This window comes from Pinus tabuliformis, chromosome 8 (assembly GCF_031772625.1).
Source record: "Pinus tabuliformis cultivar Carrire ecotype Pingquan chromosome 8, CPIR1, whole genome shotgun sequence".
In the NCBI taxonomy this organism is placed as follows: Eukaryota; Viridiplantae; Streptophyta; class Pinopsida; order Pinales; family Pinaceae; genus Pinus; species Pinus tabuliformis.
This window is the reverse complement of record NC_142294.1, coordinates 217,612,223-217,682,941: the sequence shown is the minus strand read 5'-3', so window position 1 is coordinate 217,682,941 and position 70,719 is coordinate 217,612,223. Positions and strand designations below refer to the sequence as shown.

General features: G+C 38.9%; 6 protein-coding genes and 7 pseudogenes across 6 annotated transcripts; 7 read left to right on the top strand and 6 right to left on the bottom strand.

Moving 5' to 3' along the window:
- Positions 1-26,358: 26,358 nt before the first annotated feature.
- On the top strand, positions 26,359-27,656 carry LOC149234931 (zinc transporter 3-like; annotated as a pseudogene).
- A 280-nt stretch (positions 27,657-27,936) lies between these two features.
- On the bottom strand, positions 27,937-29,234 carry LOC149234930 (zinc transporter 1-like; annotated as a pseudogene).
- A 4,298-nt stretch (positions 29,235-33,532) lies between these two features.
- LOC149234929 (zinc transporter 1-like) lies at positions 33,533-34,828 on the top strand (annotated as a pseudogene).
- Positions 34,829-35,108: 280 nt separating this feature from the next.
- LOC149234928 (zinc transporter 1-like) lies at positions 35,109-36,406 on the bottom strand. Its single transcript, XM_089461273.1, has 3 exons — positions 35,768-36,406; positions 35,530-35,679; positions 35,109-35,423 (listed from the first exon to the last, which is right to left on the bottom strand). Exons 1-3 carry the CDS (start codon positions 36,404-36,406, stop codon positions 35,109-35,111), a joined length of 1,104 nt encoding a protein of 367 aa, XP_089317399.1.
- A 4,166-nt stretch (positions 36,407-40,572) lies between these two features.
- On the top strand, positions 40,573-42,002 carry LOC149234927 (zinc transporter 1-like). The gene is made up of 3 exons (XM_089461272.1): positions 40,573-41,343; positions 41,432-41,581; positions 41,688-42,002. Exons 1-3 carry the CDS (start codon positions 40,705-40,707, stop codon positions 42,000-42,002), a joined length of 1,104 nt encoding a protein of 367 aa, XP_089317398.1. The 5' UTR covers positions 40,573-40,704.
- Positions 42,003-42,282: 280 nt separating this feature from the next.
- LOC149234926 (zinc transporter 1-like) lies at positions 42,283-43,604 on the bottom strand. Its single transcript, XM_089461271.1, has 3 exons — positions 42,942-43,604; positions 42,704-42,853; positions 42,283-42,597 (listed from the first exon to the last, which is right to left on the bottom strand). The coding sequence occupies exons 1-3, from the start codon at positions 43,578-43,580 to the stop codon at positions 42,283-42,285; spliced, it is 1,104 nt and encodes a 367-aa protein (XP_089317397.1). The 5' UTR covers positions 43,581-43,604.
- Positions 43,605-47,712: 4,108 nt separating this feature from the next.
- On the top strand, positions 47,713-49,129 carry LOC149234925 (zinc transporter 8-like). The gene is made up of 3 exons (XM_089461270.1): positions 47,713-48,470; positions 48,559-48,708; positions 48,815-49,129. Exons 1-3 carry the CDS (start codon positions 47,862-47,864, stop codon positions 49,127-49,129), a joined length of 1,074 nt encoding a protein of 357 aa, XP_089317396.1. The 5' UTR covers positions 47,713-47,861.
- Positions 49,130-49,409: 280 nt separating this feature from the next.
- On the bottom strand, positions 49,410-50,705 carry LOC149234924 (zinc transporter 1-like; annotated as a pseudogene).
- Positions 50,706-54,852: 4,147 nt separating this feature from the next.
- Positions 54,853-56,279, top strand: LOC149234923 (zinc transporter 1-like; annotated as a pseudogene).
- Positions 56,280-56,559: 280 nt separating this feature from the next.
- On the bottom strand, positions 56,560-57,857 carry LOC149234922 (zinc transporter 1-like). The gene is made up of 3 exons (XM_089461269.1): positions 57,219-57,857; positions 56,981-57,130; positions 56,560-56,874 (listed from the first exon to the last, which is right to left on the bottom strand). The coding sequence occupies exons 1-3, from the start codon at positions 57,855-57,857 to the stop codon at positions 56,560-56,562; spliced, it is 1,104 nt and encodes a 367-aa protein (XP_089317395.1).
- A 4,249-nt stretch (positions 57,858-62,106) lies between these two features.
- On the top strand, positions 62,107-63,384 carry LOC149234921 (zinc transporter 1-like; annotated as a pseudogene).
- Positions 63,385-63,663: 279 nt separating this feature from the next.
- LOC149234920 (zinc transporter 1-like) lies at positions 63,664-64,960 on the bottom strand. Its single transcript, XM_089461268.1, has 3 exons — positions 64,322-64,960; positions 64,084-64,233; positions 63,664-63,978 (listed from the first exon to the last, which is right to left on the bottom strand). The coding sequence occupies exons 1-3, from the start codon at positions 64,958-64,960 to the stop codon at positions 63,664-63,666; spliced, it is 1,104 nt and encodes a 367-aa protein (XP_089317394.1).
- A 4,228-nt stretch (positions 64,961-69,188) lies between these two features.
- LOC149234919 (zinc transporter 1-like) lies at positions 69,189-70,477 on the top strand (annotated as a pseudogene).
- Positions 70,478-70,719: the final 242 nt, after the last annotated feature.

Genomic DNA, 70,719 nt, shown 5'->3' with positions numbered 1-70,719 from the left:
GCCTCTTCTAGTGGGACGACATGCATTCTTGGAACTTCCACACCCAAAGGGATGGCATTGGTTTGGCATACAAGGGTGATGATATCCAGTTTAATGCAATCTGCCAATCCCTTATGGAGAGTTGACAACTTGAGTAATGAATTATTCATGACAATCAATGAGGATATGATGTCGTATTTGGTCATGACAATATGGAAAGGGAGTAGATTACTAAAATGGAAATAGATAATAGTATAACAGTGAATTTCATCCCCTCCGGATTTGGATGTGCTTTGTCCCTTTTTAACAAGTAATCAAATTCAAATAGCAGGGAGAAACTAATCCAAGACTCTACAAAATAATCCAAACCCATTGCTATTTTGTTTTAGACATCCACCAACTGTTATTTCACAGTATGTTCAAACCTAAGAGTTGGGTTTACATGTGTCAAGTACTATCGGGTGCACTGCATTTGCATGATATTTGCAGGCCAAACAATGCTCATGCAGTTCCTGCCAGCACCCATCATCAAAGTTCAGAGCATAGCTTCCAGCATCATATTTGAATCCCTGAGATGGCCTTGTTGTAGCTATCATGTTTCTCAACTTGGCTCCCTAATTTCCCAGGGTTAAGGCATGATATTTGCAGGCCAAGTAATGCTCATGCGGTTCCTGCCAGCACCCATCATCAAAGTTCAGAGCATAGCTTCCAGCATCATATTTGAATCCCTGAGATGGCCTTGTTTTGGCTATCATGTTTCTCAACTTGGATCCCTAATTTCCCAGGGTTCCACATTCCCTTTGCTATAACCACATGAGCATTTCAAATGATATTGCCATTAATACTGGGGTTCTGCAGGGAAGGAACAATGGGCCAAGAAAATACATATATTAGAAGCCAGCAGTGAGGTCTCAGACATGACAAGGGTAATGGCAGGGGAATCTTGTAAGAGTACTATCCCCTGTGCAGACATTTCCTAAACCTTTGACATGGTCCCAAGGGCAATGAGAGGAGTTTGTTCCCAAGTTTCAATCAATTTCAGAAGAGACTGTATAGAGCCACTAAGAGTCTGCAGAAACACAGAGTACTTCGTAATAAAAAACTGTAAAGTCCCAATGGTGGTCAGCTATAATTGTAACTTTAAAGAGAGGGTCCTGCTTTCTGTTCCGTGGTAATCAAATTCACACATCAACTTTGATGAGTATTAACACTATATTATGTTTAATCTTTTAATGATTTTAACCAATGACACAAATCACAATTATTTAAATTATTTTCACAAATCAAATAGAATGGGTAAAAATCAATTTTAAAAATCATGTAAAGAGAAGTTTAAAAATAAAATTCAGAGATTCGTTTTTCAATGTTAAAATACTCTTTTTTTCTATTTTTCTTCAGATTTATATTGTTTGTTCTTTCGAATATTCGGTAGTTGTTCGTTGTTTCTTCTTTGTCCCAGTTTATTCTATGGAGCCTAGACTAGGAATTTAATTGCATGTACTATATACCACGAATTTCATTAGATCATTCCCACAACTCCTGCGGCGAAGACAATCCCTCCATAAATTTATAGAACTGATAGCCTCCACCTGCAACACTAATTCTTTGGCAGTTTTTACTTTGCTTGGTCCAATCATCACTACCTGGTGGACGCACGGGAATGTAGATGCAACTGTTTTCTTTTGATATCGAAGATATATGATGAAGAATTTCAAAGGCTGTGGTAGGGGATTTTGCCTCATTCTCGGTGACATGCAACAAGTCCTATTTATACCCATGGCAGCCATTTGTTAGGAAATTTGAACATGGCAATAGGCACCAGGAATTAGATTCTTTAATGTACTAGGCATCCGAAGAGCAAGCGTGGTTGTGATCTCTTCTATAGTCTGGAATGCAATGCATTGACATCTCTATTCCTCTGCAACAGAGACTGTCCGGAATGCAATGCATTGACATAAGCAAACCTCTACATGGAATGGTGTAGACCCTAAAGGAAGGAAATTCAGGCCTATGGAATCCACACCATGGGAATGCCAGATATACTTCATGAATTGCTTCATAGAGGAACTGGGTGTGTGACCTCACAACATTACAACAACATCATTTCCATATTCCTTTTCATCTTCAGATTTCCTTGTACATGTGGTCAGTCCAAAACCATTAATTTCCTTCATCTCAGGACCTCTATTTGTAGCCAGAAAATTTCTGGCACTAATCTCCAGATCGAGCCTACCTCTTAACAGGCTTGTAACAAAAATTTCTAAATTTCCTACCCAAGCAAGTCCTACATCAGGAATATTGCTACTTGCTTTTACAACTTCAGCTTCGCCGACCTCAAATTGTGCCAAGGCAATAGCGTGCCAACCATGGAACCAAGTATGCGATCAACAGCTGCAACATGGATCAGATTCCCTGCCACTTCTTCAATAAAAGCCATTTCTAAATACAATGAAAGAGAGAAGCAGTCCTAATCTCTGATAGCTAAAATCTATCACTCCCAAACAACGTTCATGCCGTCCCACATTTATAACAAAATAGTGAGGGCGTGATGGCATTTTCTTAACAAAAAGTTAAATTCCATACCATACTCGTGTGAAAACGAGAACTTAAGTTTGAGCAAAGTGATGAGACAATATAAACTAATTTTAACATACTAGATTGTGAAATTCCTCCGATTATGTAGCTAAGCTTCATGAGCTCTTAGCAACTTCTGCTTACAAACGGCTCCCTAAAAATCCTATTAATTATATCACTAACTTGGTGATCCAAGCCATAAAATCTTTGTCCATTGATCCTCTTACTCACTAACATTTTCACTATGACATGGAGTTTGATGCGCATTATTCTGCACTTTGGCAGTTGGGATATTCAAACCAAAAAACATGTCAATGCTGGAGATACTCGTGATGTCCGCTAATTCACCAGTTAGACCTTTGGATGCAGCTTCAGTATGCTTTAGTGTCTTTTTTTTCACAATGCTTGTCATTTCAGGAGCATCTAGATAGTAGTTAGTATAGGGATTTCCACTTGCATTTTCATTATGAATTGGTGCTTGATGTGTTTGCTTGGTCCAGTCATCACTGCCCATTGGACGCACTAGAATGCAGATGAAACTGTTTTCTTCCGATATCGAAGAAATATGATGAAGCATTTCACAGAATGCAGCAAGGGATTCTTCCCCATTCTCAGTGACATGCAATAGGTCCTGTTTATACCCATGGCAGCCATTTGTTAGGAAATTTGAACATGGCAATAGGCACCAGGAATGATAGTCTTTTTAATGTATGAGGCATCCGAGAGAAAGCATGGTTGTGATCTCTTCTACTATCCGGAATGCAATGCATTGACATCTCTGCTCCTCTGCAACAGAGACTGTCTGGAATGCAATGCATTGACATAAGAAAACCTCTACATGGACTGGTGCAGACCCTAAAGGAAGGAAATTCAAGCATATGGAATCCACACCATGGGAATGGTGGATATATTTCATGAATTGCTTCATAGAGGAACTGGGCATGTGACCTGACAACATTATAACAACGACATTACCATATTCCTTTTCATCTTCAGATTTCCTTGTACATGTGGTCAGTCCAAACCCATTAATTTCCTTCAGCTCAGGACCTCTATTGGTAGGTAGAACATCTTTGGCACCAATCTCCAGATCGAACCTACCTCTTAACAGGCTTGTAACAAAAATTGCTATATATCCTATCCAAGCAATTCCTACATCAGGAATATTGCTACTTGCTGCTTTTACAACTTCAGCTTCACCGACCTCAAATTGTGCCAAGGCAATGGCGGATAGCCATGCAACCCATCCAACCAAGTATGCAATCAACAACTACAACATGGATCAGATTCCCCACCACTCCTTCAATAAAGGCATTTCTAAATACAATGAAAGAGAGAAGCAGTCCCAATCTCTGATAACCAAAATCTATTACTCCCAGACAACATTCATTTCATCCCACATTTATAACAAAATAGTGTGGGCATGACGACATTTGCTTAGCAAAAAGTTCAATTCCATACCATACTCCTCTGAAAATAGGAACGTAAGTTTGAGAAAAGTGGTGAGACAGTATAAACTAATTTTGACATACTAGATTGTGAAATTCCTCTCATTATGAAGCTAAACTTCATGAGCTCTTGAGCTCTTGGCAACCTCTGCTTACAAGCTGCTCCCTAAAAATCATATTAATTATATGCATATAGATATAGTTGCTGTATGGTTAATGTTGTTGTATGGTTATAGTGGCTGGCGTAGCTGTAAAAAGAAATTGTACTAACAGATTTAATTCAACCCAAGGTCAATTTGATGGCCTCTTCTAGTGGGATGACATGCATTCTTGGAACTTCCACACCCAAAGGGATGGCATTGGTTTGGCATACAAGGGTGATGATATCCAGTTTAATGCAATCTACCAATCCCTTATGGAGAGTTGACAACTTGAGTAATGAATTATTCATGACAATTAATGAGGATATGATGTCGTATTTGGTCATGACAGTAAGGAAAGGGAGTAGATTACTAAAGTGGAAATAGATAACAGTATAACAGTGAATTTCATCCCCTCCGGATTTGGATGTGCTTTGTCCCTTTTCAACAAGTAATCAAATTCAAATAGCAGGGAGAAACTAATCCAAGACTCTACAAAATAATCCAAACCCATTGCTATTTTGTTTCAGACATCCACCAACTGTTATTTCACAGTACGTTCAAACCTAAGAGTTGGGTTTACATGTGTCAAGTACTATTGGGTGCACTGCATTTGCATGATATTTGCAGGCCAAACAATGCTCATGCAGTTCCTGCCAGCACCCATCATCAAAGTTCAGAGCATAGCTTCCAGCATCATATTTGAATCCCTGAGATGGCCTTGTTGTAGCTATCATGTTTCTCAACTTGGCTCCCTAATTTCCCAGGGTTAAGGCATGATATTTGCAGGCTAAGTAATGCTCATGCAGTTCCTGCCAGCACCCATCATCAAAGTTCAGAGCATAGCTTCCAGCATCATATTTGAATCCCTGAGATGGCCTTGTTGTAGCTATCATGTTTCTCAACTTGGATCCCTAAATTCCCAGGGTTCCACATTCCCTTTGCTATAACCACATGAGCATTTCAAATGATATTGCCATTAATACTGGAGTTCTGCAGGGAAGGAACTATGGGCCAAGAAAAATACATATATTAGAAGCCAGCGATGAGGTCTCAGACATGACAAGGGTAATGGCAGGGGAATCTTGTGGGAATACTATCCCCTGTGTAGACATATTGTTGTTTTAGTTCATGTCTAAGAAATTTCTAAATTAAATTGTAATAAATTATATTACATATTTTTATTTATTATTTTTTCTTTTCATAAATTATAATGCACATTGCTATTTATTATTTTTTCGTCTCAATTTTTTTTATTATTTTTTCTAAAATATTTAAAAGAACTTCATATTAGATTGTTGGAATCCATAGTGTACATTGTTTCTCATTCTGGCTATAAGAGATTTCTATAGTAAGAAATCTGACCTTTTGGTATCTGTATTGCAATTCTATAAATGTTTTTAATATGAATTTGGTTTTTAAATTATACATATTAAGAGTTTTGGCCCTTTGGTATTTGTGGTGCAATTTTATAAATGCTTCTAATATGGATTTGGTTTATGAACTATATATTTTTGTTTATTTAGTCAATTCTTTTAACTTTAAGAGTAATAAAATAATTAGATTATTTTATCATATATTATATATCTATATATATATATATATATATATATATATATATATATATTTTTTTTTTTTTTTTTTTTAATTTTAAGAGTAATAAAATAATTAGATTATTTTTATATCATTATAGAAGGAATTTTGTATAATTGAATAGCTAGTTTTATTATTAATGAAAGAATAATTCTAATAATTTTATTTTTTATTTTTTATTTTTTATTTGGTTGCAAATAATCTTAGTAAGGTGTTATTAGTTTGTTAGATCTATTTCCTATATCTAAATATTTAGTTGCTTATCACCCTACTAGACCTCTTTCCTCTCATACAATAATCATGTATGTACATAAAATCCCAATGAGGCTTCTCTATGTTAGTTTTACACTCAACATGTTGCCATTTGCAACCATATCTCCTTCTACAAGCCACAATCTTTTGGCTTTGAAACCACTTGTCGTAAAATATGAGATAGAAATAAATACGTTTTATAATACATGATAACACATGATCTAATTACAAGAGTGTTTACCCTATCTGACCCCTGTGGCATCTGATCCCTGGTCCGTTGAGGCATTAGGATTTTAGGTTAGGGTTGGGTTTCTGCTGCGTGGCTGCCCCTGTGGCGGCCGGCCTCAGGCCTGAACCTATGGAGACGCAGGGTCCTTCTAAGGATCCACCTTCCGCTCCTGCCATTGACGCTTTCAACCAGCTTCTTGCCGGTTTGCCCCAGAAGAAAAGAAGCGAAGCAACAAAATTCGTTAAGAAGCTCGATGAAATTCCTGAGATCTCTTTGCCTCCAGAGACCCCCATTCAAGTAGCTTTATCTCTGGCTGATCATGGTCTCATTGGCCAATTCACGGGGCTTTGGCCTTCTCCGATAACTACTAAGAAATGGGTTAACAGGAACTGGGCTCCTCTGATCAAGCAAATTGTTACCTCTGACTTTCTTGGGCGAGGGTACTTCCTCTTCGAATTCTCCTCCAAAGAAGACAAAGGTCTAATCTTCCAAAATGGGCCGTACTTCATGGGCCGTCAGGGCCTCTATTTGAACAAATGGACTCCAGACTTTGATCCGGCTGTCAATGTTCCCAAGGCTGTCTCGGTGTGGGTTCGTCTTCCAAATCTACCAGTTCACTGCTGGAACTGGGACTCCTTGAAACACATTAGCAACTCTCTCGGGAAATTCATAGATCGGGCAAATAACAAGGATCAGTACGACTGTGCTAGGATTTGCGTAGAAGTAGATCTAGAGGTGGGTCTCCCAAAGGCAATCAAAATCAAAGTCGACAGCTGGTCTCATGTGCAGATCTTGGATTATGAGCAACTGCCATTCAAATGTAGGAAATGCCATGTTCATGGACACTTTGCTAGAAACTATCCATCCAATGCAGAGCCAGAGAAAGGGAATGAAGAGGGTTGGAATCAAGTCAAGCGAGCAAAAATCAACCACAAAGGGCAAAAACAGGGAGGACCCTCTGGAAAAGGCTCTCTTCAGGCTAATGTTCAACGTCCCCCACCGAAAAAGGCGCAAGAAAACAAATTTGATCCACTAAGCCAGCAGACAGAAGATACTATGGAGATCGAGACCCAAAAACCAGTTTCTCCAAGCAAAGGTACTCCCTCAGCCTCCCTCAAAGGAACAAGTGCTGAAGATCCCAAAGGTATGACTTTAGAAGATGAGGAAGAGCAAGAAACAGACGAGTTAGAGGAGGAAGGAGAAATAAGAGAGTCCCAAACCTCGGTAAGAAGATCAACAAGAGGCCGCAAAACTGACAGGGAAAAAAGAGAGCAGGAGACTTACAAAGACAAGCTACAAGGCAGCCAGCCAACTCTGGAAAAACTGCTTGCCTCAAAGCCTAAGATGTTGAAAAATCAGCCCCAAGGCTCCAAGGGAGCCCACCAGAAACATAAATAATGAAGGTCATCTCCTGGAATTGTATAGGTATGGGGAGTAAAGTTAAGGAAGATGTTATGCTCTTAACCTGCAAAATAATACCCAGACACAGAATATGCGAAGAAAAGATACCCAGAACACAGAATATGCGAAGAAAAGATACCCAGAACACAGAATAGCAATGATTTTATTATTCAAAGAGCAATGTTCACATGCCTCTTCAAGGGGCAACCTCCAATAGAGCAGAGCTCGATTACAAAATAAGACACGATGCTCCTCGCAGGGAGTCTCTATCCTTTATATATGACTCATACATGCAATACCACGGGTCAATACCGTGAGTTTTATTAATACCATCTATCTAATACTACGGCTACGGCCCATTTGCAACTAACTGTGGTCCCGTCATTAATTTCGGGTTAACCACTTAAAAAATATATGGGCTTTATTGACTCTTTGACTATGACGTGATCCCAAGACATAAGTAAGGGGGTTAGGGTGGGACCCTAACATGCCCTCCCCCTTAAGACTAGCCTTGTCCTCAACGTTGAAGCTGCGGAAACTGCTGAAGAATAGTAGCTGGTTCCCAAGTTGCATCTTTCGGAGAGGTGTCTTTCCATTTGATGAGGACTTCCTTAATCATGTGGCCGCGCAGGTGCTTGTCTCTTGTGGCGAGGACCTGTTCAGGTTGAAGCCAGATTGACCCTTCGTCGTCCAGTTCAGGTAGACTGGTTTGAACTCGGCAATTGTTCCCAATTACTTTCTTGAGGCATGATACATGGAAAACTGGATGGATTTTTGTAGTAGGTGGCAAAGCCAACTTGTAAGCCACTTCTCCAATGCGCTGAAGTACTTGATAGGGTCCGTAGAATTTTGGAGATAGCTTCTGACACCCCTTGTCTTTGAGTGATGTTTGCTTATATGGTTGCAGCTTCAAAAATACTTGGTCCCCTTCTTGAAACTGGCGCTCTGAGCGATGCTGGTCGACCTGTTTCTTCATGTGGTTCTGAGCTTGATGAAGATTCTCTCTAAGATGGGCGAGCATGGTGGCGCGGTGTTGTAGGAGTTGATCCACTGCTTGTACTTTGGAGCATCCCTGGAGATAAGAAATAGGGGAAGGCGGAAGTTGACCATATACTGCTTCATAAGGAGTCATTTTAGTAGAGGCATGATAGTTGGTGTTATACCATCATTCCGCCAGAGGTAACCACTGTACCCAAAGGTGTTGCTTTTCTGAAGTGAAACACCTGAAGTAGGTTTCTAGACATTTGTTGACTGCTTCGGTTTGACCATCCGTTTGCGGATGATAGGAAGTGCTGAGTTTTAGTTGAGTGCCCTTTAGCCTGAAGAGTTCTTGCCAAAAATTACTGGTGAAGATCGGGTCGCGAACAGACATAATAGAAGTGGGCATGCCATGTAGTTTGAATATCTGATCCATGAAAGTTTGCGCAACCAAAGTTGGTGTAAACGGGTGGGGTAGGGCACAAAAATGAGCATACTTTGACAAGAGGTCCACCACCACCATGATGACTGACTTGTTCCCTGATTTTGAAAGACCTGTAATGAAATCCATGGAAACCTCTGTCCAAATTGATGTCGGAATGGGCAATGGTTGTAATGTGCCTGGTGTGCTGACGGTTTCTCCTTTGTGGCGTTGACAGACATCACATTCGGCGACAAAAGTAAGGATCTCCTTTTTCATGCCGGTCCAAAAAAATGATCTTCTGGTGCGAGCATAATTTTTCTGAAAGCCCGAATGTCCTGCAATGGGGGATGAGTGCAATTCGGCCAATATGTGACTTTTGAGGGTTGATGTTGGTGATATTACTACTCTGTCCCGGTAGCGAAGAATGTCATCCTGCCAGGAGTAGCCCTTGATGGAATTTGGATCGACCTGCAATTGAGAAATGAGTTGGGATAGCCCTGGGTGTGAAAACCATTCTCTGCGTGCTTCTTCAATCCATTCTGGAATGGGGAGGGAAATTACTAGCAAAGTACTTTCTTCCTCAAATTGGCGAGATAATGCATCTGCTACCCTATTGTCCTTCCCTTTCTTGTAAATGATCTCATAATCATATCCCAGCATTTTAGCTAGCCATTTATTTTGTTGCGAGGAAGATAGGCGTTGCTCTAGAAAATATTTAAGACTGTGATGATCTGTGCGGATTTGGAAACGTCGCCCCAATAAGTAAGGGCGCCAGGTGTCGACTGCATGTAAGATGGCCATAATTTCTTTTTCATAGGTAGATTGGCCCAGATTCCTCCCACTTAGTTGTTGGCTTGTGAAGGCCAAGGGTCACTCTTCCTGTATTAAGACTGCCCCAATACCTGTCCCTGAAGCATCACATTCAATGACAAAAGATTTCTTGAAGTCAGGTAATGCTAAGACTGGAGTGGAACACATGGCATTTTTTAGGGCTGTAAATGCCTGTTGGGCTTCCTCATTCCAGAAGAAGGAATTTTTCTTTAGGAGTTGAGTGAGGGGCTTCGCTATGCGGCCATAGTTGCGGACAAATTTGCGATAATAGCCGGTGAGTCCCAAAAATCCTCTCAAGCTCTTCAAGGTCTTAGGTTGAGGCCATTCTTGCATTGCCTAGATCTTTTTGGGGTCCACCTTGACACCTTCCCGCCCCACAATATGGCCCAAATACTCAACTTCTTCCATGCCAAACGAACACTTGGACAGTTTGACAAATAATTTATGTTGGTGGAGCAGTTGCAAGAGTAGATCTACATGGTGAAGATGTGCAGCCCAAGTGCTACTATAGATGAGGATGTCATCGAAGAAGACCAGGACAAATTTCCTGAGATATGGTTTAAGAAGGTGATTCATAAGGCTCTGAAAAGTAGAAGGGGCATTACAAAGACCAAATGGCATGACCAGGAACTCATAATGGCCTTCATGAGTTCGGAACGCCGTCTTGGGAATGTCGATTTCATGCGAATTTGGTGGTAGCCTGAGCGAAGATCCAACTTAGTGAAGAATTGAGCCCCATTGAGTTCGTCCAGCAAATCGTCAACCACCGGGATGGGAAATTTATCTTTGATTGTCAACTTATTGAGGGCCCTGAAGTCTGGACACATCCGCCACTCTCCGTCTTTCTTGAGCACCATGACCACTGGGGATGAATAAGGACTAATGCTGGGACGAATGACACCTGCTTCCAGAAGTTCCTTGATTATCTTTTCTATTTCATTCTTTTGGGTGAATGGATATCTGTATGGCCACACATTTGGGGGTTGGGCCCCTGGAACCAATGTGATGCTATGATCATGTTCCCCTCGTGATGGCGGAAGCTCCTTAGGCTTGTCAAAGACCTGCCTATGTTTATTTAAAATTTGTTGCATCTCAGGATGAATTTGCGGGGACTGGGTTTCAACGACCTGGATGGCATTAAATTGAGCTACCACTCCATGATTGCCCTTTTTTAACAATTTTTCCATCCTATGCGAGCTGATGATCGAGGGGGGTCCCGCCTGGAGTCCCCGGAGGGTATGTGTGAAGTTGTTTTGCTTAAAACTCATATATAACTCCTGGAAATCCATTGTGATTGGCCCCAGAGTGCGGAGCCATTCAGCGCCGAGGACAATGTCGCATCCCCCCATATGGATGGAAAACATGTGTGTTTTCAACTGATAATCCCCCATTTGAAGTTTGACATTTTCACAACGGCCTTCACATTTCATTGTGCCCCCATCCGCGATTTGGACTTGGAAGTTAGAAACTGAGTGTATAAAACAATGCACTGCGTCGGTGACTTTTTGATGGATGAAATTATGGGTACTTCCACTATCAATCAAGACTACTACTGGTCGATGTTTAATAAAACCCCAGATTTTGAGGGTTTGAGGGGATGAAATTCCGGCCAATGCATTTAGCAAAATAACTGGTTCGTCAGATACAATCTCCTTTTGGTTGTCTTCTTCTATCGCCTCAGGTTCCTCGAGTGGTGGATCTTCCTCTGTTGAGCTGTAGTCAGTGGCGTCTATTTGAAAAAACTTGGGCTCCTTGCATTTATGACCAGGGGAATATTTTTCATCACAGTAGTAACATAGTCCTTGCTTCCTTCTTTCGGCCATTTCCGCAGGTGACACCTTTTGGATCTTAAGTGTCTGAGTCGTATTGTGAGCTTGTGGGGGACGACCTTTAGTGGGGAAACTGGGGCGGCTGTATTGGGCTGCTAATGCACGTTCCACCTTACGAGCTACCTGGCAAGCTTCCGTCCACGTGGGAGGGTGGTGGAGTAGAACTTGAGCTTTGATGGCTTCTTTAAGACCGCTGATAAAACATTCCGTGTAGAACTCATCTGTGAGACTTTTAGTGCGGAAGGCTAAGGCTTCAAAAGTGGTAATATATTCATCCACTGTACCCGTTTGTCTAAGCTTAGTGAGACGCCCCAAAAAAGAGTCTTCCTGTTCAAAGCGAGCTCGAAGAGCTTTGGTAAATTGGGCCCAAGTCGGAAAAGGTCCATTGCAACGCTGATGCCATTCCGCCCATTGCCATCGTTCATTGTCCAAGTACATGGTCCCTACCATAAGCTTAGTCCAATCGTCATGGATATGATTCAGTATGAAATACTGCTCCATTTGTGCTAGCCATGCGGACGTGTGAGAACCGTCAAATTTATGCATATCCAACTTGGGAGGTCGCTGACTGGGTGGTGGATTGGTGTGCCAGACGTGAGGAGAGTGGCTAGACTCACCCTCATGGTGTTCATGGCCATCATACGCTTCCTCGTGGGCTGGCGCCTTGCCCTTATCGAGTACTTCCTGTACCTGGGTAGTTAGGCCTTCAATCATACGTTGGAGGGTGTTCAGATTTGCTTCAATTTTGTCTATCCTTTCATTGGCCATCGCTTGAGCTCTAGTTTCTACCATACACCAATTGGATGAAAAATTGGGACCGCCAAAAAAATTTGTACTAATAAATTAAATGGTACCACCGTGCTCAGCTCGTCGTCCTGATGCTGATGGGCTAGATCACCAATAAGCGCCTCGGGAGATCTCAGACTCTTTTTTTTTTTGGAAAACTCCTAACGGAGTTTTACTCCTTCTTGATCAATACTGCAGTCGCCAAATCCTCAAAATGTCAATGCCGCCAAAAGTCCTGTGAAAAGTATATCCAGCTACAGGAACCCTTCACAACTACTCCGATCTTGTGGATCTGAGAGATCTGAATGGTGGAACAACTGTTGTTGCTGATCTGATGGAGCTGCGGGACTAATGTCTGCTGCTGCTGCACTTGCTGATCTGGAATAGATGATGTGTGATCCCCCGATAGAAAGGGAACTATGGTCTTGAGGAGTGTCAAGTGCTACAGATCGCAATATACATAAGGGTCTGACAGTAGTACTCGGCCCAATGTTTCAGGGCTCTAACTAAGGAGGATCGACCGTACCCTTAGCCGTACAACCCGACTACCCTATCGTACGGGTGAGTAATCTCTCCGAGTGCTGTTCTCGGTGTACTGTAGCCACAAGACGGCCGAAGGTTTATCTATGGCGAGGTTTCAAGGGCGCCTAGGGGGCTTCCTATATACCCAGAGGGTACGTGGAAGACAGTCCGTGCGCGGTTCTGTCTAATGTGCTACTACTCGAAGGTGTACCCACAGGGGTTACAAGGGGGTCCAACAGACGTGACCACCTCTTGTATTTCCTGCGTGCATGCCTCCCCAAATCCGCAGGTTTATGCACTCAACGACAGATCCCGTGGTTTAAAGACGCCAGAACACGTCTCTAGCCAAAATTTTTTTTTGCTAAAAATTGGAGATCCCACCGAGCCCTGGAAAGTGCTCTGATACCACTTGTTATGCTCTTAACCTGCAAAATAATACCCAGACACAGAATATGCGAAGAAAAGATACCCAGAACATAGAATATGCGAAGAAAAGATACCTAGAACACAGAATAGCAATGATTTTATTATTCAAAGAGCAATGTTCACATGCCTCTTTGAGGGGGCAACCTCCAATAGAGCAGAGCTCGATTACAAAATAAGACACGATGCTCCTCGCAGGGAGTCTCTATCCTTTATATATGACTCATACATGCAATACCACGGGTCAATACCGTGAGTTTTATTAATACCATCTATCTAATACTACGGCTACGACCCATTTGCAACTAACTGTGGTCCCGTCATTAATTTCGGGTTAACCACTTACAAAATATATGGGCTTTATTGACTCTTTGACTATGACGTGATCCCAAGACATAAGTAAGGGGGTTAGGGTGGGACCCTAACAGAAGAAGCCATGAGAAGCTTAATAAGAAGAGAAACTCCAGACATACTTCTCGTCCAGGAGACTAAGATGGAAGACATAGTCTTCCTGCAAGCAAGCAAGAAACTTTGGTTTAAAAGTGAAGCAAGAGCAATCTCTGCCCGGGGCGCCTCGGGAGGGATTGGCACTCTATGGAATGCCAACAAATTTGCAGTCATCTTTGAGGCTAGTAATACTCATTGGTTGCTGCTGAAAATGCAGAATCCGGATACCAAGGAAATCTTTTGTCTTTTCAATGTATACTCTCTAGTCAATGTCGAGGAAAAAAAGGATTGCTGGGATTCTACAAGGCACCAAGCAAACTTGATAAACCTGGAAAATATAATTATTGCTGGAGATCTCAACCTCACTCTTCATTCGTCTAAAAAAGGGGAGGCAGCGCAGTCCGAGATCCGGCAAGGGAATGGGCGGAGGATCTTATGCAGGACTGGGACTTGCTGGATATCAAACCTTCTTCCGGTAAGTACTCTTGGTCTAACAAAAGAGTGGGCCCAAGTCATATTGCTGCCAGATTAGGTAGATTTTTCATTCAAAGCTCCTTTCTGTTACTAGGTTTAGAACCCAGAATGCACATTCTTGCTAGTAGCATCTCGGACCATAAGCCCTTAAAGCTAGAGCTCCTAGCCCATCTAGATCTGGGTCCTATTCCTTTTAGATTTAGTCCTCTCTTGGTCAAGGAGCCAAACTTCATGCAATTAGTCAAGGATTGTTGGAGCCAGCCTGTCAAAGGATCTCCTTTCTTCATCTGGGAGGAAAAGCTGCGAAGGGTAAAAGGAGTTCTAAAATGTTGGGCCAAAACCTTGTCCAACCCTGTTATAGAAACGAAAGCCATCAAAGCCTCTCTTGCCTCTCATCAAATTCATATGGAGAACGCTTTAGTCACTGAGGAGTTGTTAGATCAAGAGGCTCATCTACAACAATGCTTTCATAAGGCCTGCTTAGCTGAAGAAGAATACTGGAGATTAAAATCTCGAAATCTCTGGCTCAAAGCAGGGGACAGGAACACTGCTTTTTTCCACAAACAAGCCTAGGCCAGGAAATGCTTCAACACTATTTCTGAGATTAAGAAGGATAATGACACTCACAAGGATTTTGCAGATATTAAGAAAGCAACCTTTTCTCACTTCCAAAACTTGTATAGTGATGATAAGGATCCGCTCCAATACTCAGATCTGTTAGACATTATTCCTTTAGCAATTTCCCCTCGTATGAACGAGATCCTTGAGGCCAAAGTCACTAAAGATGAATTTAAAAAGGCCCTTTTTGATATGGATCCGGATAAGGCCCTTGGGCCAGATGGCTTCTTTGCCAGGTTTCTCCAAGTTTGTTGGTCGATTGTTGAAAAGGATCTTCTCAAAATGGTTCAAAAGTCTCAAAATACACAGAAAATAGGAGGCAGCACAAACTCCGCTTTTTTAGCCCTCATACCCAAGGAAAAAGGCGCCAACAACTTCAGCAGATTCCGTCTGATTTCCTTATGCAATACTGGGTACAAGTTAATCACCAAAGTAATTGCAAATAGACTGAAGCTCATTCTTCCCAAAATAATTCCGGAGAATCAAGGAGGCTTCATCCAAGGAAGGCAGATCGTGGACAACCTCACCCTTGTTCAAGACGCAATCCATTCAAGTCTTTTTGAAAAGAACAAGGTATGGTGATTAAACTTGATTTAGCAAATGCCTTTGATGAAGTAAATCATAGTTTTCTTTTAAAAGTCGTGAGCAAGTTTGGTTTTGGAGCAAACTTCATCAAATGGATCCGGGCATGCATCTTGGAGCCATGGATTGCTCCTCTTGTAAATGGAAGAGCCACTGATTTTTTCAAAGCTTCGAGAGGACTTAGATAGGGGTGTCCTCTTTCCCCTCTATTATTTGTCATCCAAGCCTCTGTTCTCAGCTTCCTGTTAGACAAAAAGATGCAAGATCAAGATATTAATGGACTGTGTATTGCAAGAGGGGTCAAAAACATAAATCACGCCTTATTTGCGGATGACACTCTACTTTTGGGTACTTCCTCTCTTTCCTCTACCTCTAAATTTAAAGCAGTTTTGGATGAATTCAGTGAGGCCTCAGGCAGCGTTGTAAATAAGAACAAATGTCACATCTTCAGCTGGAACACTTCGCCTAGATTGCTCTTTGCTATTTCTAGATGTTTGGGTTTTGCAGCCTCCTCTTCTTGGACCTCTTTCAAATACTTGGGCCTTCCTGTTTTTCATAAGAGACTTACAAGCAAAGACTGGCTCGCTTAGCTTGAAAAATTTAAGACTAGGATCCAAGCCTTGGGTTACTCCTGGCTCAACACTGTTGGCAAATCTGTCCTAATAAAATATGTGCTCACCAACCTCCCTCTATTCCAATTTGTTGGGCTTCTTGCTCCGGTAATCATATTAAAAAAAATGGAAGAGTTCATGTGGAGGTTCTTTTGGAAGGGCGGAAAACAGAACGAAAACAAGCTTCCTCTTATCAGCTGGGAAACCATCTCCAAGCCACTGTGGGAGGGTGGTTTGAATTTCAAAAACCTCTGTCAGCATAATGTGGCTATGGTAGCTAAGACTATCTGGAGGATCATTGCGCCCAAGCCGGGCTGGGCCCAACTGGCTCTCTGGAAAAAGTATTTCAGAGGTCCTCATTCAAGTTGTTTAGACAATGTGATTCATTTGCCTAACTCGTCTTTCCTTAAACTGTATGTTAAAGTTGCTCCCTTAATCAATGCGCACTCCTATTGGATCCCAAGAAATGGCAAAAAGATCAACATCTGATCTGATAAAATCATGAATATGGACCCAATTGAAGACAGAGCCTCCATTAGAGCGCTGCGATGCTGGATGGATAGAGAGGGGCTGAGTTCGCTGTGGGATATTTCGCTTTGGTGCGATTCTGTTTGGGCAGGTTGGAAACGTATTGAGGTGCCGGCTCATCTGCTCAACGAATGGACCACGTTGCTTGATCTCCTTCACGGCTTGGCGCCCACGCACATGAGGAAAAGAGATTCGAAAGGCTGGGGGCCAAATGACAGATGCTACGCTGTCTCCATGGGATATGCCACGCTGAATGAGAGGCCATACGTCCCCCCCGATCCAACACCATGGCAGGGTTTCTGGCGTTTTCCCTCATGGCCCAAAGTCGACTTCTTTGCTTGGCTTCTCTGCCATGGCAAAATCCTAACGTATGACATGTTGGAGAGGAAAGGGTTCCACGGTCCCTCCATCTGCTTGCTGTGCAAAGAAAATGCAGAAAAAACAGTCCATTTAATCCTTGAATGCAACTTCTCTAAGCAGATCTGGTTCTCCTTTATTCACAATTTGGATCCCAACTTTTCACTTCCTTGTTCCACTGCTGACCTTTTTTCTAATTGGGCAATCAGATATCATGGCCCAACTCCTAAAAATCAGGTAATGAAAACTGCATGGGCTGTTCTTCCAAAGGTTATTTGTTGGCAAATATGGCTAGAACGAAATAGAAGAATTTTCAGAAATACTAATCAGAATCACAAGGCCTTAGAAATCAAGATTAAATGTCATTTAAAGGAGTGCTTGATTGATATAAAAGATGATTCTAATCTCGGCCAACAAGACATCACTTGGGGATCATTCCTTGACTTGCACTTTCAACCAACAGTTAGAAATGTCCCTTCTCTTAAAGACTGGCAAATAAGGAAATCTGAAATGGACTTTCAAGACTGGCTCAAATCGCACTCAAGGCACTTTCTCTTTTTTGATGGGGCAGCAAAGGGCAATTCGGGCAAAGCTGGTGCAGGAGGTGTTGTTGTAAATCCATTTGGGGAAAAATTCATTCCTATGCTTGTGGGCTTGGACATTCATCCAACATTCAAGTTGAGGCTTTGGCCCTCTTCCAAGGCCTCAAGATCCTCAAAGATTTAAATATAAGTGAAGCTAATGTTATAGGTGACTCCCAGATCATTATAAACGTAATGATTTCCAACTCCCTAGCTTTGGATCTTAAACTAGCAAGGCTGATATCCAGAATCAAGGGCTTAGAAAACTCTTTTCAGAAGTTGAATTACTACCATGTGCTGAGAACTCATAATAAAGAGGCGACATTGAAGCCAACAAAGCTGCCCTCCTCTCCGCCGGGGTCAAGATGAAAGACGAAGAAGAATCATGGGAACCCATCCCTTAAGCTGATTACTGCCATGTTTTACTGCTTGCTCTCAAATAAATTTGTTTGTATCTTCAAGTGGGGAAAATTTTCTGAAATTGAAACTATAGATTCCTTATCAAGGAAGAAGTCTTCAAGTTTTAGTTGCATTCTCATTCTTAGCAGGGAAATGCAACAGGATACAGACATCCTCAATGTAATCAAACTTTCGGCATTCAGGCCAAGATGAATATAAATACTCCATAATCGTTTCTGTCCCAAAAAAAAAAAGACACATAAACAATTAAAAATACATGAACACCATATTTTACCCTAGAATCCCTTACAAGAAAATTGAATAATATATTACTATTTTCCATGGCTTAAAAGAACCCAAACTAGCCAAAGTGAGCCCTCCAATCAATTCAGGGATATTACAATAGAGAATCCTTAAGATTTTAACAACTTCATCACATATAATCGACAGGCTCTAAGACCATGGGCCACAAAAGTCATGTGCCCACATTTATGATTTCGTTTTAGCTTTATTATTACTTAGTATACGAGCAAATGATGTAATCGAGTTAAAAACATAGTAAATTACTCCATAATGGCTTTCCTCATCATTTTTAATACATAGTATACGAGCAAATGATGTAATCGAGTAAAAAACATAGTAAATTACTCCATAATGGCTTTCCTTATCATTTTTAATACTAATAAAAATATTCGCTATATCCCTGGAAACTTTGTAAAAATATTCTCTTAGTAAGAAGTCAAAGAAAACTTCATATGGATGATCCAATTAAATACTTTCTTTTCAATATTTATCTAGTTTCTAAAATTTCTTATAACATGCTACAGCCTTACGGCGTTTCCATTGCAACATGTGGTGCAATTTCTAGTTATAAATTTTGTGCAAAACCAGGGCCATGAAGATACGCATTGAAATTACTCGAGCCAATGCTCTCAAATATAGTCCTCCAAGTAATATTATTCACAACATGGCCAAAACCCTCGGTAGGGTTTTGAGAAGAAGTGGAAGATTAAGGTTTTTGAGAAGTTAAAAATGATTGAGAAAAGAAAAACCATGTTGATACATCGGGGATGTGTTATAAAAAAACCAGTGGCCAATTTGTATCTTTGAGTTCAAGAAGTTGTGGCCATGGCATCTGATTATGATCAGACAATTATCTGAGCTTTATGAGAGTGAGAAGGCTACATTCCTGAGCCGGTCGTTGATTACATTGAGAGGCACAAAACGAGAATTTCGGACAGTGGCCATGAAATGGAGTTGGATTTAAATTCCTTGAGCAAGGAACAATTATGTGATCTACAAAGGCTTGTGAATAGCAGTTATGAGGGTTGTGATCAATGGTTTGCAAGTGTGTCAATGAAGACTGAGACTGGTGCTGCAGAGGTAAGTCTTGTTTATGCAAGCTAGAGCTATCCCTTGTTTTATTTTCATTATTATTATATAAAACATGATATAATTAAATCCGCAACATCCTAAGTTTATAACACGAGAACGAGGCAACGGGGAATTGGTTCACTGGCATGGTCAATCGAATATTAAGTCGTCTACAGGGGTTTCATTCTTGTGGTCTCTTCTGAATTGGAAGGACTGTGGAAAGGGATTTTCATTGCCGATAAAAAAGACTTCTTCTCATTAGAGGTCGAGGGAGACTCCCTTATCCTAATAACAGTAGCCACCAGGATTCAAGCAGGTACCTCGGCAGCCAAGATAGCTTCTAGCTGGAGGCTGCTCAGCAGACTGGAACTTTTGGAGGAAAGGCTCCGGAATCCCCAAAGCATCACCTTCAAGCATGTAAGACGCATTGCCAACAAAGTAGCAGATAGACTGGCCAATCAAGGGGTGAACCAACAGATCCCATATTTCTTAGGACCTCTCGACGACTCAGATGATGAACAACTCAAACATGAATGCACTTCTCTGGTGCAACAGGACTACTCGCTCCCGGATGCGGGTGATTGACAGGCTAAAGGGTACGTTGGAGGCGCGTCGAGTGGGCAGGTGTCAGCCCAATTGCGCCACTGGTAATGGTTATGGGATGGCGAGCTGGTCTCGCACACCTCTATTAATGGCAGCATTAATGCTGTCCTTCAGTCTCCTGGTTAATTGCGCAATGGCTCTCAGGATGTTCGTCACTCCCGCGGTTCCGTTGCAGGCCTTCGACTCCATAAAGGTCGCTGCTCTGAGCGTCTCCCTGAGCCACTCTGTTAGTTTGTTTCTGTTAGTCAGTCTTTCGCTTGGCTCAAGAGCTTTCTCCATCTTCGTCTTTTGCTCGGCTCTGGCTCCAAGGGCTCATGGATTTGTCTGGGCTCTGTCTTCGCTTCTCTCTGAGCACTCGTTTTTATGTCATCGCCCTCTCTGCATTCGCCCCTCTGTCAAGCCTCGGTATATCAAAATGCCACGAGAAAGGCCTAGAATGGGGAGTAGGCGAGGTGGTTTCCGCGGTCGCGCCACCCATCAGCTATCCACCCCCACCTCGGACCCATCCGTTGGAGTTCGGTAGCTTCAATTATCCAGCCACCAGAAGTGGCAGAGGCAGTGGAAGAGGGTGAGTTAGGATCGATGGCTGTGAGCATAATGCACATCCCACTGCCCGTTTCCGCATTTCGTGTTCCCTGGAAAACTCCTCCTTCATACGATTAGGATTGAAAAGTGTAAGAATGCCAGGGGTTCGGGAGCGGTTCATCTTGGGGTTCCTGCAGATCAGAGGATGGCAAATCCAAATGTTAACCAACGCCAAGTCACGGGAGGCCTTTCTGTGGTGAATTCTGAAGCCAATGCAGGTCCGAGCGTGCCAGCAAGAGGAGAGCCTACAGGCTCAGAGGTCCATCCGTCTGACTCAGATGACTCAGCTCAATTTGGGTGTCGGTGTTATGAAACCAACTCAAGAAAAGATAGAAAAGATAGATCAATGCCTTAGAATTCAGCCTCTTCGAGGGGGCAACCTCCTTTACATTACATAAATGAACAATTCTTCGATGATTCTAATGACAAAACCTCCTTTGTATATATAGGAGTCTAAGGAGTTACAATATAATCTAGCCGACCTAACAATAATAATATAAAGCCACAAAAATAACAATAGAGGGATTCTATGGGGCACAGAAATAACAATATGGGGGTAATAGGGGCACAACAATATAAATAAGGGGTATAACTACAATAGTAATGGGGTAATCACTAGTATTATAGGGACCCAACATGCTCCTCTCCTTCAAAAAAGTGTTGTCCTCAACGCTTGTGTAGTTCTGGATACTTCTGCATAAAATTCTCATCCTCCCATGTGGAATCTTCAGCGGATAAGTTCTTCCACTTGATAAGATACTCTGAAATTGATCGATTTTGTAGCTGTCGAGTTCTTGTTTCTGTGACTGCTTCCAGTTCCAATATAATTTTTCCTTCCTCGTCAAGTTCTGGCAATATTGTTTGAACTGGGAGCTTGTCGCCTATAACCTTCTTTAAACATGAAACATGGAAAACTGGGTGCAATCGAGAAGCTGCAGGAAGCTCCAATTTGTATGCCATAGTACCAATCTTTTGCAACACCTTGTACGGACCATAATACTTTGGTGATAATTTATTATCCTTCTTAGCTTGCTTTAGGGACATTTTCTTATATGGTTGTAGCCGAAGGAATACCCAATCACCTACATCAAAACTTCTTTCACTGCGATGTTGATCTGCCTGTTGTTTCATTCTATTTTGTGCCAACACGAGGTTATCCTTTAAGAGTTGGAGGACTTGTTGTTGATGTTCGATGTGATGTTCCACTGCCTGAACCTTAGAATTTTCTCTTAAATATGATGTGATGGATGGTGGTTGATACCCATAAAGTGCCATAAATGGGGTCATTTTTGTTGCTGTATGGAAGGAAGTGTTATACCACCATTCAGCCAGAGGCAACCATTTGACCCATTGTGTCTGTTTATCAGATACAAAGCAACGAAGATATCCTTCCAAACATTTGTTTACTATCTCAGTTCGCCCATCAGATTGAGGATGATAAGATGAGCTATGAGCTAACTGAGTACCAAGACAAGAAAATAATTCTGTCCAAAAATTTCCAGTGAAAATGGGATCTCTGTCACTTACAATAATCTTTGGGTTTCCATGTAGCTTTTGAATTGTTTCCATAAATGCAGTAGAAACTGTACTGGCTTTAAATGGATGTGATAATGCACAAAAGTGTGCATACTTGGTAAGTCTGTCAACTACCACCATGATGACACTCTTTCCCTCAGACTTGGGTAAACCTGTGATAAAATCCATTGAAACCTCCTCCCAACGTTGGCTTGGAATGGATAAAGGTTGTAATAGACCTGGTGTCTTAATTGTTTCAACTTTATTTTGTTGGCAAACCAAACATTCTGCCACAAACTTTTGAATATTTGATTTAAGGCCATCCCAAAAAAATTCCTTCTTAACCCTGTGGTAAGTTTTAAAAAATCCTGAGTGCCCTCCTAAGGGAGAAGTGTGCAATTCCATAAGAATCTTTTGTTTTAGCTGGGAATTCTTACAGAGGTATAAGCGATCTTTGTACCATAATGAATCATTTTTCCAGCTAAATGTATCAGACGTACTGGAATCTTGTTGTAGCTTTCGAATAAGTGCCCACACTTCTTCGTCATTCTTCCATTCCTCCCTTGCTTCGTTTATCCAATCTGGTTGGATAATAGAAATGGCGCACAACAATGCTTCCACATCCTCATCCTTTCTTGAGAGTGCATCTGCCACCACATTTTGCTTCCCTTTTTTGTAGATGATTTCAAAGTCATAACCCAACATCTTTGTGACCCACTTTTGTTGCTCTTCAGAGGATAATCTTTGTTCTAAAAAGTATTTAAGGCTATCATGATCCGTTTTTACCTTGAAGTGTCTTCCCATTAGGTAGGGTCGCCATTTCTTAAGTGCATGGAGTATTGCCAACATTTCCTTCTCATAAATAGCTTTGCTTAAAAACTTTCCCTTGATTGGACGACTTTCAAAAGCAATGGGTCTTTCATCTTGCATTAGAACAACACCAATTCCATTTCCTGAAGCATCACATTCCACAATAAAGGTTTTTGTGAAGTCCGGTGTAGCTAAGACCGGTGCTTGGCACATTGCCTCTTTAAGATGTTCAAAGGCCTTTGTTGCTTCCGGAGTCCATGAAAATGCATCTTTCTTCAATAATGTTGTTAGAGGTGCTGCTATTCTCCCATAATTCTTAACAAACTTGCGATAATACCCTGTCAACCCAAGAAATCCTCGCAGATGCTTTATGGATGTGGGGATTTTCCATTCCTTAATGGCTTTAATTTTGCTAGGGTCTACCTTAACTCCTTCATGAGATACAATATGACCCAAATATTCCACCTCCTGGACTCCAAAGAAACATTTGGATCTTTTTGCATATAATTGTTTCTCCTCCAATAGTTGTAGCACCCTGTCAACATGTTCAACATGATCCTTCCAAGACTTGCTGTAGATTAGTATATCATCAAAAAATACTAACACAAATTTTCTAAGGAATGGTTTGAAAATTGAATTCATCAAACCTTGAAATGTTGAAGGTGCATTGGTAAGGCCAAAAGGCATGACCAAAAATTCATAATGACCCTCATGAGTTCTAAATGCCGTTTTCAGAATGTCTTCAATCTTCATTCTGATTTGATGATATCCCGAACGAAGATCCAACTTGGTGAAGTAAATTGATCCATGCAATTCATCAATGATAGGAATGGGGAACTTATCTTTAATAGTGAGCTTGTTGAGCTCCCTATAATCCAGACACATGCGCCATGATCCATCCTTCTTGTGCACCAATACTACTGGAGGAGAGAAAGAACTTTGACTCGGTTGAATTATACCAGCCTCTAGCATTTCTGCAACCATACGTTCAATTTCACTTTTTTGGACATAGGGATATCTGTACGGCCTGATGTTTGGAGGAACACTTCCTGGAATCAGATGAATAGCATGATCATGATCACGCATAGGTGGGAGACCTTTGGGAGTCTCAAATACCTTGGAATGATTGTCCAGGACTTTTGGAGATCTGGAGAAATAGATGATTCCGATGTGGAAACATCTAGCGAACATAATTGTGCAATTACACCTCTTTGCTCCTTTTTTAGAAGCTTTGTCATACCATTAGAGCTGATTATCTTTCCTGGTTTCCCTGCAATACCCCTTAATTCAACTTCCTTTCCTTCTGTAGAAAATTTGATGAAAAGTTCTTGAAAATTAAAAGCTATTGTACCCAAGGATTGTAGCCATTGGACTCCTAGTACAACATCAACACCTCCCATTGGAATGGAAAGCATTGGGCTAGTCAATACATATTCTCCCATGGATAGCTTGATATTATGGCACTTTCTAGAGCAATTTATTGTTCCTCCATTTGCAATCATCACTTGACACTCTGGTGCTGGATATAGGAAGCAATTCAATTCTTTTGCTACCCTACAATGAATAAAATTGTGGGTGCTTCCTGAATCAATCAACACTATTACCTTTTTCTTCTTGATTTGTCCTTCTATCTTGATGGTTTGAGGAGTGGTAATTCCCGCCAATGCATTACAAGATATGGTCGGATTTATTTGTTCTTCATCTAGGCTTTGTTCCTGGAGTATATCCTCTTCTTTTGACCTTTCTTGCTCTTTTTCTTCTTCCTCTTCACAATCTATGTAGAATAATTTCTTCTCAGCACACTTATGACCTTTAGTGTATTTGCTATCACAACTGTAACAAAGCCCTTTTGCTCTTTTTTCTTCCAATTGTTGTGGTGTCAACCTTATAGGTTGTGGAAGACTAGGGGCAACAACACTTCCGTCTTTATAGTTGTGAGTGGTATGCTTCCTGGTTGCCATAATTTTGCTTTCCATTTTTCTTGCTAACCTGAATGCCTTCTCTAATGAATCAGGTTCCCAAAGGCGAACATCATGTTGGATATTATCCTTTAAAGACCCTATGAACACATCAATCCTATGCTCCTCTGGAATATCTTTTACCCTTATGTTCAATTTTTGGAACTCCTCAATGTGCTCCATTATTGAACCCTTTTGTTTGAGACTTATCAATTGGCTAAAAAAAGTGTTGCTTTTTGTATCCTCATAATGTGCTATCAATTCTTCCGTAAAAATTGCCCAAGTGATAAATTGTTTACGAGAACAAAGCCATTGATACCATACAAACTGATTTGGTTCCAAATATACAGTTGCCATACGTACCTTTTGTGTGTTTTGCACATTATTGAGATCGAAGAACTGCTCCATCTGTAATATCCATGTGGCGGGATCCTTGCCATCAAACTTCCTCATATCGAGTTTTGGAATATGGTGGGTTTTCGATCCAACATTAGAGTCTATGGAATCATGATTAACATTTCTTTGGTTCACATCATGAGTTTCCTTTACAACCTTTCCACCATTAGTATGTATTTCATGTAGAAAATTTGTCAAATTTGTCTTCAAATCTGCCATGTATGTAACTTTTTGGTGTTAAAGATGAAATTCTCTTCCTTGTATGTGCAGTCATAGTTACTAAGCTCGAATTCGATACGATACAATAAAAATTCGAATAAGAAATTTTTAATTCGAAAAAAATTCGATAGTATACATCTTAAAAACTATCATTTTGAAAAATTTCTTATTGTGTTGGGGATATCTTCAGCCCATTTTTAAAAAAATTTATTTCGAATTTTGAATAACATCCAATAAACTAGATAATATAAAAACTTCACTTCCCTTCAATAATTTCTAAATTTAAATCTAACATATTTTTCTAATTTTAGAACTAATCTATCTAAAATCTTTCATAATAAATATAAACATTTTTAAAAATATCTAAAATTCCATAAAATCAGTCATGGCAAAATTAACATGTATTACAAATTAACAAACTGTTGTGTAACATATTCTTCCTTTTCCTATTTTGCTGGCTTTTTAACCCATAAAAACAATGATTGCAAAATTAACATGTATTACAAATTAACAAACTATTGTGTAACAGATTCTTCCTTTTCCTATTTTGCTGGCTTTTTAACCCATAACAACAATAATAAAGTTGGAAAATTATGAACTTTCTTATTCCACTCTGATTTTCCAGTTTCTCCAGTTTCTTTCGTTCTATACGGATGCCATCCTACCACTTTTTGTTTCACCATTAACATTCTCTCGTAGTGAATGAACAATCTGTGCAAGTGGTGTTATGATGAGGACATTCTGTGGACTGGCTAGGTAACGGATGCGCCTCCCGACCTTTTCTGGAGGAAATAATAATTGAAGTTTCTGAGAGGGAAGATATTTATGGAGCGATCCTGGCAGACCAAACCAGATACATGGAGTCTTTTCAAGTAACAATCAATTGTGAGGAATGGAAAATTCATCACCAGCCATGAAATATTTCACAGCTGGTTTGGCCATAGCTTTATGTTTCATGGTTAATTTTGTGGTAGCAGATAATAGTTCTTGCTCTAATGAAAACAGTGAAGATTCATGCATGAATAATGTTGAAGCTCTCCATCTGAGGACTGGGGCACTAGCTGCTATTATTGTGGCAAGCACTATTGGGGTATGCTTGCCTGTTGTGGGTAGGACTTTCCCTGCTTTAAGTCCTGATAGGAATATATTTTTTGTCATTAAGGCTTTTGCTGCTGGTGTGATTCTTGCTACTGGTTTCGTTCATGTTCTTCCTGATGCCTTCGCATTTCTTACTACTGAATGCTTAAATCCGAATCCATGGGGCAACTTCCCCTTTGCTGGGTTTATAGCAATGATGGCCGCAGTTTGTACTCTCATGGTGGATGCTCTAGCCACTGGTTACTACGAGCGGTCCCATTTTAGAAATCAAAACAAAGGTAATCAAGTTAATGAGGGTACAGATTTTGGTAATGGCAATGGCTTAGAGCATGAGAATCATGTGCATACACACTCACATGCTACCAATGGGCACGCCCAAGGATCCAATGCTATAGAAGAAGATTCCACTATTCGGCATCGCGTCATTGCTCAGGTAAAAACCTAAACTTCAAGCTCAAGTATAGATTTCAATAACTATATTATTAAATTTAACACCATGAATGGAACATGGTTAATATCAGGTGTTAGAATTGGGCATTGTTGCTGACTCCGTTATTATTGGTATCTCATTGGGTGCTTCTGAAAGTCCATGCACAATTAGGCCTTTAGTGGCAGCCTTATCATTTCACCATTTTTTTGAGGGAATGGGTCTTGGTGGATGCATCATTCAGGTAATTTTTATCCCTTAAATCTTCAAAAATTGAATAGTATAAGGCAGGAATATTTACACTGATATAAGGTTGATTGATTGAAATTTGTGTCTTTTGAGTGGGGCAGGCAGGTTTCAAGAATAAGTCGGCAGCAGTTATCCTGATGACGTTCTTCTTTGCTGTGATAACGCCCTTTGGTATTGCACTGGGAATTGGGATCTCATCGGCTTAGAACGAGAACAGCCCCACGGCACTGATCGTTGAAGGAGTATTTAATGCAGTGTCTTCTGGAATTCTGATATACATGGCTCTGGTGGATCTTCTTGCTGCAGATTTTATCAATTCCTCTCTAATGAAACAAAATAAAACACTCCAGTTGTGCTCATACGTCACTCTCTTGTTAGGTATAGGGTCCATGTCTTTGATCGCCAAATGGGCTTGAAATTTTACCATATCTCTTCCCTACAGAATCTCCTATATCTCTTTGTTGGTTGTATCGACGTTTATGTACATACACATATCCTTCGATTTGTGACAATGACAATTGATTGAATTTTCTCTTGGATGTACATAGAAACTGAATCCATTGACAATGTATATCCAAGAGAAAATTCAATCAATTGTCATTGTCACAAATCGAAGGATATGTGTATGTACATAAACGTCGATACAACCAACAAAGAGATATAGGAGATTCTGTAGGGAAGAGATATGGTAAAATTTCAAGCCCATTTGGCGATCAAAGACATGGACCCTATACCTAACAAGAGAGTGACGTATGAGCACAACTGGAGTGTTTTATTTTGTTTCATCAGAGAGGAGTTGATAAAATCTGCAGCAAGAAGATCCACCAGAGCCATGTATATCAGAATTCCAGAAGACACTGCATTAAATACTCCTTCAACGATCAGTGCCGTGGGGCTGTTCTCGTTCTAAGCCGATGAGATCCCAATTCCCAGTGCAATACCAAAGGGCGTTATCACAGCGAAGAAGAACGTCATCAGGATAACTGCTGCCGACTTATTCTTGAAACCTGCCTGCCCCACTCAAAAGACACAAATTTCAATCAATCAACCTTATATCAGTGTAAATATTCCTGCCTTATACTATTCAATTTTTGAAGATTTAAGGGATAAAAATTACCTGAATGATGCATCCACCAAGACCCATTCCTTCAAAAAACTTGTGAAATGATAAGGCTGCCACTAAAGGCCTAATTGTGCATGGACTTTCAGAAGCACCCAATGAGATACCACAAATAACGGATTGAGCAACAATGCCCAACTCTAACACCTGATATTAACCATGTTCCATTCATGGTGTTAAATTTAATAATATAGTTATTGAAATCTATACTTGAGCTTGAAGTTTAGGTTTTTACCTGAGCAATGACGCGATGTCGAATAGTGGAATCTTCTTCTATAGCATTGGATCCATGGGCGTGCCCATGTGTAGCATGTGAGTGTGTATGAACATGATTCTCATGCTCTAAGCCATTGCCATTACCAAGATCTGTACCCTCATTAACTTGATTATCTTTGTTTTGATTTCTAAAATGGGAACGCTCGTAGTAACCAGTGGCTAGAGCATCCACCATGAGAGTACAAACTGCGGCCATCATTGCTATAAACCCAACAAAGGGGAAGTTGCCCAATGGATTCGGATTTAAGCATTCACTAGTAAGAAATGTGAAGGCATCATGAAGAACATGAACAGAACCAGTAGCAAGAATCACACGAGCAACAAAAGCCTTAATGACAAAAAATATATTCCTATCAGGACTTAAAGCAGGGAAAGTCCTGCCCACAATAGGCAAGCATACCCCAATAGTGCCTGCCACAAGAATAGAAGCTAGTGCCCCAATCCTCAGATGGAGAGCTTAAGTCTTATTCCTGCATGAATCTTCATTGTTTTCATTAGAGAAAGAACTATTATTTGCTACCACAAAATTAACCATGAAACATAAAGCTATGGCCAAACCAGCTGTGAAATATTTCATGGCTGGTGATGAATTTGCCATTCCTCACAACTGATTGTTACTTGAAAAGACTCCAGGTATCTGGAGAAACTGGAAAGAAACTGGAGAAACTGGAGAAACTGGAAAATCAGAGTGGAATAAGAAAGTTTATAATTTTCCAACTTTATTATTGTTCTTATGGGTTAAAAAGCCAGCAAAATAGGAAAAGGAAGAATCTGTTACACAATAGTTTGTTAATTTGTAATACATGTTAATTTTGCAATCACTGTTTTTATGGGTTAAAAAGCTAGCAAAATAGGAAAAGGAAGAATCTGTTACACAACAGTTTGTTAATTTGTAATATCTGATTTAAACTTTTGAATATCTGATTTAAGGCCATCCCAAAAAAATTCCTTCTTAACCCTGTGGTAAGTTTTTAAAAATCCTGAGTGCCCTCCTAAGGGAGAAGTGTGCAATTCCATAAGAATCTTTTGTTTTAGCTGGGAATTCTTACAGAGGTATAAGCAATCTTTGTACCATAATGAATCATTTTTCCAGCTAAATGTATCAGACGTACTGGAATCTTGTTGTAGCTTTCGAATAAGTGCCCACACTTCTTCGTCATTCTTCCATTCCTCCCTTGCTTCGTTTATCCAATCTGGTTGGATAATAGAAATGGCGCACAACAATGCTTCCACATCCTCGTCCTTTCTTGAGAGTGCATCTGCCACCACGTTTTGCTTCCCTTTTTTGTAGATGATTTCAAAGTCATAACCCAACATCTTTGTGACCCACTTTTGTTGCTCTTCAGAGGATAATCTTTGTTCAAAAAAGTATTTAAGGCTATCATGATCCGTTTTTACCTTGAAGTGTCTTCCCATTAGGTAGGGTCGCCATTTCTTAAGTGCATGGAGTATTGCCAACATTTCCTTCTCATAAATAGCTTTGCTTAAAAACTTTCCCCTGATTGGACGACTTTCAAAAGCAATGGGTCTTTCATCTTGCATTAGAACAGCACCAATTCCATTTCCTGAAGCATCACATTCCACAATAAAGGTTTTTGTGAAGTCCGGTGTAGCTAAGACCGGTGCTTGGCACATTGCCTCCTTAAGATGTTCAAAGGCCTTTGTTGCTTCCGGAGTCCATGAAAATGCATCTTTCTTCAATAATGTTGTTAGAGGTGCTGCTATTCTCCCATAATTCTTAACAAACTTGCGATAATACCCTGTCAACCCAAGAAATCCTCGCAGATGCTTTATGGATGTGGGGATTTTCCATTCCTTAATGGCTTTAATTTTGCTAGGGTCTACCTTAACTCCTTCATGAGATACAATATGACCCAAATATTCCACCTCCTGGACTCCAAAGAAACATTTGGATCTTTGTGCATATAATTGTTTCTCCTCCAATAGTTGTAGCACCCTGTCCACATGTTCAACATGATCCTTCCAAGACTTGCTGTAGATTAGTATATCATCAAAAAATACTAACACAAATTTTCTAAGGAATGGTTTGAAAATTGAATTCATCAAACCTTGAAATGTTGAAGGTGCATTGGTAAGGCCAAAAGGCATGACCAAAAATTCATAATGATCCTCATGAGTTCTAAATGCCGTTTTCAGAATGTCTTCAATCTTCATTCTGATTTGATGATATCCCGAACGAAGATCCAACTTGGTGAAGTAAATTGATCCATGCAATTCATCCAGTAATTCATCAATGATAGGAATGGGGAACTTATCTTTAATAGTGAGCTTGTTGAGTTCCCTATAATCCAGACACATGCGCCATGATCCATCCTTCTTGTGCACCAATACTACTGGAGCAGAGAAAGAACTTTGACTCGGTTGAATTATACTAGCCTCTAGCATTTCTGCAACCATACGTTCAATTTCACTTTTTTGGACATAGGGATATCTGTACGGCCTGATGTTTGGAGGAACACTTCATGGAATCAGATGAATAGCATGATCATGATCACGCATAGGTGGGAGACCTTTGGGAGTCTCAAATACCTTGGAATGATTGTCCAGACCTTTTGGAGATCTGGAGAAATAGATGATTCCGATGTGGAAACATCTAGCGAACATAATTGTGCAATTACACCTCTTTGCTCCTTTTTTAGAAGCTTTGTCATACCATTAGAGCTGATTATCTTTCCTGGTTTCCCTGCAATACACCTTAATTCAACTTCCTTTCCTTCCGTAGAAAATTTGATGAAAAGTTCTTGAAAATTAAAAGCTATTGTACCCAAGGATTGTAGCCATTGGACTCCTAGTACAACATCAGCACCTCCCATTGGAATGGAAAGCATTGGGCTAGTCAATACATATTCTCCCATGGATAGCTTGATATTATGGCACTTTCTAGAGCAATTTATTGTTCCTCCATTTGCAATCATCACTTGACACTCTGGTGCTGGATATAGGAAGCAATTCAATTCTTTTGCTACCCTACAATGAATAAAATTGTGGGTGCTTCCTGAATCAATCAACACTATTACCTTTTTCTTCTTGATTTGTCCTTCTATCTTGATGGTTTGAGGAGTGGTAATTCCCGCCAATGCATTACAAGATATGGTCGGATTTATTTGTTCTTCATCTAGGCTTTGTTCCTGGAGTATATCCTCTTCTTTTGACCTTTCTTGCTCTTTTTCTTCTTCCTCTTCACAATCTATGTAGAATAATTTCTTCTCAGCACACTTATGACCTTTAGTGTATTTGCTATCACAACTGTAACAAAGCCCTTTTGCTCTTTTTTCTTCCAATTGTTGTGGTGTCAACCTTATAGGTTGTGGAAGACTAGGGGCAACAACACTTCCGTCTTTATAGTTGTGAGTGGTATGCTTCCTGGTTGCCATAATTTTGCTTTCCATTTTTCTTGCTAACCTGAATGCCTTCTCTAATGAATCAGGTTCCCAAAGGCGAACATCATGTTGGATATTATCCTTTAAAGACCCTATGAACACATCAATCCTATGCTCCTCTGGAATATCTTTTACCCTTATGTTCAATTTTTGGAACTCCTCAATGTGCTCCATTATTGAACCCTTTTGTTTGAGACTTATCAATTGGCTAAAAAAAGTGTTGCTTTTTGTATCCTCATAATGTGCTATCAATTCTTCCGTAAAAATTGCCCAAGTGATAAATTGTTTACGAGAACAAAGCCATTGATACCATACAAACTGATTTGGTTCCAAATATACAGTTGCCATACGTACCTTTTGTGTGTTTTGCACATTATTGAGATCGAAGAACTGCTCCATCTGTAATATCCATGTGGCGGGATCCTTGCCATCAAACTTCCTCATATCGAGTTTTGGAATATGGTGGGTTTTCGATCCAACATTAGAGTCTATGGAATCATGATTAACATTTCTTTGGTTCACATCATGAGTTTCCTTTACAACCTTTCCACCATTAGTATGTATTTCATGTAGAAAATTTGTCAAATATGTCTTCAAATCTGCCATGTCTGTAACTTTTTGGTGTTAAAGATGAAATTCTCTTCCTTGTATGTGCAGTCATAGTTACGAAGTTCGAATTCGATACGATACAATAAAAATTCGAATAAGAAATTTTTAATTCGAAAAAAATTCGATAGTATACATCTTAAAAACTATCATTTTAAAAAATTTCTTATTGTGTTGGGGATATCAGCCCATTTTTTAAAAAATTTATTTCGAATTTTGAATAACATCCAATAAACTAGATAATATAAAAACTTCACTTCCCTTCAATAATTTCTAAATTTAAATCTAACATATTTTTCTAATTTTAAAACTAATCTATCTAAAATCTTTCATAATAAATATAAACATTTTTAAAAATATCTAAAATTCCATAAAATCAGTCATGGCAAAATTAACATGTATTACAAATTAACAAACTGTTGTGTAACATATTCTTCCTTTTCCTATTTTGCTGGCTTTTTAACCCATAAAAACAATGATTGCAAAATTAACATGTATTACAAATTAACAAACTATTGTGTAACAGATTCTTCCTTTTCCTATTTTGCTGGCTTTTTAACCCATAACAACAATAATAAAGTTGGAAAATTATGAACTTTCTTATTCCACTCTGATTTTCCAGTTTCTCCAGTTTCTTTCGTTCTATGCGGATGCCATCCTACCACTTTTTGTTTCACCATTAACATTCTCTCGTAGTGAATGAACAATCTGTGCAAGTGGTGTTATGATGAGGACATTCTGTGGACTTGCTAGGTAACGGATGCGCCTCCCGACCTTTTCTGGAGGAAATAATAATTGAAGTTTCTGAGAGGGAAGATATTTATGGAGCGATCCCGACAGACCAAACCAGATACATGGAGTCTTTTCAAGTACAAATCAATTGTGAGGAATGGCAAATTCATCACCAGCCATGAAATATTTCACAGCTGGTTTGGCCATAGCTTTATGTTTCATGGTTAATTTTGTGGTAGCAGATAATAGTTCTTGCTCTAATGAAAACAATGAAGATTCATGCAGGAATAAGGCTGAAGCTCTCCATCTGAGGACTGGGGCACTAGCTGCTATTCTTGTGGCAAGAACTATTGGGGTATGCTTGCTTGTTGTGGGTAGGACTTTCCCTGCTTTAAGTCCTGATAGGAATATATTTTTTTCATTAAGGCTTTTGCTGCTAGTGTGATTCTTGCTACTGGTTTCATTCATGTTCTTCCTGATGCATTCGCATTTCTTACTGGTGAATGCTTAAATCCGAATCCATGGGGCAACTTCCCCTTTGCTGGGTTTATAGCAATGATGGCCGCAGTTTGTACTCTCATGGTGGATGCTCTAGCCACTGGTTACTACGAGCGTTCCCATTTTAGAAATCAAAACAAAGGTAATCAAGTTAATGAGGGTACAGATCTTGGTAATGGCAATGGCTTAGAGCATGAGAATCATGTGCATACACACTCACATGCTACAAATGGGCACGCCCATGGATCCAATGCTATAGAAGAAGATTCCACTATTCGGCATCGCGTCATTGCTCAGGTAAAAACCTAAACTTCAAGCTCAAGTATAGATTTCAATAACTATATTATTAAATTTAACACCATGAATGGAACATGGTTAATATCAGGTGTTAGAATTGGGCATTGTTGCTGACTCCGTTATTATTGGTATCTCATTGGGTGCTTCTGAAAGTCCATGCACAATTAGGCCTTTAGTGGCAGCCTTATCATTTCACCATTTTTTGAGGGAATGGGTCTTGGTGGATGCATCGTTCAGGTAATTTTTATCCCTTAAATCTTCAAAAATTGAATAGTATAAGGCAGGAATATTTACACTGATATAAGGTTGATTGATTGAAATTTGTGTCTTTTGAGTGGGGCAGGCGGGTTTCAAGAATAAGTTGGCAGCAGTTATCCTGATGACGTTCTTCTTTGCTGTGACAACGCCCTTTGGTATTGCATTGGGAATTAGGATCTCATCGGCTTACAACGAGAACAGCCCCACGACACTGATCGTTGAAGGAGTATTTAATGCGACGTCTTCTGGAATTCTGATATACATGGCTCTGGTGGATCTTCTTGCTGCAGATTATATCAATTCCTCTCGGATGAAACAAAATAAAACACTCCAGCTGTGCTCATACGTCGCTCTCTTGTTAAGTATAGGGTCCATGTCTTTGATCGCCAAATGGGCTTGAAATTTTACCATATCTCTTCCCTACAGAATCTCCTATATCTCTTTGTTGGTTGTATCGACGTTTATGTACATACACATATCCTTCGATTTGTGACAATGACAATTGATTGAATTTTCTCTTGGATGTACATAGAAACTGAATCCATTGACAATGTATATCCAAGAGAAAATTCAATCAATTGTCATTGTCACAAATCGAAGGATATGTGTATGTACATAAACGTCGATACAACCAACAAAGAGATATAGGAGATTCTGTAGGGAAGAGATATGGTAAAATTTCAAGCCCATTTGGCGATCAAAGACATGGACCCTATACCTAACAAGAGAGCGACGTATGAGCACAACTGGAGTGTTTTATTTTGTTTCATCAGAGAGGAATTGATAAAATCTGCAGCAAGAAGATCCACCAGAGCCATGTATATCAGAATTCCAGAAGACGCTGCATTAAATACTCCTTCAACGATCAGTGCCGTGGGGCTGTTCTCGTTGTAAGCCGATGAGATCCCAATTCCCAGTGCAATACCAAAGGGCGTTATCACAGCAAAGAAGAACGTCATCAGGATAACTGCTGCCGACTTATTCTTGAAACCTGCCTGCCCCACTCAAAAGACACAAATTTCAATCAATCAACCTTATATCAGTGTAAATATTCCTGCCTTATACTATTCAATTTTTGAAGATTTAAGGGATAAAAATTACCTGAATGATGCATCCACCAAGACCCATTCCTTCAAAAAACTTGTGAAATGATAAGGCTGCCACTAAAGGCCTAATTGTGCATGGACTTTCAGAAGCACCCAATGAGATACCAATAATAACGGATTGAGCAACAATGCCCAACTCTAACACCTGATATTAACCATGTTCCATTCATGGTGTTAAATTTAATAATATAGTTATTGAAATCTATACTTGAGCTTGAAGTTTAGGTTTTTACCTGAGCAATGACGCGATGCCGAATAGTGGAATCTTCTTCTATAGCATTGGATCCATGGGCGTGCCCATGTGTAGCATGTGAGTGTGTATGAACATGATTCTCATGCTCTAAGCCATTGCCATTACCAAGATCTGTACCCTCATTAACTTGATTATCTTTGTTTTGATTTCTAAAATGGGAACGCTCGTAGTAACCAGTGGCTAGAGCATCCACCATGAGAGTACAAACTGCGGCCATCATTGCTATAAACCCAACAAAGGGGAAGTTGCCCAATGGATTCGGATTTAAGCATTCACTAGTAAGAAATGCGAAGGCATCAGGAAGAACATGAACGAAACCAGTAGCAAGAATCACACCAGCAACAAAAGCCTTAATGACAAAAAATATATTCCTATCAGGACTTAAAGCAGGGAAAGTCCTGCCCACAATAGGCAAGCATACCCCAATAGTGCCTGCCACAAGAATAGAAGCTAGTGCCCCAATCCTCAGATGGAGAGCTTCAGTCTTATTCCTGCATGAATCTTCACTGTTTTCATTAGAGAAAGAACTATTATTTGCTGCCACAAAATTAACCATGAAACATAAAGCTATGGCCAAACCAGCTGTGAAATATTTCATGGCTGGTGATGAATTTGCCATTCCTCACAACTGATTGTTACTTGAAAAGACTCCGGTATCTGGAGAAACTGGAAAGAAACTGGAGAAACTGGAGAAACTGAAAATCAGAGTGGAATAAGAAAGTTTATAATTTTCCAACTTTATTATTGTTCTTATGGGTTAAAAAGCCAGCAAAATAGGAAAAGGAAGAATCTGTTACACAATAGTTTGTTAATTTGTAATACATGTTAATTTTGCAATCACTGTTTTTATGGGTTAAAAAGCCAGCAAAATAGGAAAAGGAAGAATCTGTTACACAACAGTTTGTTAATTTGTAATATCTGATTTAAACTTTTGAATATCTGATTTAAGGCCATCCCAAAAAAATTCCTTCTTAACCCTGTGGTAAGTTTTTAAAAATCCTGAGTGCCCTCCTAAGGGAGAAGTGTGCAATTCCATAAGAATCTTTTGTTTTAGCTGGGAATTCTTACAGAGGTATAAGCAATCTTTGTACCATAATGAATCATTTTTCCAGCTAAATGTATCAGACGTACTGGAATCTTGTTGTAGCTTTCGAATAAGTGCCCACACTTCTTCGTCATTCTTCCATTCCTCCCTTGCTTCGTTTATCCAATCTGGTTGGATAATAGAAATGGCGCACAACAATGCTTCCACATCCTCGTCCTTTCTTGAGAGTGCATCTGCCACCACGTTTTGCTTCCCTTTTTTGTAGATGATTTCAAAGTCATAACCCAACATCTTTGTGACCCACTTTTGTTGCTCTTCAGAGGATAATCTTTGTTCAAAAAAGTATTTAAGGCTATCATGATCCGTTTTTACCTTGAAGTGTCTTCCCATTAGGTAGGGTCGCCATTTCTTAAGTGCATGGAGTATTGCCAACATTTCCTTCTCATAAATAGCTTTGCTTAAAAACTTTCCCTGATTGGACGACTTTCAAAAGCAATGGGTCTTTCATCTTGCATTAGAACAGCACCAATTCCATTTCCTGAAGCATCACATTCCACAATAAAGGTTTTTGTGAAGTCCGGTGTAGCTAAGACCGGTGCTTGGCACATTGCCTCCTTAAGATGTTCAAAGGCCTTTGTTGCTTCCGGAGTCCATGAAAATGCATCTTTCTTCAATAATGTTGTTAGAGGTGCTGCTATTCTCCCATAATTCTTAACAAACTTGCGATAATACCCTGTCAACCCAAGAAATCCTCGCAGATGCTTTATGGATGTGGGGATTTTCCATTCCTTAATGGCTTTAATTTTGCTAGGGTCTACCTTAACTCCTTCATGAGATACAATATGACCCAAATATTCCACCTCCTGGACTCCAAAGAAACATTTGGATCTTTGTGCATATAATTGTTTCTCCTCCAATAGTTGTAGCACCCTGTCCACATGTTCAACATGATCCTTCCAAGACTTGCTGTAGATTAGTATATCATCAAAAAATACTAACACAAATTTTCTAAGGAATGGTTTGAAAATTGAATTCATCAAACCTTGAAATGTTGAAGGTGCATTGGTAAGGCCAAAAGGCATGACCAAAAATTCATAATGACCCTCATGAGTTCTAAATGCCGTTTTCAGAATGTCTTCAATCTTCATTCTGATTTGATGATATCCCGAACGAAGATCCAACTTGGTGAAGTAAATTGATCCATGCAATTCATCCAGTAATTCATCAATGATAGGAATGGGGAACTTATCTTTAATAGTGAGCTTGTTGAGTTCCCTATAATCCGACACATGCGCCATGATCCATCCTTCTTGTGCACCAATACTACTGGAGCAGAGAAAGAACTTTGACTCGGTTGAATTATACTAGCCTCTAGCATTTCTGCAACCATACGTTCAATTTCACTTTTTTGGACATAGGGATATCTGTACGGCCTGATGTTTGGAGGAACACTTCATGGAATCAGATGAATAGCATGATCATGATCACGCATAGGTGGGAGACCTTTGGGAGTCTCAAATACCTTGGAATGATTGTCCAGGACCTTTTGGAGATCTGGAGAAATAGATGATTCCGATGTGGAAACATCTAGCGAACATAATTGTGCAATTACACCTCTTTGCTCCTTTTTTAGAAGCTTTGTCATACCATTAGAGCTGATTATCTTTCCTGGTTTCCCTGCAATACCCCTTAATTCAACTTCCTTTCCTTCCGTAGAAAATTTGATGAAAAGTTCTTGAAAATTAAAAGCTATTGTACCCAAGGATTGTAGCCATTGGACTCCTAGTACAACATCAGCACCTCCCATTGGAATGGAAAGCATTGGGCTAGTCAATACATATTCTCCCATGGATAGCTTGATATTATGGCACTTTCTAGAGCAATTTATTGTTCCTCCATTTGCAATCATCACTTGACACTCTGGTGCTGGATATAGGAAGCAATTCAATTCTTTTGCTACCCTACAATGAATAAAATTGTGGGTGCTTCCTGAATCAATCAACACTATTACCTTTTTCTTCTTGATTTGTCCTTCTATCTTGATGGTTTGAGGAGTGGTAATTCCCGCCAATGCATTACAAGATATGGTCGGATTTATTTGTTCTTCATCTAGGCTTTGTTCCTGGAGTATATCCTCTTCTTTTGACCTTTCTTGCTCTTTTTCTTCTTCCTCTTCACAATCTATGTAGAATAATTTCTTCTCAGCACACTTATGACCTTTAGTGTATTTGCTATCACAACTGTAACAAAGCCCTTTTGCTCTTTTTTCTTCCAATTGTTGTGGTGTCAACCTTATAGGTTGTGGAAGACTAGGGGCAACAACACTTCCGTCTTTATAGTTGTGAGTGGTATGCTTCCTGGTTGCCATAATTTTGCTTTCCATTTTTCTTGCTAACCTGAATGCCTTCTCTAATGAATCAGGTTCCCAAAGGCGAACATCATGTTGGATATTATCCTTTAAAGACCCTATGAACACATCAATCCTATGCTCCTCTGGAATATCTTTTACCCTTATGTTCAATTTTTGGAACTCCTCAATGTGCTCCATTATTGAACCCTTTTGTTTGAGACTTATCAATTGGCTAAAAAAAGTGTTGCTTTTTGTATCCTCATAATGTGCTATCAATTCTTCCGTAAAAATTGCCCAAGTGATAAATTGTTTACGAGAACAAAGCCATTGATACCATACAAACTGATTTGGTTCCAAATATACAGTTGCCATACGTACCTTTTGTGTGTTTTGCACATTATTGAGATCGAAGAACTGCTCCATCTGTAATATCCATGTGGCGGGATCCTTGCCATCAAACTTCCTCATATCGAGTTTTGGAATATGGTGGGTTTTCGATCCAACATTAGAGTCTATGGAATCATGATTAACATTTCTTTGGTTCACATCATGAGTTTCCTTTACAACCTTTCCACCATTAGTATGTATTTCATGTAGAAAATTTGTCAAATCTGTCTTCAAATCTGCCATGTCTGTAACTTTTTGGTGTTAAAGATGAAATTCTCTTCCTTGTATGTGCAGTCATAGTTACCAAGTTCGAATTCGATACGATACAATAAAAATTCGAATAAGAAATTTTTAATTCGAAAAAAATTCGATAGTATACATCTTAAAAACTATCATTTTAAAAAATTTCTTATTGTGTTGGGGATATTTTCAGCCCATTTTTTAAAAAATTTATTTCGAATTTTGAATAACATCCAATAAACTAGATAATATAAAAACTTCACTTCCCTTCAATAATTTCTAAATTTAAATCTAACATATTTTTCTAATTTTAAAACTAATCTATCTAAAATCTTTCATAATAAATATAAACATTTTTAAAAATATCTAAAATTCCATAAAATCAGTCATGGCAAAATTAACATGTATTACAAATTAACAAACTGTTGTGTAACATATTCTTCCTTTTCCTATTTTGCTGGCTTTTTAACCCATAAAAACAATGATTGCAAAATTAACATGTATTACAAATTAACAAACTATTGTGTAACAGATTCTTCCTTTTCCTATTTTGCTGGCTTTTTAACCCATAACAACAATAATAAAGTTGGAAAATTATGAACTTTCTTATTCCACTCTGATTTTCCAGTTTCTCCAGTTTCTTTCGTTCTATGCGGATGCCATCCTACCACTTTTTGTTTCACCATTAACATTCTCTCGTAGTGAATTAACAATCTGTGCAAGTGGTGTTATGATGAGGACATTCTGTGGACTTGCTAGGTAACGGATGCGCCTCCCGACCTTTTCTGGAGGAAATAATAATTGAAGTTTCTGAGAGGGAAGATATTTATGGAGCGATCCTGGCAGACCAAACCAGATACATGGAGTCTTTTCAAGTAACAATCAATTGTGAGGAATGGCAAATTCATCACCAGCCATGAAATATTTCACAGCTGGTTTGGCCATAGCTTTATGTTTCATGGTTAATTTTGTGGCAGCAGATAATAGTTCTTGCTCTAATGAAAACAGTGAAGATTCATGCAGGAATAAGGCTGAAGCTCTCCATCTGAGGACTGGGGCACTAGCTGCTATTCTTGTGGCAAGCACTATTGGGGTATGCTTGCCTGTTGTGGGTAGGACTTTCCCTGCTTTAAGTCCTGATAGGAATATATTTTTTGTCATTAAGGCTTTTGCTGCTGGTGTGATTCTTGCTACTGGTTTCGTTCATGTTCTTCCTGATGCCTTCGCATTTCTTACTAGTGAATGCTTAAATCCGAATCCATGGGGCAACTTCCCCTTTGCTGGGTTTATAGCAATGATGGCCGCAGTTTGTACTCTCATGGTGGATGCTCTAGCCACTGGTTACTACGAGCGTTCCCATTTTAGAAATCAAAACAAAGGTAATCAAGTTAATGAGGGTACAGATCTTGGTAATGGCAATGGCTTAGAGCATGAGAATCATGTGCATACACACTCACATGCTACAAATGGGCACGCCCATGGATCCAATGCTATAGAAGAAGATTCCACTATTCGGCATCGCGTCATTGCTCAGGTAAAAACCTAAACTTCAAGCTCAAGTATAGATTTCAATAACTATATTATTAAATTTAACACCATGAATGGAACATGGTTAATATCAGGTGTTAGAATTGGGCATTGTTGCTCACTCCGTTATTATTGGTATCTCATTGGGTGCTTCTGAAAGTCCATGCACAATTAGGCCTTTAGTGGCAGCCTTATCATTTCACCAGTTTTTTGAGGGAATGGGTCTTGGTGGATGCATCGTTCAGGTAATTTTTATCCCTTAAATCTTCAAAAATTGAATAGTATAAGGCAGGAATATTTACACTGATATAAGGTTGATTGATTGAAATTTGTGTCTTTTGAGTGGGGCAGGCGGGTTTCAAGAATAAGTTGGCAGCAGTTATCCTGATGACGTTCTTCTTTGCTGTGACAACGCCCTTTGGTATTGCATTGGGAATTAGGATCTCATCGGCTTACAACGAGAACAGCCCCACGGCACTGATCGTTGAAGGAGTATTTAATGCGACGTCTTCTGGAATTCTGATATACATGGCTCTGGTGGATCTTCTTGCTGCAGATTATATCAATTCCTCTCGGATGAAACAAAATAAAACACTCCAGCTGTGCTCATACGTCGCTCTCTTGTTAAGTATAGGGTCCATGTCTTTGATCGCCAAATGGGCTTGAAATTTTACCATATCTCTTCCCTACAGAATCTCCTATATCTCTTTGTTGGTTGTATCGACGTTTATGTACATACACATATCCTTCGATTTGTGACAATGACAATTGATTGAATTTTCTCTTGGATGTACATAGAAACTGAATCCATTGACAATGTATATCCAAGAGAAAATTCAATCAATTGTCATTGTCACAAATCGAAGGATATGTGTATGTACATAAACGTCGATACAACCAACAAAGAGATATAGGAGATTCTGTAGGGAAGAGATATGGTAAAATTTCAAGCCCATTTGGCGATCAAAGACATGGACCCTATACCTAACAAGAGAGCGACGTATGAGCACAACTGGAGTGTTTTATTTTGTTTCATCAGAGAGGAATTGATAAAATCTGCAGCAAGAAGATCCACCAGAGCCATGTATATCAGAATTCCAGAAGACGCTGCATTAAATACTCCTTCAACGATCAGTGCCGTGGGGCTGTTCTCGTTGTAAGCCGATGAGATCCCAATTCCCAGTGCAATACCAAAGGGCGTTATCACAGCAAAGAAGAACGTCATCAGGATAACTGCTGCCGACTTATTCTTGAAACCTGCCTGCCCCACTCAAAAGACACAAATTTCAATCAATCAACCTTATATCAGTGTAAATATTCCTGCCTTATACTATTCAATTTTTGAAGATTTAAGGGATAAAAATTACCTGAATGATGCATCCACCAAGACCCATTCCTTCAAAAAACTTGTGAAATGATAAGGCTGCCACTAAAGGCCTAATTGTGCATGGACTTTCAGAAGCACCCAATGAGATACCAATAATAACGGATTGAGCAACAATGCCCAACTCTAACACCTGATATTAACCATGTTCCATTCATGGTGTTAAATTTAATAATATAGTTATTGAAATCTATACTTGAGCTTGAAGTTTAGGTTTTTACCTGAGCAATGACGCGATGCCGAATAGTGGAATCTTCTTCTATAGCATTGGATCCATGGGCGTGCCCATGTGTAGCATGTGAGTGTGTATGAACATGATTCTCATGCTCTAAGCCATTGCCATTACCAAGATCTGTACCCTCATTAACTTGATTATCTTTGTTTTGATTTCTAAAATGGGAACGCTCGTAGTAACCAGTGGCTAGAGCATCCACCATGAGAGTACAAACTGCGGCCATCATTGCTATAAACCCAGCAAAGGGGAAGTTGCCCAATGGATTCGGATTTAAGCATTCACTAGTAAGAAATGCGAAGGCATCAGGAAGAACATGAACGAAACCAGTAGCAAGAATCACACCAGCAACAAAAGCCTTAATGACAAAAAATATATTCCTATCAGGACTTAAAGCAGGGAAAGTCCTGCCCACAATAGGCAAGCATACCCCAATAGTGCCTGCCACAAGAATAGAAGCTAGTGCCCCAATCCTCAGATGGAGAGCTTCAGTCTTATTCCTGCATGAATCTTCACTGTTTTCATTAGAGAAAGAACTATTATTTGCTGCCACAAAATTAACCATGAAACATAAAGCTATGGCCAAACCAGCTGTGAAATATTTCATGGCTGGTGATGAATTTGCCATTCCTCACAACTGATTGTTACTTGAAAAGACTCCAGGTATCTGGAGAAACTGGAGAAACTGGAAAATCAGAGTGGAATAAGAAAGTTTATAATTTTCCAACTTTATTATTGTTCTTATGGGTTAAAAAGCCAGCAAAATAGGAAAAGGAAGAATCTGTTACACAATAGTTTGTTAATTTGTAATACATGTTAATTTTGCAATCACTGTTTTTATGGGTTAAAAAGCCAGCAAAATAGGAAAAGGAAGAATCTGTTACACAACAGTTTGTTAATTTGTAATATCTGATTTAAACTTTTGAATATCTGATTTAAGGCCATCCCAAAAAAATTCCTTCTTAACCCTGTGGTAAGTTTTTAAAAATCCTGAGTGCCCTCCTAAGGGAGAAGTGTGCAATTCCATAAGAATCTTTTGTTTTAGCTGGGAATTCTTACAGAGGTATAAGCAATCTTTGTACCATAATGAATCATTTTTCCAGCTAAATGTATCAGACGTACTGGAATCTTGTTGTAGCTTTCGAATAAGTGCCCACACTTCTTCGTCATTCTTCCATTCCTCCCTTGCTTCGTTTATCCAATCTGGTTGGATAATAGAAATGGCGCACAACAATGCTTCCACATCCTCGTCCTTTCTTGAGAGTGCATCTGCCACCACGTTTTGCTTCCCTTTTTTGTAGATGATTTCAAAGTCATAACCCAACATCTTTGTGACCCACTTTTGTTGCTCTTCAGAGGATAATCTTTGTTCAAAAAAGTATTTAAGGCTATCATGATCCGTTTTTACCTTGAAGTGTCTTCCCATTAGGTAGGGTCGCCATTTCTTAAGTGCATGGAGTATTGCCAACATTTCCTTCTCATAAATAGCTTTGCTTAAAAACTTTCCCCTGATTGGACGACTTTCAAAAGCAATGGGTCTTTCATCTTGCATTAGAACAACACCAATTCCATTTCCTGAAGCATCACATTCCACAATAAAGGTTTTTGTGAAGTCCGGTGTAGCTAAGACCGGTGCTTGGCACATTGCCTCCTTAAGATGTTCAAAGGCCTTTGTTGCTTCCGGAGTCCATGAAAATGCATCTTTCTTCAATAATGTTGTTAGAGGTGCTGCTATTCTCCCATAATTCTTAACAAACTTGCGATAATACCCTGTCAACCCAAGAAATCCTCGCAGATGCTTTATGGATGTGGGGATTTTCCATTCCTTAATGGCTTTAATTTTGCTAGGGTCTACCTTAACTCCTTCATGAGATACAATATGACCCAAATATTCCACCTCCTGGACTCCAAAGAAACATTTGGATCTTTGTGCATATAATTGTTTCTCCTCCAATAGTTGTAGCACCCTGTCCACATGTTCAACATGATCCTTCCAAGACTTGCTGTAGATTAGTATATCATCAAAAAATACTAACACAAATTTTCTAAGGAATGGTTTGAAAATTGAATTCATCAAACCTTGAAATGTTGAAGGTGCATTGGTAAGGCCAAAAGGCATGACCAAAAATTCATAATGATCCTCATGAGTTCTAAATGCCGTTTTCAGAATGTCTTCAATCTTCATTCTGATTTGATGATATCCCGAACGAAGATCCAACTTGGTGAAGTAAATTGATCCATGCAATTCATCCAGTAATTCATCAATGATAGGAATGGGGAACTTATCTTTAATAGTGAGCTTGTTGAGTCCCTATAATCCGGACACATGCGCCATGATCCATCCTTCTTGTGCACCAATACTACTGGAGCAGAGAAAGAACTTTGACTCGGTTGAATTATACTAGCCTCTAGCATTTCTGCAACCATACGTTCAATTTCACTTTTTTGGACATAGGGATATCTGTACGGCCTGATGTTTGGAGGAACACTTCATGGAATCAGATGAATAGCATGATCATGATCACGCATAGGTGGGAGACCTTTGGGAGTCTCAAATACCTTGGAATGATTGTCCAGGACCTTTTGGAGATCTGGAGAAATAGATGATTCCGATGTGGAAACATCTAGCGAACATAATTGTGCAATTACACCTCTTTGCTCCTTTTTTAGAAGCTTTGTCATACCATTAGAGCTGATTATCTTTCCTGGTTTCCCTGCAATACACCTTAATTCAACTTCCTTTCCTTCCGTAGAAAATTTGATGAAAAGTTCTTGAAAATTAAAAGCTATTGTACCCAAGGATTGTAGCCATTGGACTCCTAGTACAACATCAGCACCTCCCATTGGAATGGAAAGCATTGGGCTAGTCAATACATATTCTCCCATGGATAGCTTGATATTATGGCACTTTCTAGAGCAATTTATTGTTCCTCCATTTGCAATCATCACTTGACACTCTGGTGCTGGATATAGGAAGCAATTCAATTCTTTTGCTACCCTACAATGAATAAAATTGTGGGTGCTTCCTGAATCAATCAACACTATTACCTTTTTCTTCTTGATTTGTCCTTCTATCTTGATGGTTTGAGGAGTGGTAATTCCCGCCAATGCATTACAAGATATGGTCGGATTTATTTGTTCTTCATCTAGGCTTTGTTCCTGGAGTATATCCTCTTCTTTTGACCTTTCTTGCTCTTTTTCTTCTTCCTCTTCACAATCTATGTAGAATAATTTCTTCTCAGCACACTTATGACCTTTAGTGTATTTGCTATCACAACTGTAACAAAGCCCTTTTGCTCTTTTTTCTTCCAATTGTTGTGGTGTCAACCTTATAGGTTGTGGAAGACTAGGGGCAACAACACTTCCGTCTTTATAGTTGTGAGTGGTATGCTTCCTGGTTGCCATAATTTTGCTTTCCATTTTTCTTGCTAACCTGAATGCCTTCTCTAATGAATCAGGTTCCCAAAGGCGAACATCATGTTGGATATTATCCTTTAAAGACCCTATGAACACATCAATCCTATGCTCCTCTGGAATATCTTTTACCCTTATGTTCAATTTTTGGAACTCCTCAATGTGCTCCATTATTGAACCCTTTTGTTTGAGACTTATCAATTGGCTAAAAAAAGTGTTGCTTTTTGTATCCTCATAATGTGCTATCAATTCTTCCGTAAAAATTGCCCAAGTGATAAATTGTTTACGAGAACAAAGCCATTGATACCATACAAACTGATTTGGTTCCAAATATACAGTTGCCATACGTACCTTTTGTGTGTTTTGCACATTATTGAGATCGAAGAACTGCTCCATCTGTAATATCCATGTGGCGGGATCCTTGCCATCAAACTTCCTCATATCGAGTTTTGGAATATGGTGGGTTTTCGATCCAACATTAGAGTCTATGGAATCATGATTAACATTTCTTTGGTTCACATCATGAGTTTCCTTTACAACCTTTCCACCATTAGTATGTATTTCATGTAGAAAATTTGTCAAATATGTCTTCAAATCTGCCATGTCTGTAACTTTTTGGTGTTAAAGATGAAATTCTCTTCCTTGTATGTGCAGTCATAGTTACCAAGTTCGAATTCGATACGATACAATAAAAATTCGAATAAGAAATTTTTAATTCGAAAAAAATTCGATAGTATACATCTTAAAAACTATCATTTTAAAAAATTTCTTATTGTGTTGGGGATATTTTCAGCCCATTTTTAAAAAAATTTATTTCGAATTTTGAATAACATCCAATAAACTAGATAATATAAAAACTTCACTTCCCTTCAATAATTTCTAAATTTAAATCTAACATATTTTTCTAATTTTAAAACTAATCTATCTAAAATCTTTCATAATAAATATAAACATTTTTAAAAATATCTAAAATTCCATAAAATCAGTCATGGCAAAATTAACATGTATTACAAATTAACAAACTGTTGTGTAACATATTCTTCCTTTTCCTATTTTGCTGGCTTTTTAACCCATAAAAACAATGATTGCAAAATTAACATGTATTACAAATTAACAAACTATTGTGTAACAGATTCTTCCTTTTCCTATTTTGCTGGCTTTTTAACCCATAACAACAATAATAAAGTTGGAAAATTATGAACTTTCTTATTCCACTCTGATTTTCCAGTTTCTCCAGTTTCTTTCGTTCTATGCGGATGCCATCCTACCACTTTTTGTTTCACCATTAACATTCTCTCGTAGTGAATGAACAATCTGTGCAAGTGGTGTTATGATGAGGACATTCTGTGGACTTGCTAGGTAACGGATGCGCCTCCCGACCTTTTCTGGAGGAAATAATAATTGAAGTTTCTGAGAGGGAAGATATTTATGGAGCGATCCTGGCAGACCAAACCAGATACATGGAGTCTTTTCAAGTAACAATCAATTGTGAGGAATGGAAAATTCATCACCAGCCATGAAATATTTCACAGCTGGTTTGGCCATAGCTTTATGTTTCATGGTTAATTTTGTGGCAGCAGAAGATTCATGCAGGAATAAGGCTGAAGCTCTCCATCTGAGGACTGGGGCACTAGCTGCTATTCTTGTGGCAAGCACTATTGGGGTATGCTTGCCTGTTGTGGGTAGGACTTTCCCTGCTTTAAGTCCTGATAGGAATATATTTTTTGTCATTAAGGCTTTTGCTGCTGGTGTGATTCTTGCTACTGGTTTCGTTCATGTTCTTCCTGATGCCTTCGCATTTCTTACTAGTGAATGCTTAAATCCGAATCCATGGGGCAACTTCCCCTTTGCTGGGTTTATAGCAATGATGGCCGCAGTTTGTACTCTCATGGTGGATGCTCTAGCCACTGGTTACTACGAGCGTTCCCATTTTAGAAATCAAAACAAAGGTAATCAAGTTAATGAGGGTACAGATCTTGGTAATGGCAATGGCTTAGAGCATGAGAATCATGTGCATACACACTCACATGCTACAAATGGGCACGCCCATGGATCCAATGCTATAGAAGAAGATTCCACTATTCGGCATCGCGTCATTGCTCAGGTAAAAACCTAAACTTCAAGCTCAAGTATAGATTTCAATAACTATATTATTAAATTTAACACCATGAATGGAACATGGTTAATATCAGGTGTTAGAATTGGGCATTGTTGCTCACTCCGTTATTATTGGTATCTCATTGGGTGCTTCTGAAAGTCCATGCACAATTAGGCCTTTAGTGGCAGCCTTATCATTTCACCAGTTTTTTGAGGGAATGGGTCTTGGTGGATGCATCGTTCAGGTAATTTTTATCCCTTAAATCTTCAAAAATTGAATAGTATAAGGCAGGAATATTTACACTGATATAAGGTTGATTGATTGAAATTTGTGTCTTTTGAGTGGGGCAGGCGGGTTTCAAGAATAAGTTGGCAGCAGTTATCCTGATGACGTTCTTCTTTGCTGTGACAACGCCCTTTGGTATTGCATTGGGAATTAGGATCTCATCGGCTTACAACGAGAACAGCCCCACGGCACTGATCGTTGAAGGAGTATTTAATGCGACGTCTTCTGGAATTCTGATATACATGGCTCTGGTGGATCTTCTTGCTGCAGATTATATCAATTCCTCTCGGATGAAACAAAATAAAACACTCCAGCTGTGCTCATACGTCGCTCTCTTGTTAAGTATAGGGTCCATGTCTTTGATCGCCAAATGGGCTTGAAATTTTACCATATCTCTTCCCTACAGAATCTCCTATATCTCTTTGTTGGTTGTATCGACGTTTATGTACATACACATATCCTTCGATTTGTGACAATGACAATTGATTGAATTTTCTCTTGGATGTACATAGAAACTGAATCCATTGACAATGTATATCCAAGAGAAAATTCAATCAATTGTCATTGTCACAAATCGAAGGATATGTGTATGTACATAAACGTCGATACAACCAACAAAGAGATATAGGAGATTCTGTAGGGAAGAGATATGGTAAAATTTCAAGCCCATTTGGCGATCAAAGACATGGACCCTATACCTAACAAGAGAGCGACGTATGAGCACAACTGGAGTGTTTTATTTTGTTTCATCAGAGAGGAATTGATAAAATCTGCAGCAAGAAGATCCACCAGAGCCATGTATATCAGAATTCCAGAAGACGCTGCATTAAATACTCCTTCAACGATCAGTGCCGTGGGGCTGTTCTCGTTGTAAGCCGATGAGATCCCAATTCCCAGTGCAATACCAAAGGGCGTTATCACAGCAAAGAAGAACGTCATCAGGATAACTGCTGCCGACTTATTCTTGAAACCTGCCTGCCCCACTCAAAAGACACAAATTTCAATCAATCAACCTTATATCAGTGTAAATATTCTGCCTTATACTATTCAATTTTTGAAGATTTAAGGGATAAAAATTACCTGAATGATGCATCCACCAAGACCCATTCCTTCAAAAAACTTGTGAAATGATAAGGCTGCCACTAAAGGCCTAATTGTGCATGGACTTTCAGAAGCACCCAATGAGATACCAATAATAACGGATTGAGCAACAATGCCCAACTCTAACACCTGATATTAACCATGTTCCATTCATGGTGTTAAATTTAATAATATAGTTATTGAAATCTATACTTGAGCTTGAAGTTTAGGTTTTTACCTGAGCAATGACGCGATGCCGAATAGTGGAATCTTCTTCTATAGCATTGGATCCATGGGCGTGCCCATGTGTAGCATGTGAGTGTGTATGAACATGATTCTCATGCTCTAAGCCATTGCCATTACCAAGATCTGTACCCTCATTAACTTGATTATCTTTGTTTTGATTTCTAAAATGGGAACGCTCGTAGTAACCAGTGGCTAGAGCATCCACCATGAGAGTACAAACTGCGGCCATCATTGCTATAAACCCAGCAAAGGGGAAGTTGCCCAATGGATTCGGATTTAAGCATTCACTAGTAAGAAATGCGAAGGCATCAGGAAGAACATGAACGAAACCAGTAGCAAGAATCACACCAGCAACAAAAGCCTTAATGACAAAAATATATTCCTATCAGGACTTAAAGCAGGGAAAGTCCTGCCCACAATAGGCAAGCATACCCCAATAGTGCCTGCCACAAGAATAGAAGCTAGTGCCCCAATCCTCAGATGGAGAGCTTCAGTCTTATTCCTGCATGAATCTTCACTGTTTTCATTAGAGAAAGAACTATTATTTGCTGCCACAAAATTAACCATGAAACATAAAGCTATGGCCAAACCAGCTGTGAAATATTTCATGGCTGGTGATGAATTTGCCATTCCTCACAACTGATTGTTACTTGAAAAGACTCCAGGTATCTGGAGAAACTGGAAAGAAACTGGAGAAACTGGAAAACAAAATCAGAGTGGAATAAGAAAGTTTATAATTTTCCAACTTTATTATTGTTCTTATGGGTTAAAAAGCCAGCAAAATAGGAAAAGGAAGAATCTGTTACACAATAGTTTGTTAATTTGTAATACATGTTAATTTTGCAATCACTGTTTTTATGGGTTAAAAAGCCAGCAAAATAGGAAAAGGAAGAATCTGTTACACAACAGTTTGTTAATTTGTAATATCTGATTTAAACTTTTGAATATCTGATTTAAGGCCATCCCAAAAAAATTCCTTCTTAACCCTGTGGTAAGTTTTTAAAAATCCTGAGTGCCCTCCTAAGGGAGAAGTGTGCAATTCCATAAGAATCTTTTGTTTTAGCTGGGAATTCTTACAGAGGTATAAGCAATCTTTGTACCATAATGAATCATTTTTCCAGCTAAATGTATCAGACGTACTGGAATCTTGTTGTAGCTTTCGAATAAGTGCCCACACTTCTTCGTCATTCTTCCATTCCTCCCTTGCTTCGTTTATCCAATCTGGTTGGATAATAGAAATGGCGCACAACAATGCTTCCACATCCTCGTCCTTTCTTGAGAGTGCATCTGCCACCACGTTTTGCTTCCCTTTTTTGTAGATGATTTCAAAGTCATAACCCAACATCTTTGTGACCCACTTTTGTTGCTCTTCAGAGGATAATCTTTGTTCAAAAAAGTATTTAAGGCTATCATGATCCGTTTTTACCTTGAAGTGTCTTCCCATTAGGTAGGGTCGCCATTTCTTAAGTGCATGGAGTATTGCCAACATTTCCTTCTCATAAATAGCTTTGCTTAAAAACTTTCCCCTGATTGGACGACTTTCAAAAGCAATGGGTCTTTCATCTTGCATTAGAACAGCACCAATTCCATTTCCTGAAGCATCACATTCCACAATAAAGGTTTTTGTGAAGTCCGGTGTAGCTAAGACCGGTGCTTGGCACATTGCCTCCTTAAGATGTTCAAAGGCCTTTGTTGCTTCCGGAGTCCATGAAAATGCATCTTTCTTCAATAATGTTGTTAGAGGTGCTGCTATTCTCCCATAATTCTTAACAAACTTGCGATAATACCCTGTCAACCCAAGAAATCCTCGCAGATGCTTTATGGATGTGGGGATTTTCCATTCCTTAATGGCTTTAATTTTGCTAGGGTCTACCTTAACTCCTTCATGAGATACAATATGACCCAAATATTCCACCTCCTGGACTCCAAAGAAACATTTGGATCTTTGTGCATATAATTGTTTCTCCTCCAATAGTTGTAGCACCCTGTCCACATGTTCAACATGATCCTTCCAAGACTTGCTGTAGATTAGTATATCATCAAAAAATACTAACACAAATTTTCTAAGGAATGGTTTGAAAATTGAATTCATCAAACCTTGAAATGTTGAAGGTGCATTGGTAAGGCCAAAAGGCATGACCAAAAATTCATAATGATCCTCATGAGTTCTAAATGCCGTTTTCAGAATGTCTTCAATCTTCATTCTGATTTGATGATATCCCGAACGAAGATCCAACTTGGTGAAGTAAATTGATCCATGCAATTCATCCAGTAATTCATCAATGATAGGAATGGGGAACTTATCTTTAATAGTGAGCTTGTTGAGTTCCCTATAATCCGGACACATGCGCCATGATCCATCCTTCTTGTGCACCAATACTACTGGAGCAGAGAAAGAACTTTGACTCGGTTGAATTATACTAGCCTCTAGCATTTCTGCAACCATACGTTCAATTTCACTTTTTTGGACATAGGGATATCTGTACGGCCTGATGTTTGGAGGAACACTTCATGGAATCAGATGAATAGCATGATCATGATCACGCATAGGTGGGAGACCTTTGGGAGTCTCAAATACCTTGGAATGATTGTCCAGGACCTTTTGGAGATCTGGAGAAATAGATGATTCCGATGTGGAAACATCTAGCGAACATAATTGTGCAATTACACCTCTTTGCTCCTTTTTTAGAAGCTTTGTCATACCATTAGAGCTGATTATCTTTCCTGGTTTCCCTGCAATACACCTTAATTCAACTTCCTTTCCTTCCGTAGAAAATTTGATGAAAAGTTCTTGAAAATTAAAAGCTATTGTACCCAAGGATTGTAGCCATTGGACTCCTAGTACAACATCAGCACCTCCCATTGGAATGGAAAGCATTGGGCTAGTCAATACATATTCTCCCATGGATAGCTTGATATTATGGCACTTTCTAGAGCAATTTATTGTTCCTCCATTTGCAATCATCACTTGACACTCTGGTGCTGGATATAGGAAGCAATTCAATTCTTTTGCTACCCTACAATGAATAAAATTGTGGGTGCTTCCTGAATCAATCAACACTATTACCTTTTTCTTCTTGATTTGTCCTTCTATCTTGATGGTTTGAGGAGTGGTAATTCCCGCCAATGCATTACAAGATATGGTCGGATTTATTTGTTCTTCATCTAGGCTTTGTTCCTGGAGTATATCCTCTTCTTTTGACCTTTCTTGCTCTTTTTCTTCTTCCTCTTCACAATCTATGTAGAATAATTTCTTCTCAGCACACTTATGACCTTTAGTGTATTTGCTATCACAACTGTAACAAAGCCCTTTTGCTCTTTTTTCTTCCAATTGTTGTGGTGTCAACCTTATAGGTTGTGGAAGACTAGGGGCAACAACACTTCCGTCTTTATAGTTGTGAGTGGTATGCTTCCTGGTTGCCATAATTTTGCTTTCCATTTTTCTTGCTAACCTGAATGCCTTCTCTAATGAATCAGGTTCCCAAAGGCGAACATCATGTTGGATATTATCCTTTAAAGACCCTATGAACACATCAATCCTATGCTCCTCTGGAATATCTTTTACCCTTATGTTCAATTTTTGGAACTCCTCAATGTGCTCCATTATTGAACCCTTTTGTTTGAGACTTATCAATTGGCTAAAAAAAGTGTTGCTTTTTGTATCCTCATAATGTGCTATCAATTCTTCCGTAAAAATTGCCCAAGTGATAAATTGTTTACGAGAACAAAGCCATTGATACCATACAAACTGATTTGGTTCCAAATATACAGTTGCCATACGTACCTTTTGTGTGTTTTGCACATTATTGAGATCGAAGAACTGCTCCATCTGTAATATCCATGTGGCGGGATCCTTGCCATCAAACTTCCTCATATCGAGTTTTGGAATATGGTGGGTTTTCGATCCAACATTAGAGTCTATGGAATCATGATTAACATTTCTTTGGTTCACATCATGAGTTTCCTTTACAACCTTTCCACCATTAGTATGTATTTCATGTAGAAAATTTGTCAAATCTGTCTTCAAATCTGCCATGTCTGTAACTTTTTGGTGTTAAAGATGAAATTCTCTTCCTTGTATGTGCAGTCATAGTTACCAAGTTCGAATTCGATACGATACAATAAAAATTCGAATAAGAAATTTTTAATTCGAAAAAAATTCGATAGTATACATCTTAAAAACTATCATTTTAAAAAATTTCTTAATATTTTCAGCCCATTTTTTTATCGAATTTTGAATAACATCCAATAAACTAGATAATATAAAAACTTCACTTCCCTTCAATAATTTCTAAATTTAAATCTAACATATTTTTCTAATTTTAAAACTAATCTATCTAAAATCTTTCATAATAAATATAAACATTTTTAAAAATATCTAAAATTCCATAAAATCAGTCATGGCAAAATTAACATGTATTACAAATTAACAAACTGTTGTGTAACATATTCTTCCTTTTCCTATTTTGCTGGCTTTTTAACCCATAAAAACAATGATTGCAAAATTAACATGTATTACAAATTAACAAACTATTGTGTAACAGATTCTTCCTTTTCCTATTTTGCTGGCTTTTTAACCCATAACAACAATAATAAAGTTGGAAAATTATGAACTTTCTTATTCCACTCTGATTTTCCAGTTTCTCCAGTTTCTTTCGTTCTATGCGGATGCCATCCTACCACTTTTTGTTTCACCATTAACATTCTCTCGTAGTGAATGAACAATCTGTGCAAGTGGTGTTATGATCAGGACATTCTGTGGACTTGCTAGGTAACGGATGCGCCTCCCGACCTTTTCTGGAGGAAATAATAATTGAAGTTTCTGAGAGGGAAGATATTTATGGAGCGATCCTGGCAGACCAAACCAGATACATGGAGTCTTTTCAAGTAACAATCAATTGTGAGGAATGGCAAATTCATCACCAGCCATGAAATATTTCACAACTGGTTTGGCCATAGCTTTATGTTTCGTGGTTAATTTTGTGGCAACAGATAATAGTTCTTGCTCTAATGAAAACAATGAAGATTCATGCAGGAATAAGGCTGAAGCTCTCCATCTGAGGACTGGGGCACTAGCTGCTATTCTTGTGGCAAGCACTATTGGGTATGCTTGCCTGTTGTGGGTAGGACTTTCCCTGCTTTAAGTCCTGATAGGAATATATTTTTTGTCATTAAGGCTTTTTCTGCTGGTGTGATTCTTGCTACTGGTTTCGTTCATGTTCTTCCTGATGCCTTCGCATTTCTTACTAGTGAATGCTTAAATCCGAATCCATGGGGCAACTTCCCCTTTGCTGGGTTTATAGCAATGATGGCCGCAGTTTGTACTCTCATGGTGGATGCTCTAGCCACTGGTTACTACGAGCGTTCCCATTTTAGAAATCAAAACAAAGGTAATCAAGTTAATGAGGGTACAGATCTTGGTAATGGCAATGGCTTAGAGCATGAGAATCATGTGCATACACACTCACATGCTACAAATGGGCACGCCCATGGATCCAATGCTATAGAAGAAGATTCCACTATTCGGCATCGCGTCATTGCTCAGGTAAAAACCTAAACTTCAAGCTCAAGTATAGATTTCAATAACTATATTATTAAATTTAACACCATGAATGGAACATGGTTAATATCAGGTGTTAGAATTGGGCATTGTTGCTCACTCCGTTATTATTGGTATCTCATTGGGTGCTTCTGAAAGTCCATGCACAATTAGGCCTTTAGTGGCAGCCTTATCATTTCACCAGTTTTTTGAGGGAATGGGTCTTGGTGGATGCATCGTTCAGGTAATTTTTATCCCTTAAATCTTCAAAAATTGAATAGTATAAGGCAGGAATATTTACACTGATATAAGGTTGATTGATTGAAATTTGTGTCTTTTGAGTGGGGCAGGCGGGTTTCAAGAATAAGTTGGCAGCAGTTATCCTGATGACGTTCTTCTTTGCTGTGACAACGCCCTTTGGTATTGCATTGGGAATTAGGATCTCATCGGCTTACAACGAGAACAGCCCCACGGCACTGATCGTTGAAGGAGTATTTAATGCGACGTCTTCTGGAATTCTGATATACATGGCTCTGGTGGATCTTCTTGCTGCAGATTATATCAATTCCTCTCGGATGAAACAAAATAAAACACTCCAGCTGTGCTCATACGTCGCTCTCTTGTTAAGTATAGGGTCCATGTCTTTGATCGCCAAATGGGCTTGAAATTTTACCATATCTCTTCCCTACAGAATCTCCTATATCTCTTTGTTGTTTGTATCGACGTTTATGTACATACACATATCCTTCGATTTGTGACAATGACAATTGATTGAATTTTCTCTTGGATGTACATAGAAACTGAATCCATTGACAATGTATATCCAAGAGAAAATTCAATCAATTGTCATTGTCACAAATCGAAGGATATGTGTATGTACATAAACGTCGATACAACCAACAAAGAGATATAGGAGATTCTGTAGGGAAGAGATATGGTAAAATTTCAAGCCCATTTGGCGATCAAAGACATGGACCCTATACCTAACAAGAGAGCGACGTATGAGCACAACTGGAGTGTTTTATTTTGTTTCATCAGAGAGGAATTGATAAAATATGCAGCAAGAAGATCCACCAGAGCCATGTATATCAGAATTCCAGAAGACGCTGCATTAAATACTCCTTCAACGATCAGTGCCGTGGGGCTATTCTCGTTGTAAACCGATGAGATCCCAATTCCCAGTGCAATACCAAAGGGCGTTATCACAACAAAGAAGAACGTCATCAGGATAACTACTGCCGACTTATTCTTGAAACCTGCCTGCCCCACTCAAAAGACACAAATTTCAATCAATCAACCTTATATCAGTGTAAATATTCCTGCCTTATACTATTCAATTTTTGAAGATTTAAGGGATAAAAATTACCTGAATGATGCATCCACCAAGACCCATTCCTTCAAAAAACTGGTGAAATGATAAGGCTGCCACTAAAGGTCTAATTGTGCATGGACTTTCAGAAGCACCCAATGAGATACCAATAATAACGGATTGAGCAACAATGCCCAACTCTAACACCTGATATTAACCATGTTCCATTCATGGTGTTAAATTTAATAATATAGTTATTGAAATCTATACTTGAGCTTGAAGTTTAGGTTTTTACCTGAGCAATGACGCGATGCCGAATAGTGGAATCTTCTTCTATAGCATTGGATCCATGGGCGTGCCCATGTGTAGCATGTGAGTGTGTATGAACATGATTCTCATGCTCTAAGCCATTGCCATTACCAAGATCTGTACCCTCATTAACTTGATTATCTTTGTTTTGATTTCTAAAATGGGAACGCTCGTAGTAACCAGTGGCTAGAGCATCCACCATGAGAGTACAAACTGCGGCCATCATTGCTATAAACCCAGCAAAGGGGAAGTTGCCCAATGGATTCGGATTTAAGCATTCACTAGTAAGAAATGCGAAGGCATCAGGAAGAACATGAACGAAACCAGTAGCAAGAATCACACCAACAACAAAAGCCTTAATGAAAAAAAATATATTCCTATCAGGACTTAAAGCAGGGAAAGTCCTGCCCACAATAGGCAAGCATACCCCAATAGTGCCTGCCACAAGAATAGAAGCTAGTGCCCCAATCCTCAGATGGAGAGCTTCAGTCTTATTCCTGCATGAATCTTCACTGTTTTCATTAGAGAAAGAACTATTATTTGCTGCCACAAAATTAACCATGAAACATAAAGCTATGGCCAAACCAGCTGTGAAATATTTCATGGCTGGTGATGAATTTGCCATTCCTCACAACTGATTGTTACTTGAAAAGACTCCAGGTATCTGGAGAAACTGGAAAGAAACTGGAGAAACTGGAGAAACTGGAAAATCAGAGTGGAATAAGAAAGTTTATAATTTTCCAACTTTATTATTGTTCTTATGGGTTAAAAAGCCAGCAAAATAGGAAAAGGAAGAATCTGTTACACAATAGTTTGTTAATTTGTAATACATGTTAATTTTGCAATCACTGTTTTTATGGTTAAAAAGCCAGCAAAATAGGAAAAGGAAGAATCTGTTACACAACAGTTTGTTAATTTGTAATATCTGATTTAAACTTTTGAATATCTGATTTAAGGCCATCCAAAAAAATTCCTTCTTAACCCTGTGGTAAGTTTTTAAAAATCCTGAGTGCCCTCCTAAGGGAGAAGTGTGCAATTCCATAAGAATCTTTTGTTTTAGCTGGGAATTCTTACAGAGGTATAAGCAATCTTTGTACCATAATGAATCATTTTTCCAGCTAAATGTATCAGACGTACTGGAATCTTGTTGTAGCTTTCGAATAAGTGCCCACACTTCTTCGTCATTCTTCCATTCCTCCCTTGCTTCGTTTATCCAATCTGGTTGGATAATAGAAATGGCGCACAACAATGCTTCCACATCCTCGTCCTTTCTTGAGAGTGCATCTGCCACCACGTTTTGCTTCCCTTTTTTGTAGATGATTTCAAAGTCATAACCCAACATCTTTGTGACCACTTTTGTTGCTCTTCAGAGGATAATCTTTGTTCAAAAAAGTATTTAAGGCTATCATGATCCGTTTTTACCTTGAAGTGTCTTCCCATTAGGTAGGGTCGCCATTTCTTAAGTGCATGGAGTATTGCCAACATTTCCTTCTCATAAATAGCTTTGCTTAAAAACTTTCCCCTGATTGGACGACTTTCAAAAGCAATGGGTCTTTCATCTTGCATTAGAACAGCACCAATTCCATTTCCTGAAGCATCACATTCCACAATAAAGGTTTTTGTGAAGTCCGGTGTAGCTAAGACCGGTGCTTGGCACATTGCCTCCTTAAGATGTTCAAAGGCCTTTGTTGCTTCCGGAGTCCATGAAAATGCATCTTTCTTCAATAATGTTGTTAGAGGTGCTGCTATTCTCCCATAATTCTTAACAAACTTGCGATAATACCCTGTCAACCCAAGAAATCCTCGCAGATGCTTTATGGATGTGGGGATTTTCCATTCCTTAATGGCTTTAATTTTGCTAGGGTCTACCTTAACTCCTTCATGAGATACAATATGACCCAAATATTCCACCTCCTGGACTCCAAAGAAACATTTGGATCTTTGTGCATATAATTGTTTCTCCTCCAATAGTTGTAGCACCTGTCCACATGTTCAACATGATCCTTCCAAGACTTGCTGTAGATTAGTATATCATCAAAAAATACTAACACAAATTTTCTAAGGAATGGTTTGAAAATTGAATTCATCAAACCTTGAAATGTTGAAGGTGCATTGGTAAGGCCAAAAGGCATGACCAAAAATTCATAATGATCCTCATGAGTTCTAAATGCCGTTTTCAGAATGTCTTCAATCTTCATTCTGATTTGATGATATCCCGAACGAAGATCCAACTTGGTGAAGTAAATTGATCCATGCAATTCATCCAGTAATTCATCAATGATAGGAATGGGGACTTATCTTTAATAGTGAGCTTGTTGAGTTCCCTATAATCCGGACACATGCGCCATGATCCATCCTTCTTGTGCACCAATACTACTGGAGCAGAGAAAGAACTTTGACTCGGTTGAATTATACTAGCCTCTAGCATTTCTGCAACCATACGTTCAATTTCACTTTTTTGGACATAGGGATATCTGTACGGCCTGATGTTTGGAGGAACACTTCATGGAATCAGATGAATAGCATGATCATGATCACGCATAGGTGGGAGACCTTTGGGAGTCTCAAATACCTTGGAATGATTGTCCAGGACCTTTTGGAGATCTGGAGAAATAGATGATTCCGATGTGGAAACATCTAGCGAACATAATTGTGCAATTACACCTCTTTGCTCCTTTTTTAGAAGCTTTGTCATACCATTAGAGCTGATTATCTTTCCTGGTTTCCCTGCAATACACCTTAATTCAACTTCCTTTCCTTCCGTAGAAAATTTGATGAAAAGTTCTTGAAAATTAAAAGCTATTGTACCCAAGGATTGTAGCCATTGGACTCCTAGTACAACATCAGCACCTCCCATTGGAATGGAAAGCATTGGGCTAGTCAATACATATTCTCCCATGGATAGCTTGATATTATGGCACTTTCTAGAGCAATTTATTGTTCCTCCATTTGCAATCATCACTTGACACTCTTGTGCTGGATATAGGAAGCAATTCAATTCTTTTGCTACCCTACAATGAATAAAATTGTGGGTGCTTCCTGAATCAATCAACACTATTACCTTTTTCTTCTTGATTTGTCCTTCTATCTTGATGGTTTGAGGAGTGGTAATTCCCGCCAATGCATTACAAGATATGGTCAGATTTATTTGTTCTTCATCTAGGCTTTGTTCCTGGAGTATATCCTCTTCTTTTGACCTTTCTTGCTCTTTTTCTTCTTCCTCTTCACAATCTATGTAGAATAATTTCTTCTCAGCACACTTATGACCTTTAGTGTATTTGCTATCACAACTGTAACAAAGCCCTTTTGCTCTTTTTTCTTCCAATTGTTGTGGTGTCAACCTTATAGGTTGTGGAAGACTAGGGGCAACAACACTTCCGTCTTTATAGTTGTGAGTGGTATGCTTCCTGGTTGCCATAATTTTGCTTTCCATTTTTCTTGCTAACCTGAATGCCTTCTCTAATGAATCAGGTTCCCAAAGGCGAACATCATGTTGGATATTATCCTTTAAAGACCCTATGAACACATCAATCCTATGCTCCTTGGAATATCTTTTACCCTTATGTTCAATTTTTGGAACTCCTCAATGTGCTCCATTATTGAACCCTTTTGTTTGAGACTTATCAATTGGCTAAAAAAAGTGTTGCTTTTTGTATCCTCATAATGTGCTATCAATTCTTCCGTAAAAATTGCCCAAGTGATAAATTGTTTACGAGAACAAAGCCATTGATACCATACAAGCTGATTTGGTTCCAAATATACAGTTGCCATACGTACCTTTTGTGTGTTTTGCACATTATTGAGATCGAAGAACTGCTCCATCTATAATATCCATGTGGCTGGATCCTTGCCATCAAACTTCCTCATATCGAGTTTTGGAATATGGTGGGTTTTCGATCCAACATTAGAGTCTATGGAATCATGATTAACATTTCTTTGGTTCACATCATGAGTTTCCTTTACAACCTTTCCACCATTAGTATGTATTTCATGTAGAAAATTTGTCAAATATGTCTTCAAATCTGCCATGTCTGTAACGTTTTGGTGTTAAAGATGAAATTCTCTTCCTTGTATGTGCAGTCATAGTTACCATGTTCGAATTCGATACGATACAATAAAAATTTCGAATAAGAAATTTTTAATTCAAAAAAAATTCGATAGTATACATCTTAAAAACTATCATTTTAAACTATCCAATTTAACAGATAATATAAAAACTTCACTTCCCTTAAATAATTTCTAAATTTAAATCTAACATATTTTTCTAATTTTAAAACTAATCTATCTAAAATCTTTCATAATAAATATAAACATTTTTAAAAATATCTAAAATTCCATAAAATCAGTCATGGCAAAATTAACATGTATTACAAATTAACAAACTGTTGTGTAACATATTCTTCCTTTTCCTATTTTGCTGGCTTTTTAACCCATAAAAACAATGATTGCAAAATTAACATGTATTACAAATTAACAAACTATTGTGTAACAGATTCTTCCTTTTCCTATTTTGCTGGCTTTTTAACCCATAACAACAATAATAAGTTGGAAAATTATGAACTTTCTTATTCCACTCTGATTTTCCAGTTTCTCCAGTTTCTTTCGTTCTATGCGGATGCCATCCTACCACTTTTTGTTTCACCATTAACATTCTCTCGTAGTGAATTAACAATCTGTGCAAGTGGTGTTATGATGAGGACATTCTGTGGACTTGCTAGGTAACGGATGCGCCTCCCGACCTTTTCTGGAGGAAATAATAATTGAAGTTTCTGAGAGGGAAGATATTTATGGAGCGATCCTGGCAGACCAAACCAGATACATGGAGTCTTTTCAAGTAACATCAATTGTGAGGAACGGCAAATTCATCACCAGCCATGAAATATTTCACAACTGTTTTGGCCATAGCTTTATGTTTCATGGTTAATTTTGTGGCAGCAGATAATAGTTCTTGCTCTAATGAAAACAATGAAGATTCATGCAGGAATAAGGCTGAAGCTCTCCATCTGAGGACTGGGGCACTAGCTGCTATTCTTGTGGCAAGCACTATTGGGGTATGCTTGCCTGTTGTGGGTAGGACTTTCCCTGCTTTAAGTCCTGATAGGAATATATTTTTTGTCATTAAGGCTTTTGCTGCTGGTGTGATTCTTGCTACTGGTTTCGTTCATGTTCTTCCTGATGCCTTCGCATTTCTTACTGGTGAATGCTTAAATCCGAATCCATGGGGCAACTTCCCCTTTGCTGGGTTTATAGCAATGATGGCCGCAGTTTGTACTCTCATGGTGGATGCTCTAGCCACTGGTTACTACGAGCGTTCCCATTTTAGAAATCAAAAACAAAGGTAATCAAGTTAATGAGGGTACAGATCTTGTTAATGGCAATGGCTTAGAGCATGAGAATCATGTGCATACACACTCACATGCTACAAATGGGCACGCCCATGGATCCAATGCTATAGAAGAAGATTCCACTATTCAGCATCGCGTCATTACTCAGGTAAAAACCTAAACTTCAAGCTCAAGTATAGATTTCAATAACTATATTATTAAATTTAACACCATGAATGGAACATGGTTAATATCAGGTGTTAGAATTGGGCATTGTTGCTCACTCCGTTATTATTGGTATCTCATTGGGTGCTTCTGAAAGTCCATCCACAATTAGGCCTTTAGTGGCAGCCTTATCATTTCACCAGTTTTTTGAGGGAATGGGTCTTGGTGGATTCATCGTTCAGGTAATTTTTATCCCTTAAATCTTCAAAAATTGAATAGTATAAGGCAGGAATATTTACACTGATATAAGGTTGATTGATTGAAATTTGTGTCTTTTGAGTGGGGCAGGCGGGTTTCAAGAATAAGTAGGCAGCAGTTATCCTGATGACGTTCTTCTTTGCTGTGACAATGCCCTTTGGTATTGCATTGGGAATTAGGATCTCATCGGCTTACAACGAGAACAACCCCACGGCACTGATCGTTGAAGGAGTATTTAATGCGACGTCTTCTGGAATTCTGATATACATGGCTCTGGTGGATCTTCTTGCTGCAGATTATATCAATTCCTCTCGGATGAAACAAAATAAAACACTCCAGCTGTGCTCATACGTCGCTCTCTTGTTAAGTATAGGGTCCATGTCTTTGATCGCCAAATGGGCTTGAAAGTTTACCATATCTCTTCCCTACAGAATCTCCTATATCTCTTTGTTGGTTGTATCGACGTTTATGTACATACACATATCCTTCAATTTGTGACAATGACAATTGATTGAATTTTCTCTTGGATGACATAGAAACTGAATCCATTGACAATGTATATCCAAGAGAAAATTCAATCAATTGTCATTGTCACAAATCGAAGGATATGTGTATGTACATAAACGTCGATACAACCAACAAAGAGATATAGGAGATTCTGTAGGGAAGAGATATGGTAAAATTTCAAGCCCATTTGGCGATCAAAGACATGGACCCTATACCTAACAAGAGAGCGACGTATGAGCACAACTGGAGTGTTTTATTTTGTTTCATCAGAGAGGAATTGATAAAATCTGCAGCAAGAAGATCCACCAGAGCCATGTATATCAGAATTCCAGAAGACGCTGCATTAAATACTCCTTCAACGATCAGTGTCGTGGGGCTGTTCGCGTTGTAAGCCGATGAGATCCCAATTCCAAGTGTAATACCAAAGGGCGTTATCACAGCAAAGAAGAACGTCATCAGGATAACTGCTGCCGACTTATTCTTGAAACCTGCCTGCCCCACTCAAAAGACACAAATTTCAATCAATCAACCTTATATCAGTGTAAATATTCCTGCCTTATACTATTCAATTTTTGAAGATTTAAGGATAAAAATTACCTGAATGATGCATCCACCAAGACCCATTCCTTCAAAAAACTTGTGAAATGATAAGGCTGCCACTAAAGGCCTAATTTTGCATGGACTTTCAGAAGCACCCAATGAGATACCAATAATAACGGATTGAGCAACAATGCCCAACTCTAACACCTGATATTAACCATGTTCCATTCATGGTGTTAAATTTAATAATATAGTTATTGAAATCTATACTTGAGCTTGAAGTTTAGGTTTTTACCTGAGCAATGACGCGATGCCGAATAGTGGAATATTCTTCTGTAGCATTGGATCCATGGGCGTGCCCATGTGTAGCATGTGAGTGTGTATGGACATGATTCTCATGCTCTAAGCCATTGCCATTACCAAGATCTGTACCCTCATTAACTTGATTATCTTTGTTTTGATTTCTAAAATGGGAACGCTCGTAGTAACCAGTGGCTAGAGCATCCAACATGAGAGTACAAACTGCGACCATCATTGCTATAAACCCAGCAAAGGGGAAGTTTCCCAATGGATTCGGATTTAAGCATTCACTAGTAAGAAATGCGAAGGCATCAGGAAGAACATGAACGAAACCAGTAGCAAGAATCACACCAGCAACAAAAGCCTTAATGAAAAAAAATATATTCCTATCAGGACTTAAAGCAGGGAAAGTCCTGCCCACAATAGGCAAGCATACCCCAATAGTGCCTGCCACAAGAATAGAAGCTAGTGCCCCAATCCTCAGATGGAGAGCTTCAGTATTATTCCTGCATGAATCTTCACTGTTTTCATTAGAGAAAGAACTATTATTTGCTGCCACAAAATTAACCATGAAACATAAAGCTATGGCCAAACCAGCTGTGAAATATTTCATGGCTGGTGATGAATTTGCCATTCCTCACAACTGATTGTTACTTGAAAAGACTCCAGGTATCTGGAGAAACTGGAAAGAAACTGGAGAAACTGGAGAAACTGGAAAATCAGAGTGGAATAAGAAAGTTTATAATTTTCCAACTTTATTATTGTTCTTATGGGTTAAAAAGCCAGCAAAATAGGAAAAGGAAGAATCTGTTACACAATAGTTTGTTAATTTGTAATACATGTTAATTTTGCAATCACTGTTTTTATGGGTTAAAAAGCCAGCAAAATAGGAAAAGGAAGAATCTGTTACACAACAGTTTGTTAATTTGTAATATCTGATTTAAACTTTTGAATATCTGATTTAAGGCCATCCCAAAAAAATTCCTTCTTAACCCTGTGGTAAGTTTTTAAAAATCCTGAGTGCCCTCCTAAGGGAGAAGTGTGCAATTCCATAAGAATCTTTTGTTTTAGCTGGGAATTCTTACAGAGGTATAAGCAATCTTTGTACCATAATGAATCATTTTTCCAGCTAAATGTATCAGACGTACTGGAATCTTGTTGTAGCTTTCGAATAAGTGCCCACACTTCTTCGTCATTCTTCCATTCCTCCCTTGCTTCGTTTATCCAATCTGGTTGGATAATAGAAATGGCGCACAACAATGCTTCCACATCCTCGTCCTTTCTTGAGAGTGCATCTGCCACCACATTTTGCTTCCCTTTTTTGTAGATGATTTCAAAGTCATAACCCAACATCTTTGTGACCCACTTTTGTTGCTCTTCAGAGGATAATCTTTGTTCAAAAAAGTATTTAAGGCTATCATGATCCGTTTTTACCTTGAAGTGTCTTCCCATTAGGTAGGGTCGCCATTTCTTAAGTGCATGGAGTATTGCCAACATTTCCTTCTCATAAATAGCTTTGCTTAAAAACTTTCCCCTGATTGGACGACTTTCAAAAGCAATGGGTCTTTCATCTTGCATTAGAACAACACCAATTCCATTTCCTGAAGCATCACATTCCACAATAAAGGTTTTTGTGAAGTCCGGTGTAGCTAAGACCGGTGCTTGGCACATTGCCTCCTTAAGATGTTCAAAGGCCTTTGTTGCTTCCGGAGTCCATGAAAATGCATCTTTCTTCAATAATGTTGTTAGAGGTGCTGCTATTCTCCCATAATTCTTAACAAACTTGCGATAATACCCTGTCAACCCAAGAAATCCTCGCAGATGCTTTATGGATGTGGGGATTTTCCATTCCTTAATGGCTTTAATTTTGCTAGGGTCTACCTTAACTCCTTCATGAGATACAATATGACCCAAATATTCCACCTCCTGGACTCCAAAGAAACATTTGGATCTTTTTGCATATAATTGTTTCTCCTCCAATAGTTGTAGCACCCTGTCCACATGTTCAACATGATCCTTCCAAGACTTGCTGTAGATTAGTATATCATCAAAAAATACTAACACAAATTTTCTAAGGAATGGTTTGAAAATTGAATTCATCAAACCTTGAAATGTTGAAGGTGCATTGGTAAGGCCAAAAGGCATGACCAAAAATTCATAATGACCCTCATGAGTTCTAAATGCCGTTTTCAGAATGTCTTCAATCTTCATTCTGATTTGATGATATCCCGAACGAAGATCCAACTTGGTGAAGTAAATTGATCCAGACACATGCGCCATGATCCATCCTTCTTGTGCACCAATACTACTGGAGCAGAGAAAGAACTTTGACTCGGTTGAATTATACCAGCCTCTAGCATTTCTGCAACCATACGTTCAATTTCACTTTTTTGGACATAGGGATATCTGTACGGCCTGATGTTTGGAGGAACACTTCCTGGAATCAGATGAATAGCATGATCATGATCACGCATAGGTGGGAGACCTTTGGGAGTCTCAAATACCTTGGAATGATTGTCCAGGACCTTTTGGAGATCTGGAGAAATAGATGATTCCGATGTGGAAACATCTAGCGAACATAATTGTGCAATTACACCTCTTTGCTCCTTTTTTAGAAGCTTTGTCATACCATTAGAGCTGATTATCTTTCCTGGTTTCCCTGCAATACCCCTTAATTCAACTTCCTTTCCTTCCGTAGAAAATTTGATGAAAAGTTCTTGAAAATTAAAAGCTATTGTACCCAAGGATTGTAGCCATTGGACTCCTAGTACAACATCAGCACCTCCCATTGGAATGGAAAGCATTGGGCTAGTCAATACATATTCTCCCATGGATAGCTTGATATTATGGCACTTTAGAGCAATTTATTGTTCCTCCATTTGCAATCATCACTTGACACTCTGGTGCTGGATATAGGAAGCAATTCAATTCTTTTGCTACCCTACAATGAATAAAATTGTGGGTGCTTCCTGAATCAATCAACACTATTACCTTTTTCTTCTTGATTTGTCCTTCTATCTTGATGGTTTGAGGAGTGGTAATTCCCGCCAATGCATTACAAGATATGGTCGGATTTATTTGTTCTTCATCTAGGCTTTGTTCCTGGAGTATATCCTCTTCTTTTGACCTTTCTTGCTCCTTTTCTTCTTCCTCTTCACAATCTATGTAGAATAATTTCTTCTCAGCACACTTATGACCTTTAGTGTATTTGCTATCACAACTGTAACAAAGCCCTTTTGCTCTTTTTTCTTCCAATTGTTGTTGTGTCAACCTTATAGGTTGTGGAAGACTAGGGGCAACAACACTTCCGTCTTTATAGTTGTGAGTGGTATGCTTCCTGGTTGCCATAATTTTGCTTTCCATTTTTCTTGCTAACCTGAATGCCTTCTCTAATGAATCAGGTTCCCAAAGGCGAACATCATGTTGGATATTATCCTTTAAAGACCCTATGAACACATCAATCCTATGCTCCTCTGGAATATATTTTACCCTTATGTTCAATTTTTGGAACTCCTCAATGTGCTCCATTATTGAACCCTTTTGTTTGAGACTTATCAATTGGCTAAAAAAAGTGTTGCTTTTTGTATCCTCATAATGTGCTATCAATTCTTCCGTAAAAATTGCCCAAGTGATAAATTGTTTACGAGAACAAAGCCATTGATACCATACAAACTGATTTGGTTCCAAATATACAGTTGCCATACGTACCTTTTGTGTGTTTTGCACATTATTGAGATCGAAGAACTTGCTCCATCTGTAATATCCATGTGGCGGGATCCTTGCCATCAAACTTCTTCATATCGAGTTTTGGAATATGGTGGGTTTTCGATCCAACATTATAGTTTATGGAATCATGATTAACATTTCTTTGGTTCACATCATGAGTTTCCTTTACAACCTTTCCACCATTAGTATGTATTTCATGTAGAAAATTTGTCAAATATGTCTTCAAATCTGCCATGTCTGTAACGTTTTGGTGTTAAAGATGAAATTCTGTTCCTTGTATGTGCAGTCATAGTTACCAAGTTCGAATTTGATGAGATACAATAAAAATTCGAATAAGAAATTTTTAATTCGAAAAAAATTCGATAGTATACATCTTAAAAACTATCATTTTAAAAAATTTCTTATTGTGTTGGGGATATTTTCAGCCCATTTTTTAAAAAATTTATTTCGAATTTTGAATAACATCCAATAAACTAGATAATATAAAAACTTCACTTCCCTTCAATAATTTCTAAATTTAAATCTAACATATTTTTCTAATTTTAAAACTAATCTATCTAAAATCTTTCATAATAAATATAAACATTTTTAAAAATATCTAAAATTCCATAAAATCAGTCATGGCAAAATTAACATGTATTACAAATTAACAAACAGTTGTGTAACATATTCTTCCTTTTCCTATTTTGCTGGCTTTTTAACCCATAAAAACAATGATTGCAAAATTAACATGTATTACAAATTAACAAACTATTGTGTAACAGATTCTTCCTTTTCCTATTTTGCTGGCTTTTTAACCCATAACAACAATAATAAAGTTGGAAAATTATGAACTTTCTTATTCCACTCTGATTTTCCAGTTTCTCCAGTTTCTTTCGTTCTATGCGGATGCCATCCTACCACTTTTTGTTTCACCATTAACATTCTCTCGTAGTGAATTAACAATCTGTGCAAGTGGTGTTATGATGAGGACATTCTGTGGACTTGCTAGGTAACGGATGCGCCTCCCGACCTTTTCTGGAGGAAATAATAATTGAAGTTTCTGAGAGGGAAGATATTTATGGAGCGATCCTGGAAGACCAAACCAGATACATGGAGTCTTTTCAAGTAACAATCAATTGTGAGGAACGGCAAATTCATCACCAGCCATGAAATATTTCACAGCTGGTTTGGCCATAGCTTTATGTTTCATGGTTAATTTTGTGGCAGCAGATAATAGTTCTTGCTCTAATGAAAACAGTGAAGATTCATGCAGGAATAAGGCTGAAGCTCTCCATCTGAGGACTGGGGCACTAGCCGCTATTCTTGTGGCAAGCACTATTGGGGTATGCTTACCTGTTGTGGGTAGGACTTTCCTTGCTTTAAGTCCTGATAGGAATATATTTTTTGTCATTAAGGCTTTTGCTGCTGGTGTGATTCTTGCTACTGGTTTCGTTCATGTTCTTCCTGATGCCTTCGCATTTCTTACTGGTGAATGCTTAAATCCGAATCCATTGGGAAACTTCCCCTTTGCTGGGTTTATAGCAATGATGGCCGCAGTTTGTACTCTCATGGTGGATGCTCTAGCCACTGGTTACTACGAGCGTTCCCATTTTAGAAATCAAAACAAACGCAATCAAGTTAATGAGGGTACAGATCTTGTTAATGGCAATGGCTTAGAGCATGAGAATCATGTGCATACACACTCACATGCTACAAATGGGCACGCCCATGGATCCAATGCTATAGAAGAAGATTCCACTATTCGGCATCGTGTCATTACTCAGGTAAAAACCTAAACTTCAAGCTCAAGTATAGATTTCAATAACTATATTATTAAATTTAACACCATGAATGGAACATGGTTAATATCAGGTGTTAGAATTGGGCATTGTTGCTAACTCCGTTATTATTGGTATCTCATTGGGTGCTTCTGAAAGTCCATGCACAATTAGGCCTTTAGTGGCAGCCTTATCATTTCACGAGTTTTTTGAGGGAATGGGTCTTGGTGGATGCATCGTTAAGGTAATTTTTATCCCTTAAATCTTCAAAAATTGAATAGTATAAGGCAGGAATATTTACACTGATATAAGGTTGATTGATTGAAATTTGTGTCTTTTGAGTGGGGCAGGCAGGTTTCAAGAATAAGTTAGCAGCAGTTATCCTGACGACGTTCTTCTTTGCTGTGACAACGCCCTTTGGTATTGCATTGGGAATTAGGATCTCATCGGCTTACAACGAGAATAGCCCCACGGCACTGATCGTTGAAGGAGTATTTAATGCGACGTCTTCTGGAATTCTGATATTCATGGCTCTGGTAGATCTTCTTGCTGCAGATTATATCAATTCCTCTCGGATGAAACAAAATAAAACACTCCAGCTGTGCTCATACGTCGCTCTCTTGTTAAGTATAGGGTGAATGCCTTTGATCGCCAAATGGGCTTGAAATTTTACCATATCTCTTCCCTACAGAATCTCCTATATCTCTTTGTTGGTTGTATCGACGTTTATGTACATACACATATCCTTCGATTTGTGACAATGACAATTGATTGAATTTTCTCTTGGATGTACATAGAAACTGAATCCATTGACAATGTATATCCAAGAGAAAATTCAATCAATTGTCATTGTCACAAATCGAAGGATATGTGTATGTACATAAACGTCAATACAACCAACAAAGAG

Coding starts and splice junctions, on each gene's coding strand:
- LOC149234928 (XM_089461273.1), bottom strand. CDS start 36,406: ATGGCAAATTCATCACCAGCCATGAAATATTTCACAGCTGGTTTGGCC. Junction 35,680..35,767: donor GGCATCGCGTCATTGCTCAG/GTAAAAACCTAA, acceptor GGTTAATATCAG/GTGTTAGAGTTGGGCATTGT. Junction 35,424..35,529: donor TTGGTGGATGCATCATTCAG/GTAATTTTTATC, acceptor TGAGTGGGGCAG/GCAGGTTTCAAGAATAAGTC.
- LOC149234927 (XM_089461272.1), top strand. CDS start 40,705: ATGGCAAATTCATCACCAGCCATGAAATATTTCACAGCTGGTTTGGCC. Junction 41,344..41,431: donor GGCATCGCGTCATTGCTCAG/GTAAAAACCTAA, acceptor GGTTAATATCAG/GTGTTAGAATTGGGCATTGT. Junction 41,582..41,687: donor TTGGTGGATGCATCGTTCAG/GTAATTTTTATC, acceptor TGAGTGGGGCAG/GCGGGTTTCAAGAATAAGTT.
- LOC149234926 (XM_089461271.1), bottom strand. CDS start 43,580: ATGGCAAATTCATCACCAGCCATGAAATATTTCACAGCTGGTTTGGCC. Junction 42,854..42,941: donor GGCATCGCGTCATTGCTCAG/GTAAAAACCTAA, acceptor GGTTAATATCAG/GTGTTAGAGTTGGGCATTGT. Junction 42,598..42,703: donor TTGGTGGATGCATCATTCAG/GTAATTTTTATC, acceptor TGAGTGGGGCAG/GCAGGTTTCAAGAATAAGTC.
- LOC149234925 (XM_089461270.1), top strand. CDS start 47,862: ATGGAAAATTCATCACCAGCCATGAAATATTTCACAGCTGGTTTGGCC. Junction 48,471..48,558: donor GGCATCGCGTCATTGCTCAG/GTAAAAACCTAA, acceptor GGTTAATATCAG/GTGTTAGAATTGGGCATTGT. Junction 48,709..48,814: donor TTGGTGGATGCATCGTTCAG/GTAATTTTTATC, acceptor TGAGTGGGGCAG/GCGGGTTTCAAGAATAAGTT.
- LOC149234922 (XM_089461269.1), bottom strand. CDS start 57,857: ATGGCAAATTCATCACCAGCCATGAAATATTTCACAGCTGGTTTGGCC. Junction 57,131..57,218: donor GGCATCGCGTCATTGCTCAG/GTAAAAACCTAA, acceptor GGTTAATATCAG/GTGTTAGAGTTGGGCATTGT. Junction 56,875..56,980: donor TTGGTGGATGCATCATTCAG/GTAATTTTTATC, acceptor TGAGTGGGGCAG/GCAGGTTTCAAGAATAAGTC.
- LOC149234920 (XM_089461268.1), bottom strand. CDS start 64,960: ATGGCAAATTCATCACCAGCCATGAAATATTTCACAGCTGGTTTGGCC. Junction 64,234..64,321: donor GGCATCGCGTCATTGCTCAG/GTAAAAACCTAA, acceptor GGTTAATATCAG/GTGTTAGAGTTGGGCATTGT. Junction 63,979..64,083: donor TTGGTGGATGCATCATTCAG/GTAATTTTTATC, acceptor TGAGTGGGGCAG/GCAGGTTTCAAGAATAAGTC.